The sequence below is a fragment of the Rutidosis leptorrhynchoides genome, chromosome 5 (assembly GCF_046630445.1).
Source record: "Rutidosis leptorrhynchoides isolate AG116_Rl617_1_P2 chromosome 5, CSIRO_AGI_Rlap_v1, whole genome shotgun sequence".
Lineage (NCBI taxonomy): Eukaryota > Viridiplantae > Streptophyta > Magnoliopsida > Asterales > Asteraceae > Rutidosis > Rutidosis leptorrhynchoides.
This window is the reverse complement of record NC_092337.1, coordinates 433,286,755-433,358,843: the sequence shown is the minus strand read 5'-3', so window position 1 is coordinate 433,358,843 and position 72,089 is coordinate 433,286,755. Positions and strand designations below refer to the sequence as shown.

Sequence of the window (72,089 nt, the reverse complement as noted above, 5' to 3'; positions counted from 1 at the left end):
GCAATATCGGCTTTCATACCTGGCCACCAAAAATGTTTCTTAAGATCCTTGTACATCTTCCCCGTTCCAGGATGTATTGAGTATCTGGTTTTATGAGCTTCTCTAAGTACCATTTCTCTCATATCTCCAAATTTTGGTACCCAAATTCTTTCAGCCCTATACTGGGTTCCGTCTTCCCGAATATTAAGATGCTTCTCCGATCCTTTGGGTATTTCATCCTTTAAATTTCCCTCTTTTAAAACTCCTTGTTGCGCCTCCTTTATTTGAGTAGTAAGGTTATTGTGAATCATTATATTCATAGATTTTACTCGAATGGGTTCTCTGTCCTTCCTGCTCAAGGCGTCGGCTACCACATTTGCCTTCCCCGGGTGGTAACGAATCTCAAAGTCGTAATCATTCAACAATTCAATCCACCTACACTGCCTCATATTCAGTTGTTTTTGATTAAATATGTGTTGAAGACTTTTGTGGTCGGTATATATAATACTTTTGACCCCATATAAGTAGTGCCTCCAAGTCTTTAATGCAAAAAAAACCGCGCCTAATTCCAAATCATGCGTCGTATAATTTTGTTCGTGAATCATCAATTATCTAGACGCATAAGCAATCACCTTCGTTCGTTGCATTAATACACAACCGAGACCTTGCTTTGATGCGTCACAATAAATCACAAAATCATCATTCCCTTCAGGCAATGACAATATAGGTGCCGTAGTTAGCTTTTTTTTCAATAATTGAAATGCATTCTCTTGTTCATCCTTCCATTCAAATTTCTTCCCTTTATGCGTTAATGCAGTCAAGGGTTTTGCTATTTTGGAGAAATCTTGGATGAATCTTCTGTAGTAACCAGCCAATCCTAAAAATTGACGTATATGCTTTAGAGTTTTTGGGGTTTTCCACTTTTTAACGTTTTCGATCTTTGCTGGGTCCACCTGGATACCTTCTTTGTTCACTATGTGACTGAGGAATTGAACTTCTTCCAACCAAAATGCACACTTTGAAAACTTAGCGTACAATTTTTCTTTCCTCAATACTTCTAGCACTTTTCTCAAATGTTCTTCGTGCTCTTGATCATTCTTTGAGTAAATAAGTATGTCATCGATGAAAACAATGACAAACTTGTCAAGATATGGCCCACACACTCGGTTCATAAGGTCCATGAACACAGCTGGTGCGTTAGTCAATCCAAACGGCATAACCATAAACTCGTAATGACCATAACGCGTCCTAAAAGTAGTTTTTGGAATATCATCCTCCTTTACTCGCATTTGATGATATCCAGAATGTAAATCGATCTTCGAATAATCCGACGAGCCTTGTAGTTGATCAAATAAGTCGTCAATTCTCGGCAGTGGATAACGGTTTTTGATGGTAAGTTTGTTCAACTATCTGTAGTCAATACACAACCTAAATGTACCATCCTTCTTCTTGACAAACAAAACAGGAGCTCCCCATGGTGATGTGCTTGGTCGAATGAAACCACGTTCTAATAGTTCTTGCAGTTGGCTTTGGAGTTCTTTCATCTCGCTGGGTGCGAGTCTATAAGGAGCACGAGCTATTGGTGCAGCTCCTGGTACAAGATCTATTTGAAATTCAACAGATCGATGTGGAGGTAGTCCCGATAATTCTTTCGGAAAAACATCGGGAAATTCTTTTGCGACGGGAACATCATTGATGCTCTTTTCTTCAGTTTGTACTTTCTCGACGTGTGCTAGAACAGCATAGCAACCTTTTCTTATTAGTTTTTGTGGCTTCAAATTACTAATAAGATGTAGCTTCGTGTTGCCCTTTTCTCCGTACACCATTAAGAGTTCTCTTTCTTCTCGTACAAGGCAAATTGCATTTTTATAACATACGATCTCTGCTTTCACCTTCTTCAGCCAGTCCATGCCAACTATTACTTCAAAACTCCCTAACTCTACGGGTATCAAATCAATCTTAAATATTTCGCTACCCAGTTTAATTTCTCGATTCCGGCATATATAATCTGCTGAAATTAATTTACCGTTTGCTAATTCGAGTAAAAATTTACTATCCAACGGCGTCAATGGACAACTTAATTTAGCAAAAAAATCTCTACTCATATAGCTTCTATCCGCACCCGAATCAAATAAAACGTAAGCAGATTTATTGTCAATAAGAAACGTACCCGTAACAAGCTCCGGGTCTTCCTGTGCCTCTGCCACATTAATATTGAAAACTCTTCCACGGCCTTGTCCATTCGTGTTCTCCTGGTTCGGGCAATTTCTAATAATGTGGCCCGATTTTCCATATTTATAACAAACTACATTGGCATAACTTGCTCCGACACTACTTGCTTCGCCATTACTCGTTCTGACACTATTTGTTCCTTTCGTTCTGTTAACCCCTGGTCCATAGACCTCACACTTCGCCGCACTATGACCATTTCTTTTACACTTGTTGCAAAATTTGGTGCAGAACCCCGAGTGATACTTTTCACACCTTTGGCATAGCTGCTTCTGATTGTTGTTGTTGTTGCGGTTCTTATTGTTGTTGGGATGATTTTTGTAGTTGCTGTTGTTGTTGTTGTTGGGCCGTTTGTTGTAGTTGCGATTGATGTTGCGATTGTTAGGATAGTTGTTGCGATTATTGTTGTAATTGTTGTTGTTGTATTGGTGATTCTTATCACCGTTTTCCTCCCACTTTCTTTTGACTTGCTTCACATTAGCCTTTTCAGCCGCCTGTTCTTTAATTCTTTCCTCAATCTGGTTCACTAGTTTGTGAACCATTCTACATGCCTGTTGTATGGAGGCGGGCTCGTGTGAACTTATATCTTCTTGGATTCTTTCCGGTAATCCTTTCACAAACGCTTCGATCTTCTCTTCCTCATCTTCGAACGCTCTCGGACACAATAGGCATAATTATGTGAATCGTCTTTTGTACGTGGTAATATCAAATCCTTGGGTTCGTAACCCTCTAAGTTCTGTCTTGAGCTTATTGACCTCGGTTCTGGGACGGTACTTCTTGTTCATCAAGTGCTTGAATGCTGACCACGGTAGTGCGTAAGCATCATCTTGTCCCACTTGCTCTAGATAGGTATTCCACCATGTTAACGCAGTACCTGTGAAGGTATGCATAGCGTACTTCACTTTTTCCTCTTCAGTACACTTACTTATGGCAAACACCGATTCGACCTTCTCGGTCCACCGTTTCAATCCGATCGGTCTTTCAGTTCCATCAAATTCTAAAGGTTTGCAGGCAGTGAATTCTTTGTAGGTGCATCCTACACGATTTCTTGTGCCGTTAGCTGCATTGCTAGATTCGGAGTTATTGTTGGTATATAGCACAGCCTGTACTGCGGCTATGTTTGAATCAAGAAAGGCACGAAATTCCTCTTCGCTCATATTCAAGGTGTGTCGAGTAGTCGGTGCCATTTCCTTCAAAATAGTCAAATGAAACGAGTTAATCATATAGAATATCAAGAGTAGTCAATAGTATTTCGCAGCGTAATATGAACTTATTTATAAAAGCTCTTTCTTCATATTAGTGTTTTATACTCTTTAATTCGGGTAGTACCTACCCGTTAAGTTCATACTTAGTAGCTAACATACCATTTCAACTACTGCAATTCTATATGAAAAACTAATCACAAAAAAAAATATATCATATTCAAACCTTTATACAATAACTTGCAAACTTACAATACCGCTTTTTTTTACATATAGCATGAAATATAGCACATAAAACTTTGATACAAAGTAGTTGCGAAGATAATTCTTGTAACACCCGTTTTTCAGTTACACGTTATTTCGAGCGTCATTCGAAATACGAGGCACGTAAGTGTATATTTGGATCCCAAATAAAGTTGGAGTTGGTGTTCTAAAACCTTACCATTGGATAGTATATCTCATTACGTTTCCAACGATATTTGATTCGTCGAAAACGGAGTTACAGTTTAAAAGTTACGACCAAAACAAGTTCAGTTTCAGACTCAGTTCATTGGGACTCCGTCCAGACTTCAGGACGCCGTCCAACAATGAAGGTTAGGACGCCGTCCAAGCTTTTTGGACGCCGTCCAGAAGGCCTGATGGGCCAGCAGCTCTATTTTACTCAAATTAAAAGGGGTATTTGGGTCTTTTCACTAGGGGTCGGTTTGGAGCCTCTAAAACTGATCCAATTTATGGATCACATTTCACCCACCAACACTCTCATCTTCAAACCCTAGAGAGAGGAGGTGTTTTTAGTGAGAGAAAGCTTAGTTTGGAGAAGAAGAAGAGCGGTTTGGGTCGGGTCGCTAGAGTTAAAGTTGTTCCTTTCGTTCTCGGCTACATTTTGATTGTTATGGTAAACTCTAACTCCAAATTTTATTGTTAAGATTCTTGTTCATATTTAGGGATTGAACTAGTTTGGATTATAAACTCCATTTCTCATGAATTTGGGGGTTTTGCTTTATGTATTGTGTAAGTAAACCCGATTATTGTGGGTTTAGGGTTTGAGGACAAATTTGGTCATGGTTTGGGTGTTTAACCACTAGATTGTAATTGTGTTTGTGTTTAGATGTTCATAAGAACATGTTGGTATGACAAATGGGTGTTAACCTCAAATGTTGTCAAACTAAGTCATGAGATCGAGAATTTATGAACCGTGTATATAAAGGTTTGATTAAAGTGTTAAACGATGTTTTGGAAAGTAAATCACTAGTCGTTAGTGATTAAAGATGTTTTTGGGACTTATGTCAAATTGGATTGACTTTGAATGGGTCGGGATTACCACCCGTAGTGGTAATTGGTGAAGTCCACTTTAAGTGTCTAAATGGGCGGTTTGTGGCGGTAGGTATAAACCCTCGGTTAAGGGTGTTGGTGTCGAATTCCCTTGTAGGGAATGTGTGTTGATTGTGTGTATATCTATATGCGTATTATAGGTATGAGGTTTGCTCGGTTGCATTTGGAGGCGATTTACATATATGACTTGTGCGGGCAATTCGAGGTGAGTGGAATAATTATGCATGTATGTATATAGTGTATTTACTTGTGAATGTTATGGTATGAACCACGAGCCGGTAGTACCATAGCATGTATGTGACGAGTGTGAACCATGAGCCGGTAGCACTATAAGATAAGATGTGAACCACGAGCCGGTAGCATCGAGTGTGAACCACGAGCCGGTAGCACTATAAACTAAGATGTGAACCACGAGCCGGTAGTATCGAGTGTGAACCACGAGCCGGTAGCACTATAAAATGAAGTGTGAACCACGAGCCGGTAGCACTATAAAAGAGTATGACTCGAATGCGTATGGTGTGAACCACGAGCCGGTATCACCATAGCGTTATGGTTAACCATGGTTATTTGTGTTGTAGCGTAAGCATATTATATTTGTTCATATTATATATGCTTTTGTTATGCTAGCTTGATTATTGGAGGTTATAGCTTGTAATTGTGATGATAAGCTAATCGTGTTGCTAGCATGTATGCGGTATGTGTGTAAGTGTTTGCAAGTAGGTATATTATATATGTATGTGTATAATTATTGCATTCACTAAGCTTTATGCTTACCCCTCTCGTTGTTTACCTTTTTACAGGTATTGTGTTATTGATGCTAGCTAGTTGTTAGACTAGACGTGCAGGAGCGGTTGGGCTTGATGGGGTAGCTTTCGGATAATTGGACGCGGATGGGGGTTTTGGTAGTCCCCGGGATTATGCTCTTGGTATCGGGTTGGGTTGTAGAGTTCTAATCCGTCTAAAGAGTTAAATGGGTCGAAACTGCTACTTTATTTGTAAAACGGGTCATTGTGAGCCCGGGGTTGTAAAACTTGTTTTTATGGTGGCAATATCTTAGTTTTACTTAATATGTCATATTGTGAAAATGATTTCGTTGAAAAGTGTCGGGGAGCGAGTTTTTCGCTCGCGTGTAAACAAAAACTGATCAGTCCACTTTAGTTCATTTGGACGCCGTCCAGAATCATGGGATGCCGTCCTGGTCTTTATCTCTAGACGCCGTCCAGATTATGGGACGCCGTCCAGATACGCTGTCTGATAAAAAAAAAAATTTAAGGCGTGTTTTTGGTAAAATGATGTCGGGTTGTTACAATTCTAGTTAATAAATAAGGCGTTCAGCAAAGGCAATAAAGACATGTAATTCATACGTCCAGAAACAAGTCATGCATTCTGGTTTTACTAATACCACTTCCCATCCTTGGTTTTGTGGAACATAACCGTTGTGACCGATAGTAAGACAATGTGTTGTAACGTCGTCAAAAGGATGAAGGTTACGTAATGACCAACGGTCTCATAATAACCTAAAAACCTCATTTCTTACCCTAATTACCGACTCCGTCACTTGTGGGAACGTTTTGTTTAATAGTTGTAGCCCGATGTTCTTGTTCTCACTTTGGTGAGAAGCGAACATTACTAACCCGTAAGCATAACATGCTTCTTTATGTTGCATGTTAGCCGCTTTTTCTAAATCACGAAGTCCTATATTCGGATATATTGAGTCAAAATAATTTCTTAACCCGTTGCGTAAAATTGCATTTGGGTTCCCCGCAATATATGCGTCAAAGTAAACACATCGTAACTTATGGATTTCCCAATGTGATATCCCCCATCTTTCGAACGAAAGCCTTTTATAAATCAAGGCATTCTTGGAACGTTCTTCGAATGTCTTACAAACTGATCTCGCCTTAAATAGTTGTGCCGAGGAATTCTGACCGACTCTAGACAAGATTTCATCAATCATGTCTCCGGGTAGGTCTCTTAAAATATTGGGTTGTCTATCCATTTTGTGTTTTTATACTGTAAAATAAACAAGAGTTAGATTCATAAAAAAAATACTTATTAATACAAGCAATTTTTACATATATCATAAAGCATAAGCACACTATATTACATATATTACACCACTCGAATACAACAATCTTATTCCGACTCGCTCATTTCTTCTTCTTCGGTTTTGGTTCGTTTTACCAAGTTTCTAGGGATATATGATGTTCCCCTAATACGAGCCGTCGTTTTCCACATTGGTTTAGAAAAACCTGGTGGTTTAGAGGTTCCCGGGTTATTGTCACAACTTAAGAAATACGGGTGTTGACGATACATATAAAGTTCATCGTGTTTGGAATCAAATTTCTCTATTTTTATGCCCTTTCCCTTATTGTTCTCTTTTGCCTTATTAAATTGTGTTGGGATCCGATTCATCGGAGAATTGGTAATCCTCCCAATACTTTGCTTCCTTGGCGGAAACACCATTGACCATAATTAACTTTGGTCGGTTGGTTGAGAATTTTCTTCTACTTAACCGTTTTATTATTTCCCCCACTGGTTCTATTTCTTCTTCCGGTTCCGATTCTTCTTCCGGTTCCGACTCTTCTTCCGGTTCCTCTTCGGGAACTTGTGAATCAGTCCACGAATCATTCCAATTTACATTTGACTCTTCATTATTATTAGGTGAGTCAATGGGACTTGTTCTAGAGGTAGACATCTATCACATAATATCAAACACGTTAAGAGATTAATATATCACATAATATTCACATGTTAAAAATATATAGTTTCCAACAAAAATGTTAAGCAATCATTTTTAAAGAAAACACGGACGAAGTCCAGACTCACTAATGCATCCTAACAAATTCGATAAGACACACTAATGCAAATTTTCTGGTTCTCTAAGACAAACGCTCGGATACCAACTGAAATGTCCCGTTCATATTGATTATAAACGTTCCATATTAATTGATTTTGTTGCGAGGTTTTGACCTCTATATGAGACGTTTTTCAAAGACTGCATTCATTTTTAAAACAGCCATAACCTTTATTTTATCAATAAAGGTTTCAAAAGCATTACGTAGATTATCAAATAATGATAATCTAAAATATACTGTTTACACACGACCATTGCATAATGGTTTACAATAGAAATATATTACATCGACATAGGTTTCTTGAATGCAGTTTTTACATAATATCATACAAACATGGACTCCAAATCTTGTCCTTATTTTAGTATGCAACAGCGGAAGCTCTTAATATTCACCTGAGAATAAACATGCTTTAAACGTCAACAAAAATGTTGGTGAGTTATAGGTTTAACCTATATATATATATCAAATCGTAACAATAGACCACAAGATTTCATATTTCAATATACATCCCATACATAGAGATAAAAATCATTCATATGATGAACACCTGGTAACCGACATTAACAAGATGCATATATAAGAATATCCCCATCATTCCGGGACACCCTTCGGATATGATATAAATTTCGAAGTACTAAAGCATCCGGTACTTTGGATGGGGTTTGTTAGGCCCAATAGATCTATCTTTAGGATTCGCGTCAATTAGGGTGTCTGTTCCCTAATTCTTAGATTACCAGACTTAATAAAAAGGGGCATATTCGATTTCGATAATTCAACCATAGAATGTAGTTTCACGTACTTGTGTCTATTTTGTAAATCATTTATAAAACCTGCATGTATTCTCATCCCAAAAATATTAGATTTTAAAAGTGGGACTATAACTCACTTTCACGGATTTTTACTTCTTCGGGAAGTAAGACTTGGCCACTGGTCGATTCACGAACCTATAACAAATATATACATATATATCAAAGTATGTTCAAAATATATTTACAACACTTTTAATACATTTTGATGTTTTAAGTTTATTAAGTCAGCTGTCCTCGTTAGTAACCTACAACTAGTTGTCCAACGTTAGATGTACAGAAAAAATTGATATATATTATCTTGAATCAATCCACGATCCAGTGTATACACGTCTAAGGCTAGATCACAACTCAAAGTATATATATTTTTGGAATCAACCTCAACCCTGTATAGCTAACTCCCACATTACTGCATATAGAGTGTCTATGGTTGTTCCAAATAATATATACACATGGGTCGATATGATATGTCAAAACATTTGCATACGTGTCTATGGTATCCCAAGATTACATAATATATTAGAATACATGTATAATACAATATAAGTTAGCTAGGATATGATTGATATAGATTTGTTACCAATTTTCACGTTGCTACAACAAGTAAAATTATCCAATCTTGTTTTACCCATAACTTCTTCATTTTAAATCCGTTTTGAGTGAATCAAATTGCTATGGTTTCATATTGAACTATATTTTATGAATATAAACATAAAAAGTATAGGTTTATATTCAGAAATATAAGTTACAAGTCGTTTTTGTAAAGGTAGTCATTTCAGTCGAAAGAAAGACGTCTAGATGACCATTTTAGAAAACATACTTTCACTTTGAGTTTAACCATGATTTTTGGATATAGTTTCATGTTCATAAGAAAAATTATTTTCCCCGAAGAACAACTTTTAAATCAAAGTTTATCATAGTTTTTAATTAACTAACCCAAAACAGCCCGCGGTGTTACTACGACGGCGTATGTCCGGTTTTACAGTGTTCTTCGTGTTTCCAAGTTTTAAATCATTAAGTTAGCATATCATATAGATATAGAACATGTGTTTAGTTGATTTTAAAAGTCAAGTTAGAAGGATTAACTATTGTTTGCGAACAAGTTTAGAATTAACTAAACTATGTTCTAGTGATTACAAGTTTAAACCTTCGAATATGATAGCTTTATATGTATGAATCGAATGATGTTATGAACATCATTACTACCTCAAGTTTTCTGGATAAAGCTACTGGAAATGAGAAAAATAGATCTAGCTTCAAAGGATCCTTGGATGGCTTGAAAGTTCTTGAAGCAGAATCATGACACGAAAACAAGTTCAAGTAAGATTTCCACTCGAAATAAGATTGTTATAGTTATAGAAATTGAATCAAAGTTTGAATATGAGTATTACCTTGTATTAGAAAGATATCTTACTGTAAATAATAAAGATTTCTTGAGGTTGGATGATCACTCTACAAGATTGGAAGTAAGCTAGCAAACTTGGAAGTATTCTTGATTTTATGAAACTAGAACTTGTAGAATTTATGAAGAATACTTAGAACTTGAAGATAGAACTTGAGAGAGATTAATTAGATGAAGAAAATTGAAGAATGAAAGTGTTTGTAGGTGTTTTTGGTCGTTGGTATATGGATTAGATATAAAGGATGTGTAATTTTGTTTACATGTAAATAAGTCATGAATGATTACTCATATTTTTGTAATTTTATGAGATATTTCATGCTAGTTGCCAAATGATGGTTCCCACATGTGTTAGGTGACTCACATGGGCTGCTAAGAGCTGATCATTGGAGTGTATATACCAATAGTACATACATCTAAAAGTTGTGTATTGTACGAGTAAGAATACGGGTGCATACGAGTAGAATTGTTGATGAAACTGAACGAGGATGTAATTGTAAGCATTTTTGTTAAGTAGAAGTATTTTGATAAGTGTCTTGAAGTCTTTCAAAAGTGTATGAATACATATTAAAAAACTACATGTATATACATTTTAACTGAGTCGTTAAGTCATCGTTAGTCGTTACATGTAAGTGTTGTTTTGAAACCTTTAGGTTAACGATCTTGTTAAATGTTGTTAACCCAATGTTTATAATATCAAATGAGATTTTAAATTATTATATTATCATGATATTATGATGTACGAATATCTCTTAATATGATATATATATATATATACATTAAATGTCGTTACAACGATAATCGTTACATATATGTCTCGTTTCAAAATTATTAAGTTAGTAGTCTTGTTTTTACAAATGAAGTTCATTGTTAATATACTTAATGATATGTTTACTTATCAAAATATCATGTTAACTATATATATAACCATATATATGTCATCATATAGTTTTTACAAGTTTTAACGTTCGTGAATCACCGGTCAACTTGGGTGGTCAATTGTCTATATGAAACCTATTTTAATTAATCAAGTCTTAACAAGTTTGATTGCTTAACATGTTGGAAACACTTAATCATGTAAATAACAATTTCATTTAATATATATATAAACATGGAAAAGTTCGGGTCACTACACTGGTAAAGCTAAAACCGGCGCTTGACATAACAACTGTTTGAGAGTCTGAAAAGTCTCTTCTTGTTCATCAGTCCATCGAAAGGCTACATCTTTTCTGGTTAACTTATTTAATGGGCCTGCTATTTTGGAAAGGTCTTTAATAAATCTGCGGTAATAACCTGCTAAACCCAGAAAACTCTTGATTTCTGTCGGCATTTTTGGTGAGTTCCAATTCATTACAGCTTCAATCTTAGACTGATCTACTTTAATACCCTATTCACAAATCACATGACCCAGAAACTGTATTTCCCGCAGCCAAAATTCACATTTAGAGAACTTAGCGTACAACTGTTCCTGTTTCAGAAGTTCTAACACTAACCTCAGATGTGTAGCATGATCCTTCTCGGTTTTCGAATATATCAAGATATCATCTATGAAGACAATCACAAACTTGTCAATATACTGACGACACACCCTGTTCATTAAATCCATAAACACCGCTGGCGCGTTTGTTAACCCGAATGGCATAACTAAAAATTCATAATGACCATATCTAGTTCTGAACGCTGTTTTCGGTATATCGTTCTCTGCAACACGTACCTGATGATACCCTGAACGTAAATCAGTCTTTGAAAAATAGGAAGCGCCCTGTAACTGATCGAATAAATCATCTATTCTTGGTAAAGGATACTTATTCTTGATTGTTCTCTTATTCAAATCGCGGTAATCTATACACATTCTAAGCGACCCATCTTTCTTTTTCACAAACAACACAGGAGCACCCCACGGTGAAGAACTTGGTCGAATAAACCCCTTATCTAACAGTTCCTGAATCTGAGACATCATTTCTCTGATTTCTGACGGAGCTAATCTGTAAGGAGCTTTTGCAACTGGTGTAGCACCTGGAACTAAATCAATTTTATACTCTACTTCACGTACTGGAGGTAACCCTGGTAAATCATCTGGAAACACTTCGGGAAATTCTGACACAACAGGGATATCGATCACTTGCTTCTTTTCTTTTTTTAACATCAATCACGTAAGCTAAGAATGAATCACACCCTTTCGTTATTGCCTTCTGAGCTTTCATTAGGGAAACCATAGGGAAGTTAAATCCACTGCGCTCTCCCCTAGCTATCACTCGGGATCCATCGGCCAAACAGAAAGAAATCATCTTCTTATCACACTTAATATTAGCCGTATTAGCCCTTAACCAATTCATGCCTATGACTACATCAAAGCTAGGTATAGGCATCAACAAACAAGTTAAAGGGAAGGAATGGCCATCAATTTCGATGGTAATTCCAGACACAGATGATGTACATGGAACCATTTTACCATCAGCTACTTCTATTCTCAAAGGCTCATCTAACATCCTAACAGGCAATTTCAACTTATTACAGAAGCCTAAGGACATAAAAGATCGATTCGCTCCAGAATCAAATAACACACGAGCTGGCAAGGAATTAACCAAGAACATACCGGTAATGACGTCATCGGTAGCGGTTGCAGCGTCTACCGTCATCTGAAATGCCCTTGCCTCTGCTATTGGAGGATTCTTTCTCTTCTGCCCGGCAGTAGAAGCAGAAGATCCCCCAGAAGTTACAGACCTCGCCCCTGACCCTGCCCCAGAACCGGCTCTTGACGCAGATGGACAATTTGAAGATCTATGCCCCTCTTGATGGCAACTCCAACAAACATTAGACTTAAATGAACAAGCTGTTGATTCATGACCTAACACTCCACATTTTAAACATCTCCGGGTCATTGGAGAACATGGACCGCCATGAGTCGATTTACAAACATTACACTAACCAGACTGCGTTGAACTCGACCCACTAATACCAGATTTACTTTTCTGTTTAAACCCACCTGACTTCTTACCACGAAATCCTGATTGCTTACTTGATTGCTGACCAGACTGACCACCTGTTTGACCTTATGATTTTCCCCTAAAAGATCCACCTTTTGAACTTTCTCTTTTCGCTGCCATTATATCACCTTCAGTAACTTTAGCCATCTCATGAGCCTGTGCTAAGGTTGTTGCAAATCTCGCAACGGTTCTGCACTCCGGCTTAATCACCCGCATGAAATGCTGAATCTTATCCTTTTCAGTCGGTACCCACTGTTGAACCAACCTTAACTTCGATGTAAAATCTCTGAAAACCTCATCAATTGTTATACTTTCGGTCATTTTCATACTCAAGAACTCAGTTTTCAATCTTTCCATCTCATACTCAGAACAATACTGCTCACGAACCTTAGCAGCGAACTGTTCCCAAGTTATCTGACTGATCTGTTCTTTGGGTAAATATGCAGTAATAGAATCCCACCACTCCATTGCTTCACCTTTGAGAAGCCTACTAGCAAACAGTACCATAGATTCAGGCTCACAAAAATATGATTCCAACGCTCTCTCTACTTCTCTTAGCCAATTAAGGGTCATTGTAGGGTTTGTGTGACCACTGTACTCAGGAGGTTTGCAGTCCATAAACTGTTTATAGGTACACTTCCTTCTTGTCTCAGGGACTTGAAATGGGTACATCATTTGATTAGAAAAAGTCTGGTTAAACGGAAATGGCATTTGATAGTTTTGATAGGTATTTTGTGGAAATTGTGACTGAGAACTACCACCGGCTTGATTATAAAAGTTAGGAGGAAAGGTTGTATTTAATGCAGTAGTATTAGGGTTCCATCTTGCCCTTTCTTCTTCCAGTTCTTTTATTTTCTATTGAGCTTCTAATAATCGGCTTTGAAGGTTTATTACTTCTTGAGAGGTTTCTTCTTCTGAAGACACATGTCCATCTTCTTCAGGGGCTCTGAATGTACCAGTTCCAGGGACAGCAGGTGAAATGTCCCATTCTTATTGATTAAAAACGTTCCATATTAATTGATTTCGTTGCGAGGTTTTGACCTCTATATGAGACGTTTTTCAAAGACTGCATTCATTTTTAAAACAAACCATAACCTTTATTTCATCAATAAAGGTTTAAAAAGCTTTACGTAGATTATCAAATAATGATAATCTAAAATATCCTGTTTACACACGACCATTACATAATGGTTTACAATACAAATATGTTACAACAAAATAAGTTTCTTGAATGCAGTTTTTACACAATATCATACAAGCATGGACTCCAAATCTCGTCCTTATTTAAGTATGCAACAGCAGAAGCTCTTAATAATCACCTGAGAATAAACATGCTTAAAATGTCAACAAAAATGTTGGTGAGTTATAGGTTTAACCTATATATATCAAATCATAATAATAGACCTCAAGATTTCATAATTCAATATACATCCCATACATAGAGATAAAAATCATTCATATGGTGAACACCTGGTAACCGACATTAAAAAGATGCATATTTAAGAATATCCCCATCATTCCGGGACACCCTTCGGATATGATATAAATTTCGAAGTACTAAAGCATCCGGTACTTTGGATGGGGTTTGTTAAGCCCAATAGATCTATCTTTAGGATTCGCGTCAATTAGGGTGTCTGTTCCCTAATTCTTAGATTACCAGACTTAATAAAAAGGGGCATATTCGATTTCGATAATTCAACCATAGAATGTAGTTTCACGTACTTGTGTCTATTTTGTAAATCATTTATAAAACCTGCATGTATTCTCATCCCAAAAATATTAGATTTTAAAAGTGGGACTATAACTCACTTTCACAGATTTTTACTTCGTCGGGAAGTAAGACTTGGCCACTGGTTGATTCACGAACCTATAACAATATATACATATATATCAAGGTATGTTCAAAATATATTTACAACACTTTTAATATATTTTGATGTTTTAAGTTTATTAAGTCAGCTGTCCTCGTTAGTAACCTACAACTAGTTGTCCACAGTTAGATGTACATAAATAAATCGATAAATATTATCTTGAATCAATCCACGACCCAGTGTATACATATCTCAGTATTGATCACAACTCAAACTATATATATTTTGGAATCAACCTCAACCCTGTATAGCTAACTCCAACATTCACATATAGAGTGTCTATGGTTGTTCCGAAATATATATAGATGTGTCGACATGATAGGTCGAAACATTGTATACGTGTCTATGGTATCTCAAGATTACATAATATACAATACAAGTTGATTAAGTTTTGGTTGGAATAGATTTGTTACCAATTTTCACGTAGCTAAAATGAGAAAAATTATCCAATCTTGTTTTACCCATAACTTCTTCATTTTAAATCCGTTTTGAGTGAATCAAATTGCTATGGTTTCATATTGAACTCTATTTTTTGAATATAAACAGAAAAAGTATAGGTTTATAGTCGGAAAAATAAGTTACAAGTCGTTTTTGTAAAGGTAGTCATTTCAGTCGAAAGAACGACGTCTAGATGACCATTTTAGAAAACATACTTCCACTTTGAGTTTAACCATAATTTTTGGATATAGTTTCATGTTCATAATAAAAATCATTTTCTCAGAATAACAACTTTTAAATCAAAGTTTATCATAGTTTTTAATTAACTAACCCAAAACAGCCCGCGGTGTTACTACGACGGCGTAAATCCGGTTTTACGGTGTTTTTCGTGTTTCCAGGTTTTAAATCATTAAGTTAGCATATCATATAGATATAGAACATGTGTTTAGTTGATTTTAAAAGTCAAGTTAGAAGGATTAACTTTTATTTGCGAACAAGTTTAGAATTAACTAAACTATGTTCTAGTGATTACAAGTTTAAACCTTCGAATAAGATAGCTTTATATGTATGAATCGAATGATGTTATGAACATCATTACTACCTTAAGTTCCTTGGATAAACCTACTGGAAAAGAGAAAAATGGATCTAGCTTCAACGGATCCTTGGATGGCTCGAAGTTCTTGAAGCAGAATCATGACACGAAAACAAGTTCAAGTAAGATCATCACTTGAAATAAGATTGTTATAGTTATAGAAATTGAACCAAAGTTTGAATATGATTATTACCTTGTATTAGAATGATAACCTACTGTAAGAAACAAAGATTTCTTGAGGTTGGATGATCACCTTACAAGATTGGAAGTGAGCTAGCAAACTTGAAAGTATTCTTGATTTTATGAAACTAGAACTTTTGGAATTTATGAAGAACACTTAGAACTTGAAGATAGAACTTGAGAGAGATCAATTAGATGAAGAAAATTGAAGAATGAAAGTGTTTGTAGGTGTTTTTGGTCGTTGGTGTATGGATTAGATATAAAGGATATGTTATTTTGTTTTCATGTAAATAAGTCATGAATGATTACTCATATTTTTGTAATTTTATGAGATATTTCATGCTAGTTGCCAAATGATGGTTCCCACATGTGTTAGGTGACTCACATGGGCTGCTAAGAGCTGATCATTAGAGTGTATATACCAATAGTACATACATCTAAAAGCTGTGTATTGTACGAGTACGAATACGGGTGCATACGAGTAGAATTGTTGATGAAACTGAACGAGGATGTAATTGTAAGAATTTTTGTTAAGTAGAAGTATTTTGATAAGTGTATTGAAGTCTTTCAAAAGTGTATAAATACATATTAAAACACTACATGTATATACATTTTAACTGAGTCGTTAAGTCATCGTTAGTCGTTACATGTAAGTGTTGTTTTGAAACCTTTAGGTTAACGATCTTGTTAAATGTTGTTAACCCAATGTTTATAATATCAAATGAGATTTTAAATTATTATATTATCATGATATTATCATGTATGAATATCTCTTAATATGATATATATACATTAAATGTCTTTACAACGATAATCGTTACATATATGTCTCGTTTAAAAATCATTAAGTTAGTAGTCTTGTTTTTACATATGTAGTTCATTGTTAATATACTTAATGATATGTTTACTTATCATAGTATCATGTTAACTATATATATATCCATATATATGTCATCATATAGTTTTTACAAGTTTTAACGTTAGTGAATCACCGGTCAACTTGGGTGGTCAATTGTCTATATGAAACCTATTTCAATTAATCAAGTCTTAACAAGTTTGATTGCTTAACATGTTGGAAACATTTAATCATGTAAATATCAATCTCAATTAATATATATAAACATGGAAAAGTTCGGGTCACTACAGTACCTACCCGTTAAATAAATTTCGTCCCGAAATTTTAAGCTGTTGAAGGTGTTGACGAATCTTCTGGAAATAGATGCAGGTATTTCTTCTTCATCTGATCTTCACGCTCCCAGGTGAACTCGGGTCCTCTACGAGCATTCCATCGAACCTTAACAATTGGTATCTTGTTTTGCTTAAGTCTTTTAACCTCACGATCCATTATTTCGACGGGTTCTTCGATGAATTGAAGTTTTTCGTTGATTTGGATTTCATCTAACGGAATAGTGAGATCTTCTTTAGCAAAACATTTCTTTAAATTCGAGACGTGGAAAGTGTTATGTACAGCCGCGAGTTGTTGAGGTAACTCTAGTCGGTAAGCTACTGGTCCGACACGATCAATAATCTTGAATGGTCCAATATACCTTGGATTTAATTTCCCTCGTTTACCAAATCGAACAACGCCTTTCCAAGGTGCAACTTTAAGCATGACCATCTCTCCAATTTCAAATTCTATATCTTTTCTTTTAATGTCAGCGTAGCTCTTTTGTCGACTTTGGGCGGTTTTCAACCGTTGTTGAATTTGGATGATCTTCTCGATAGTTTCTTGTATAATCTCCGGACCCGTAATCTGTCTATCCCCCACTTCACTCCAACAACTCGGAGACCTGCACTTTCTACCATAAAGTGCTTCAAACGGCGCCATCTCAATGCTTGAATGGTAGCTGTTGTTGTAGGAAAATTCTGCTAACGGTAGATGTCGATCCCAACTGTTTCCGAAATCAATAACACATGCTCGTAGCATGTCTTCAAGCGTTTGTATCGTCCTTTCGCTCTGCCCATCAGTTTGTGGATGATAGGCAGTACTCATGTCTAGACGAGTTCCTAATGCTTGCTGTAATGTCTGCCAGAATCTTGAAATAAATCTGCCATCCCTATCAGAGATAATAGAGATTGGTATTCCATGTCTGGAGACGACTTCCTTCAAATACAGTCGTGCTAACTTCTCCATCTTGTCATCTTCTCTTATTGGTAGGAAGTGTGCTGATTTGGTGAGACGATCAACTATTACCCAAATAGTATCAAAACCACTTGCAGTCCTTGGCAATTTAGTGATGAAATCCATGGTAATGTTTTCCCATTTCCATTCCGGGATTTCGGGTTGTTGAAGTAGACCTGATGGTTTCTGATGCTCAGCTTTGACCTTAGAACACGTCAAACATTCTCCTACGTATTTAGCAACATCAGCTTTCATACCCGGCCACCAAAAATGTTTCTTGAGATCCTTGTACATCTTCCCCGTTCCAGGATGTATTGAGTATCTGGTTTTATGAGCTTCTCTAAGTACCATTTCTCTCATATCTCCAAATTTTGGTACCCAAATCCTTTCAGCCCTATACCGGGTTCCGTCTTCCCGAATATTAAGATGCTTCTCCGATCCTTTGGGTATTTCATCCTTTAAATTTCCCTCTTTTAAAACTCCTTGTTGCGCCTCCTTTATTTGAGTAGTAATATTATTATGAATCATTATATTCATAGATTTTACTCGAATGGGTTCTCTGTCCTTCCTGCTCAAGGCATCGGCTACCACATTTGCCTTCCCCGGGTGGTAACGAATCTCAAAGTCGTAATCATTCAATAATTCAATCCACCTACGCTGCCTCATATTCAGTTGTTTCTAATTAAATATGTATTGAAGACTTTTGTGGTCGGTATATATAATACTTTTGACCCCATATAAGTAGTGCCTCCAAGTCTTTAATGCAAAAACAACCGCGCCTAATTCCAAATCATGCGTCGTATAATTTTGTTCGTGAATCTTCAATTGTCTAGACGCATAAGCAATCACCTTCGTTCGTTGCATTAATACACAACCGAGACCTTACTTTGATGCATCACAATAAATCACAAAATCATCATTCCCTTCAGGCAATGACAATATAGGTGCCGTAGTTAGCTTTTTCTTCAATAACTGAAACGCTTTCTCTTGTTCATCATTCCATTCAAATTTCTTCCCTTTATGCGTTAATGCATTCAAGGGTTTTGCTATTCTGGAAAAGTCTTGGATGAACCTTCTGTAGTAACCAGCTAGTCCTAAAAACTGGCGTATGTGTTTCGGAGTTTTCGGGGTTTCCCACTTTTCAACAGTTTCTATCTTTGCCGGATCCACCTTAATACCTTCTTTGTTCACTATGTGACCGAGGAATTGAACTTCTTCCAACCAAAATGCACACTTTGAAAACTTAGCGTACAATTCTTCCTTCCTCAATACTTCTAACACCTTTCTCAAATGTTCACCGTGTTCTTGGTCATTCTTTGAGTAAATAAGTATGTCATCAATGAAAACAATGACAAACTTGTCAAGGTATGGTCCACACACTCGGTTCATAAGGTCCATGAACACAGCTGGTGCATTAGTTAAACCAAACGGCATGACCATAAACTCGTAATGACCGTAACGTGTTCTGAAAGCAGTCTTTGGAATATCATCTTCTTTCACCCGCATTTGATGATACCCGGAACGTGAGTCAATCTTTGAATAAACAGACGAGCCTTGTAGTTGATCAAATAAGTCGTCGATTCTCGGTAGTGGGTAGCGGTTCTTGATGGTAAGTTTGTTCAACTCTCGGTAGTCGATACACAACCTGAATGTACCATCTTTCTTCTTGACAAACAAAACATGAGCTCCCCACGGTGATGTGCTTGGTCGAATGAAACCACGCTCTAAAAGTTCTTGTAATTGGCTTTGCAGTTCTTTCATCTCGCTGGGTGCGAGTCTGTAAGGAGCACGAGCTATTGGTGCAGCTCCTGGTACAAGATCTATTTGAAATTCAACGGATCGATGTGGGGGTAATCCCGGTAATTCTTTTGGAAATACATCGGGAAATTCTTTTGCAATGGGAACATCATTGATGCTCTTTTCTTCAGTTTGTACTTTCTCGACGTGTGCTAGAACAGCATAGCAACCTTTTCTTATTAGTTTTTGTGCCTTCAAATTACTAATAAGATGTAGCTTCGTGTTGCCCTTTTCTCCGTACACCATTAAGGGTTTTCCTTTTTCTCGTATAATGCGAATTGCATTTTTGTAACAAACGATCTCCGCTTTCACTTCTTTCAACCAGTCCATACCGATTATCACATCAAAACTCCCTAACTCTACTGGTATCAAATCAATCTTAAATGTTTCGCTAACCAGTTTAATTTCTCGATTCCGACATATATTATCTGCTGAAATTAATTTACCATTTGCTAATTCGAGTAAAAATTTACTATCCAAAGGCGTCAATGGACAACTTAATTTAGCACAAAAATCTCTACTCATATAGCTTCTATCCGCACCCGAATCAAATAAAACGTAAGCAGATTTATTGTCAATAAGAAACGTACCCGTAACAAGCTCCGGGTCTTCCTGTGCCTCTACCGCATTAATATTGAAAACTCTTCCACGGCCTTGTCCATTCGTGTTCTCCTGGTTCGGGCAATTTCTAATAATGTGGCCTGGTTTTCCACATTTATAACAAACTACATTGGCATAACTTGCTCCGACACTACTTGCTCCGCCATTACTCGTTCCGACACCATTTGTTCCTTTCGTTCTATTAACCCCTGGTCCGTAGACCTCACACTTCGCCGCGCTATGACCATTTATTTTACACTTGTTGCAAAATTTGGTGCAGAACCCCGAGTGATTCTTTTCACACCTTTGGCATAGCTGCTTCTGATTGTTGTTGTTGTTGCGGTTATTATTGTTGTTGGGATGATTGTTGTAGTTGCTGTTGTTGTTGTTGTTGTTGTTGGGCCGTTTGTTGTAGTTGCGATTGATGTTGCGACTGTTGGGATAATTGTTGCGATTATTGTTGTAATTGATGTTGTTGTTGTATTGGTGATTCTTATCACCGTTTTCCTCCCACTTTCTTTTGACTTGCTTCACATTGGCCTCTTCAGCAGTCTGTTCTTTAATTCTTTCTTCAATCTGGTTCACTAGTTTGTGAGCCATTCTACATGCCTGTTGTATGGAGGCGGGCTCGTGTGAACTTATATCTTCTTGGATTCTTTCCGGTAATCCTTTCACAAACGCGTCGATCTTCTCTTCCTCATCTTCGAATGCTCCCGGACACAATAGGCACAATTCTGTGAATCGTCTTTCGTACGTGGTAATATCAAATCCTTGGGTTCGTAACCCTCTAAGTTCTGTCTTGAGCTTATTGACCTCGGTTCTGGGACGGTACTTCTCGTTCATCAAGTGCTTGAATGCTGACCACGGTAGTGCGTACGCATCATCTTGTCCCACTTGCTCTAGATAGGTATTCCACCATGTTAACGCAGAACCTGTGAAGGTATGCGTAGCGTACTTCACTTTGTCCTCTTCAGTACACTTACTTATGGCAAACACCGATTCAACCTTCTCGGTCCACCGTTTCAATCCGATCGGTCCTTCGGTTCCATCAAATTCCAAAGGTTTGCAGGCAGTGAATTCTTTGTAGGTGCATCCTACACGATTTCCTGTACTGCTAGATCCAAGGTTATTGTTGGTATGTAGCGCAGCCTATACTGCGGCTATGTTTGAAGCTAGAAAAGTACGGAATTCCTCTTCATTCATATTCACGGTGTGTCGAGTAGTCGGTGCCATTTCCTTCAAAATAGTTAAATGGAACAAGTTAATCATACAGAATATTAAGAGTAGTTAATAGTATTTCGTAGCATAATATGAACTCATTTATAAAAGCTTTTTCTTCATATTAGCGTTTTATAAGTTTAAATTCGGGTAGTACCTACCCGTTAAGTTCATACTTAGTAGCTAATATACAATTCAACTACTACAATTCTATATGAAAAACTGATTGTAATAATATTTCGCGTTCAAACTTTTATACAATATTTTACAAACTTACAATACCGCTTATTTTACATAAAGCATGAAATATAGCACACAATAACTTTGATACAAGATAGTTGTGAAGACAATTCTAGCTAGTACACAAGTCGTTCAGCAAAGGCAATAAAGACACGTAATTCATACGTCCAGAAACAAGTCATGCATTCTGGTTTTACTAGGACTACTTCCCATCCTTGGTCTTGTGCAACATAACTGTTATGGCCATTGATAAGACAGCGTGTTGTAACATCATCAAAGGGACGAGGGTTACGTAATGTCCAACAGTCCCGTAATAATCTAAAAACCTCATTTCTTACCCCAATTACCGACTCCGTCACTTGTGGAAACGTTTTGTTTAATAGTTGTAGCCCGATGTTCTTGTTCTCACTTTGGTGAGAAGCAAACATTACTAATCCGTAAGCATAACATGCTTCTTTATGTTGCATGTTAGCCGCTTTTTCTAAATCACGAAGTCCAATATTCGGATATATTGAGTCAAAATAATTTCTTAACCCGTTGCGTAAAATAGCATTTGGGTTCCCCGCAATATATGCGTCAAAGTAAACACATCGTAACTTATGGGTTTCCCAATGTGATATCCCCCATCTTTCAAACGAAAGTCTCTTATAAACCAAAACATTCTTGGAACGTTCTTCGAATGTCTTACAAACTGATCTCGCCTTAAATAGTTGTGCCGAAGAATTCTGGCCGACTCTAGACAAGATTTCATCAATCATGTCTCCGGGTAGGTCTCTTAAAATATTGGGTTGTCTATCCATTTTGTGTTTTTAAACTGTAAAATAGACAAGAGTTAGTTTCATAAAAAAAATACTTATTAATACAAGCAATTTTTACATATATCATAAAGCATAAGAACACTATATTACATATATTACACCACACGAATACAACTATCTTATTCCGACTCGCTCGTTTCTTCTTCTTCAGTTTTGGTTCGTTTTGCCAAGTTTCTAGGGATATATGATGTTCCCCTAATACGAGCCGTCGTTGTCCACATTGGTTTAGAAAAACCTGGTGGTTTAGAGGTTCCCGGGTCATTGTTACAACTTAAGGACTTCGGGAGTTGACGATACATATAAAGTTCATCGGGGTTGGAATTAGATTTCTCTATTTTTATGCCCTTTCCCTTATTATTTTCTTTTGCCTTTTTAAATTCAGTTGGGGTAATTTCTATAACATCATCGGAATTCTCGTCGGAATCCGATTCATCGGAGAATTGGTAATCCTCCCAATATTTTGCTTCCTTGGCGAAAACACCATTGACCATAATTAACTTTGGTCGGTTGGTTGAGGATTTTCTTTTACTTAACCGTTTTATTATTTCCCCCACCGGTTCTATTTCTTCATCCGGTTCCGATTCTTCTTCCGGTTCCGATTCTTCTTCCGGTTCCGACTCTTCTTCCGGTTCCTCTTCGGGAACTTGTGAATCAGTCCACAAATCATTCCAATTTACATTTGACTCTTCATTATTATTAGGTGAGTCAATGGGACTTGTGAATCAGTCCCGTTCTTATTGATTAAAAACGTTCCATATTAATTGATTTCGTTGCGAGGTTTTGACCTCTATATGAGACGTTTTTCAAAGACTGCATTCATTTTTAAAACAAACCATAACCTTTATTTCATCAATAAAGGTTTAAAAAGCTTTACGTAGATTATCAAATAATGATAATCTAAAATATCCTGTTTACACACGACCATTACATAATGGTTTACAATACAAATATGTTACAACAAAATAAGTTTCTTGAATGCAGTTTTTACACAATATCATACAAGCATGGACTCCAAATCTCGTCCTTATTTAAGTATGCAACAGCAGAAGCTCTTAATAATCACCTGAGAATAAACATGCTTAAAATGTCAACAAAAATGTTGGTGAGTTATAGGTTTAACCTATATATATCAAATCATAATAATAGACCACAAGATTTCATAATTCAATATACATCCCATACATAGAGATAAAAATCATTCATATGGTGAACACCTGGTAACCGACATTAACAAGATGCATATTTAAGAATATCCCCATCATTCCGGGACACCCTTCGGATATGATATAAATTTCGAAGTACTAAAGCATCCGGTACTTTGGATGGGGTTTGTTAAGCCCAATAGATCTATCTTTAGGATTCGCGTCAATTAGGGTGTCTGTTCCCTAATTCTTAGATTACCAGACTTAATAAAAAGGGGCATATTCGATTTCGATAATTCAACCATAGAATGTAGTTTCACGTACTTGTGTCTATTTTGTAAATCATTTATAAAACCTGCATGTATTCTCATCCCAAAAATATTAGATTTTAAAAGTGGGACTATAACTCACTTTCACAGATTTTTACTTCGTCGGGAAGTAAGACTTGGCCACTGGTTGATTCACGAACCTATAACAATATATACATATATATCAAGGTATGTTCAAAATATATTTACAACACTTTTAATATATTTTGATGTTTTAAGTTTATTAAGTCAGCTGTCCTCGTTAGTAACCTACAACTAGTTGTCCACAGTTAGATGTACATAAATAAATCGATAAATATTATCTTGAATCAATCCACGACCCAGTGTATACGTATCTCAGTATTGATCCCAACTCAAACTATATATATTTTGGAATCAACCTCAACCCTGTATAGCTAACTCCAACATTCACATATAGAGTGTCTATGGTTGTTCCGAAATATATATAGATGTGTCGACATGATAGGTCGAAACATTGTATACGTGTCTATGGTATCTCAAGATTACATAATATACAATACAAGTTGATTAAGTTTTGGTTGGAATAGATTTGTTACCAATTTTCACGTAGCTAAAATGAGAAAAATTATCCAATCTTGTTTTACCCATAACTTCTTCATTTTAAATCCGTTTTGAGTGAATCAAATTGCTATGGTTTCATATTGAACTCTATTTTATGAATCTAAACAGAAAAAGTATAGGTTTATAGTCGGAAAAATAAGTTACAAGTCGTTTTTGTAAAGGTAGTCATTTCAGTCGAAAGAACGACGTCTAGATGACCATTTTAGAAAACATACTTCCACTTTGAGTTTAACCATAATTTTTGGATATAGTTTCATGTTCATAATAAAAATCATTTTCTCAGAATAACAACTTTTAAATCAAAGTTTATCATAGTTTTTAATTAACTAACCCAAAACAGCCCGCGGTGTTACTACGACGGCGTAAATCCGGTTTTACGGTGTTTTTCGTGTTTCCAGGTTTTAAATCATTAAGTTAGCATATCATATAGATATAGAACATGTGTTTAGTTGATTTTAAAAGTCAAGTTAGAAGGATTAACTTTTATTTGCGAACAAGTTTAGAATTAACTAAACTATGTTCTAGTGATTACAAGTTTAAACCTTCGAATAAGATAGCTTTATATGTATGAATCGAATGATGTTATGAACATCATTACTACCTTAAGTTCCTTGGATAAACCTACTGGAAAAGAGAAAAATGGATCTAGCTTCAACGGATCCTTGGATGGCTCGAAGTTCTTGAAGCAGAATCATGACACGAAAACAAGTTCAAGTAAGATCATCACTTGAAATAAGATTGTTATAGTTATAGAAATTGAACCAAAGTTTGAATATGATTATTACCTTGTATTAGAATGATAACCTACTATAAGAAACAAAGATTTCTTGAGGTTGGATGATCACCTTACAAGATTGGAAGTGAGCTAGCAAACTTGAAAGTATTCTTGATTTTATGAAACTAGAACTTTTGGAATTTATGAAGAACACTTAGAACTTGAAGATAGAACTTGAGAGAGATCAATTAGATGAAGAAAATTGAAGAATGAAAGTGTTTGTAGGTGTTTTTGGTCGTTGGTGTATGGATTAGATATAAAGGATATGTTATTTTGTTTTCATGTAAATAAGTCATGAATGATTACTCATATTTTTGTAATTTTATGAGATATTTCATGCTAGTTGCCAAATGATGGTTTCCACATGTGTTAGGTGACTCACATGGGCTGCTAAGAGCTGATCATTGGAGTGTATATACCAATAGTACATACATCTAAAAGCTGTGTATTGTACGAGTACGAATACGGGTGCATACGAGTAGAATTGTTGATGAAACTGAACGAGGATGTAATTGTAAGAATTTTTGTTAAGTAGAAGTATTTTGATAAGTGTATTGAAGTCTTTCAAAAGTGTATAAATACATATTAAAACACTACATGTATATACATTTTAACTGAGTCGTTAAGTCATCGTTAGTCGTTACATGTAAGTGTTGTTTTGAAACCTTTAGGTTAACGATCTTGTTAAATGTTGTTAACCCAATGTTTATAATATCAAATGAGATTTTAAATTATTATATTATCATGATATTATCATGTATGAATATCTCTTAATATGATATATATACATTAAATGTCTTTACAACGATAATCGTTACATATATGTCTCGTTTAAAAATCATTAAGTTAGTAGTCTTGTTTTTACATATGTAGTTCATTGTTAATATACTTAATGATATGTTTACTTATCATAGTATCATGTTAACTATATATATATCCATATATATGTCATCATATAGTTTTTACAAGTTTTAACGTTAGTGAATCACCGGTCAACTTGGGTGGTCAATTGTCTATATGAAACCTATTTCAATTAATCAAGTCTTAACAAGTTTGATTGCTTAACATGTTGGAAACATTTAATCATGTAAATATCAATCTCAATTAATATATATAAACATGGAAAAGTTCGGGTCACTACAGTACCTACCCGTTAAATAAATTTCGTCCCGAAATTTTAAGCTGTTGAAGGTGTTGACGAATCTTCTGGAAATAGATGCAGGTATTTCTTCTTCATCTGATCTTCACGCTCCCAGGTGAACTCGGGTCCTCTACGAGCATTCCATCGAACCTTAACAATTGGTATCTTGTTTTGCTTAAGTCTTTTAACCTCACGATCCATTATTTCGACGGGTTCTTCGATGAATTGAAGTTTTTCGTTGATTTGGATTTCATCTAACGGAATAGTGAGATCTTCTTTAGCAAAACATTTCTTTAAATTCGAGACGTGGAAAGTGTTATGTACAGCCGCGAGTTGTTGAGGTAACTCTAGTCGGTAAGCTACTGGTCCGACACGATCAATAATCTTGAATGGTCCAATATACCTTGGATTTAATTTCCCTCGTTTACCAAATCGAACAACGCCTTTCCAAGGTGCAACTTTAAGCATGACCATCTCTCCAATTTCAAATTCTATATCTTTTCTTTTAATGTCAGCGTAGCTCTTTTGTCGACTTTGGGCGGTTTTCAACCGTTGTTGAATTTGGATGATCTTCTCGGTAGTTTCTTGTATAATCTCCGGACCCGTAATCTGTCTATCCCCCACTTCACTCCAACAAATCGGAGACCTGCACTTTCTACCATAAAGTGCTTCAAACGGCGCCATCTCAATGCTTGAATGGTAGCTGTTGTTGTAGGAAAATTCTGCTAACGGTAGATGTCGATCCCAACTGTTTCCGAAATCAATAACACATGCTCGTAGCATGTCTTCAAGCGTTTGTATCGTCCTTTCGCTCTGCCCATCAGTTTGTGGATGATAGGCAGTACTCATGTCTAGACGAGTTCCTAATGCTTGCTGTAATGTCTGCCAGAATCTTGAAATAAATCTGCCATCCCTATCAGAGATAATAGAGATTGGTATTCCATGTCTGGAGACGACTTCCTTCAAATACAGTCGTGCTAACTTCTCCATCTTGTCATCTTCTCTTATTGGTAGGAAGTGTGCTGATTTGGTGAGACGATCAACTATTACCCAAATAGTATCAAAACCACTTGCAGTCCTTGGCAATTTAGTGATGAAATCCATGGTAATGTTTTCCCATTTCCATTCCGGGATTTCGGGTTGTTGAAGTAGACCTGATGGTTTCTGATGCTCAGCTTTGACCTTAGAACACGTCAAACATTCTCCTACGTATTTAGCAACATCGGCTTTCATACCCGGCCACCAAAAATGTTTCTTGAGATCCTTGTACATCTTCCCCGTTCCAGGATGTATTGAGTATCTGGTTTTATGAGCTTCTCTAAGTACCATTTCTCTTATATCTCCAAATTTTGGTACCCAAATCCTTTCAGCCCTATACCGGGTTCCGTCTTCCCGAATATTAAGATGCTTCTCCGATCCTTTGGGTATTTCATCCTTTAAATTTCCCTCTTTTAAAACTCCTTGTTGCGCCTCCTTTATTTGAGTAGTAATGTTATTATGAATCATTATATTCATAGATTTTACTCGAATGGGTTCTCTGTCCTTCCTGCTCAAGGCATCGGCTACCACATGTCATTACAAAATACATGTTTATACGGAGAAGATGTAGTTACAATCAGTTTATAAAAGATCACAGTTTAAACTATAAAAGATCACATCAGAGTTAATCCTGTCAAACATAACATCATCATGCCCGTCTTCTCCCAAAAGCACTATCTACAAAAGCTAACAACCTGCAGGGAGGAGATGGAGGGGAATTAGCACGAAGCTAAGTGAGTATGACTAACTACAGGCCATAGCATACACAAGTGTTATACTAATCATGTCACAATAGTCTAACGCACAAACATCACCCAAGTTCCGTCTACAGAGACTCTGGCAGCTCGGCTAAACCATTAACCACCAGCTGATCGGACTGGGGCTTACCAGAAGTTCCTCCACCACCGTATGTATATACATAATCCACACGCGACGGACGCGTCATTCACATATATATAAACCACGGCTGTCTAGGCTACCACAGAGGAACCCAACCTGCAGGTTGATCTCTCCTACCGAGGCTACCACACAATAGGGACACACTGGGCTCCAGCAGACAAGTATCAACTAACATGCAATCATCACAAGTATTAACTAACCACAACAATAAGTATATCTAACAAGCATGGCAATCATAATATAACATGCTTCTATATACTATATTCTCCAGTTAGTCCCACTCACCGATTACCAGCAAACGAGAAGGTATTCAGCTATCTAATCACTGAACCTTCTCTTTCTCCTTTTCTCCTGAGAAAAACATATACACAAGTTAGTTTCTGTCCGTTAACCCCAAATGTGTCCGCTAAAAATTTTCAAAATTTACATCATGATCACCAAAATACAAACGGGCAGCATAACGGGTAAAAATCAACACTTGGTAAAATATTCACTGCCCGCACTCACTCGGACGACTGTCTAGTCACTCGGTCGATGGTCTCTCACAGACACACTCGGCCGTGGGTCATACACACTCGGTCGATGGTCGAGTCAGTCGGTCGAGTGTCAGGAGACACTCGGCCGACCGTGTTCATCTGCAGAAGCTGAAGATAAAGTGACGGGTTTCACCCAAAATCGACCAATTCTTGCTCTAGAGCTCGTTTATGACCTCAAAACTGACCAAATCGAAGACACTATACATTAAGAAACATAAACCCACAAGATTTGGACTCAAACAACATCAAATCTAACCACTTTGACCCAAAATACACTCTTTATAAAAACTAACACAAAAACTCCATTTTCTTGAAGATTAAAGCATGAAAAGCTATGAATCTTACCTTGTTAGAATCAGTAAATCACAAAGAACACAAATATGTAAATGATTCGAGCTCTAAAACAAGGATTAGAAATTAGGGTTGGATAGGTGGAGAAGATGAAGAACGGGTGTGGTTTGGGAATTTTCTGGAAGAATGCAGAAATGGGCTGCACTAGTCATGTTAAGTGGGTTAAAATCTCACACTGTGTATCACACTGGTATTTACAGTTATCTGATATCTTTCGTACATCATTTGGCAGCACAAGCGAAGTCCAAATTAAATAAACAAACCTGTTATGTGACCCTTGTCACAAACTGGTCCTAACCACATCATCAATTAATCTTAAACATTAGATAAAAAATAGAAGCATATAATAACACTACACTAACTTAAGGGCAATAAAGTAATCTTACAGCTAGGCCCGATTGAGAATGTTACAGAAATTTTGAATCGTGAAATCAAACTTTAAAACAACGTAAAACCCCGATTTTCAAAATTAGTTGAAATGCCCAAGGGAGTACCTTCACTTATTCGTAGAATCGACAACGCAAGATCTCGAGGAAGAAACAACGACTACTACTTCCAACTAAATTTCGGGACGAAATTTCTTTTAAGGTGTGGGTAATGTAACATCCCGCATTTTTCCGTTAAATTTATTTTTAACACTGTCTTTTTTTAAAAAAATAATATCTTTCGTTATTTAAATTCGTATTTTCCGTTGGCTAACGTTCATAATATTCCCGTTATTTAATTATAACATCACTCGTTTACTCGAGCGTTTTTTTAAATTATTCGTTTGGTTAATTCTCGCACCCGCTTTGAAACTCGAGGGACCAAAGTTGCAAAGGGGCCTAACTAGTTGACTAGGTCAACTAGTCAAACCCCACCATCACCACTCATTCACTTCACCTATCTTCTCCCTTTTTCTCTCTAGGTCAAGAACACTCTTTTTCTCTCAATCAATTCAATCATCATCTAAATTCGATTGGAGAAGTAAACATCAAAACAAATTACATTTTCGTGATCCTCTCTTCATCCTCTACATTTTGGTACCAATTTCATCAAGTTTGGGTAACTTTCTAAAAACAATAGATTTCTCTAAATTCATTTTATATACTTGAAATGGTGTTAGTTAGTGTCTATGGCTCGTGTCTAGCATGAATATATGATTTATTTACTCGATTTGTTGTTTTGAGTAACTAGTATGAACATTTGAAATGGGTGTGCTTAATCTTTGATTTTGAAGGATTAAATGTTGTTTAAATGTTAAAGTTCATGTTTTAATTGTGTTTCTAGTATCACTAGCTTCATTTTGATGTGTAGGTTGATTAAGAAAACTTCAAGAACATGATTAATGAGTTTATGAATTTTGGTTAGGGTTTGATAAACTTAAAACGAACTTTTGATGCATTGAATGCTTGTTAATGTTGTTGATAAGTGTTTAGTTGTCATGTATGTTTCATTACCTTCAAAACGGCGTATCGTATGTGTAAATTGGATTCCCGAGTCAAGAAATGCGTTTTTGTGAACTTGAAACCTTGATTTTGAACGTTTAATGATCATTTGATGAGCTTTTCATTGTTATTAATGATGGATTTGATTGATGAAATGTGTTTAGTTGTATTCCTTGTCAAAATACCTTTCTAACGATATAAGATACGTGTTTTGAATGTTTACGGTTCACAAGTTATGATTGTTTGAAGTTAGATTCGTGCTTGAGTGTGAAAACTGTCAGACTTGCTGAACAGTTAAATGGAGCGGCGCGCCATTTTGATCTGTCCCAAATTCTTTTGATTTTCACGTTTTCACCCCTGCTTACTCGTAACTCCGATTAACATGAAACTTGGCCAACATGCTTATATATACTTTCTCATCATGGAAAAATTGTCGGATACCCGACCCGACCCCGTTGACTTTGACTTTGACCAAGTTTGACTTTTAGTCAAACTTAACCAAACACTTATGAAATCGTTTTAATCATATTTTATACTCCCTCCGTCCCAAATCTATTGTCCCCAGATAAAAAACACGCAGTTTTAGGAAATCCCACTAACTTAATTCTCCACCAATAATATATCTCCTCTCTCTCCAGAATAACCTATTTTGATTGATTGAAAAAGAATCTGGACAATTAATTTGGGACATCCCAAAATGGAATAATGGACAATAGATTTGGGACGGAGGGAGTACTTGATTCTTGCATGAAACTTGACAACATGATTCACATGCTACATAATCGAGTCGTAACGAGCCATAGGACTAATCGAACACATTTTGCCCGACCTTGTATCGTAACCGGTTAATTGATACAACTTACTTGTTTTGGTCAAGGCTAAGCAACTTTCATGCACACGTTAATTGATACTACTTATTTTGATACTTTGAACACAAGTACAAGGAAACAAACATTCTACAGCGAGTTAGAACAAAAATCCTCAATTCGATTATCATTAGTTACACTTGCAGGGTGTAAGCGAGAACTTATATTGTGTGGCCATACGGGTTTGACAAACCCTCATTTCGGACGGTTCGCTACCGTCTACGGATGAAATATATTTTCGAGAAACAGTGTATGTTCTAACACTATTGTGATGGGGTTCTATGGAAGGAAACGTTAAGTCTTGATAATTGGGTGCTCGCGAACAATACTTTTGGAATGCAAACGATTTTGATAATCAACGTTATGGGAATACTAAATCTTGTGGTTCAAAAACAACGTTTATTACAAACACCTATGATTTCACCAACATTTTTCGTTGACAGTTTTCTATATGTTTCTCAGGTTCATACTTGGCTATTTGATACATGCTTCCGCGTACACTCATACTTGCTTGGGGTCAAGCATACTTGCATACACTCTGATTTATTGCTTGGGGTCAAGCATACATACATACATACGCTAGTGATAGCACATTTGGATTCAAACTTTTGTCTACATACATACGCTATTTATAGCAACCGTGATTTTAAACTTATTATGTCGCAAGTTATTTCATTTATACTTTATACTTTTGTAAACTTAAACTTGTTGTCGAACCGTTTGGTAAACTAAACTTTGCAAATCTTGTGCGATTCAAATGAATGCGACATAATTTTGGTCAAACGAGTCTCATATAGGGACTACGATCACGTAACGGGACCTAAGTTAGCGGCGCCGTCAATGACTATTTTGTCGGATCGTTACAGTACCTACACCAAACATCCGTTAACATTTAACAGTTACCATCTCACATGTGCAACGCATGTGAGGGTATATTTGTTCGTTTACCCTAATTGCACCTAATTCTTCAATAAACTGCAAATACCTATAACCCTATTCTTCAAATACCCCTTTTCAAGAACCTGCGGTACATTATCAAACATTTAGAAGAGTAAATGTTTGATAAACCCTCAAAGCAAATTCAGCATGTTATACTTTTAATCTTTTACGCATTAGCTTGGGTGATTACCTATTTAACCTGCTCTCCTTCTAACTTACAATTTAATTTACCCACTCTTGATGTATAAAATGATCCAAATAAATACACATATATATATAAACTGATAGAAACTGCTCCATCTATTTCAATTTGCCCTTTTAATCCAATATCATATAGAGAGAGAGATTAGAAGCACTACCTTGTAAAACGATTAGGTTCAAAGCCAGGAACATCTGGCGGACCAAAAGGGTCAAAGCTAGCACCTGGTGGAACACCTCTGTTTCAATTTCATTCCACAAAATAAAAACCGACATCAAATAACGTCTTCAAAATTTAATAAAATAAAAATAAATAGCATACAGTTAAAAAGAAAAAGAAAAAAAAAAGCACTCACGTCCCAAAAAATTGGGGATCATTTGGCCCTACGTGAACAATAACATGATAATAATGATATGCATTTCTTAAGCTAAATGAAAGTATTGAGATTAAAATTAAAAAAAAAAAAAAATACTTACCAACAAGCATTCACTACCGCCAATACCCCTGTAGATTAAGTTGTATGAGAATTATGGGCAAACGGACGAATATATCCTCACATGCGTGGCACATGTGAGGTGGTAAATGTTAAATGTAGACGGACGTTTGGTGTAGGTACTAACCACGAAAGTCACGCAAAACTTAGGTATTAACGACGCAAATTTTAAATTTCAGGTGTTGTGATGAAAATGATTACAAACCACAGGTACTAATGGCGTAATTTTTTTGGTATTAGATTTATCTTAGTGAGTGTTATCTGATCTATTCTGCATCATAAGTAGTGTTTTGGCTATCTTGTTTTTTATATTTAATAATTAAAAAGTGTGTGATATAATGGCACGATTGCAATTCCCAAAAATTTTAATTTATTTAGATGATAAGTTAACCCATATTTGGAAACTAAAATTGAAATGAAAGTTATGAATTACCTACCGTAATAATTACCAAAACTATACGGAAAAAGGGAAGTGAAGTAAAATTTCAAATATCTCGTGTTACAATCTAAGACGAAATGTACTTACCAAAAATGGACTGTTTTTTGCTCTCTTGTTTCTTTATGTAATCCGAACATGACCATTAAGAACAAGGTCACGAGCCTTTCAAAAAAAAAAAAAAAAAAAAAAAAAAAAAAAAAAGGTCACGAACAAAGTTGTGATGACCCGGAAAATTTCGACTAATTTAAACCAATTCTCTATATGATTTAATACTATGTAAATACACACACACACACACACACACACACATATATATATATATATATATATATATATATATATATATATATATATATATATATACATACAAGTAAAAATGACTTTGCTACAGTAAAACACTATTTGCTACAGTGAAACCGTATTTTGCTACAGTGCTACAGTGAAAACCTCTTAGGGTCCAAGCTTTGAATATTACAATTCGTACCGATCTCACAAAGCAAATTCAAGCAGCACAGTTAGAAGCTTTAAAAGAAGAAAATGAAAAAGACAAAATAAGCAGAGGGTTAGAAAAACAGCTTGAAGTAAAAGCCGATGGAACCCTGTATTTTGCTGGTAGGATATGGGTACCAAGACATGGTAACCTAAGGCAACTAGTACTGGATGAAGCACACAAAACGAGGTACTCAATTCACCCAGAAAATGAAAAAATGTACCACGATCTCAAGAAGTTCTATTGGTGGCCTAATATGAAAACAGAAATTGCTACTTATGTAAGCAAATGTTTAACGTGTGCAAAGGTCAAAGCTGAGCACCAAAAGCCGTCAGGATTACTGCAACAACCAGAAATTCCGCAGTGGAAATGGGAAAGAATAACCATGGATTTCATTACGAAATTGCCAAGGACTGCAAGTAGTCATGATACTATTTGGGTGATAGTTGATCGTCTAACTAAATCAGCTCACTTTCTACCAATAAAGGAGTCAGACAGTATGGAGAAATTAGCACGCCTATATTTGAAGGAAGTAGTTTCCAGGCATGGTGTACCCATCTCTATCATATCTGATCGCGACACCCGATTCACATCACGTTTCTGGCAGTCATTACAAAAAGCATTGAAAACTCGATTAGATATGAGCACCGCTTATCACCCATAGACAGATGGTCAAAGTGAAAGAACAATACAAACATTGAAAGACATGTTACGGGCATGCGTGATTGACTTTGGAACCAGTTGGGATCGACACTTACCGTTGGCAGAATTTTCATACAATAACAGCTATCATACGAGCATCAACGCAGCGCCATTTGAAGCACTTTACGGTAGAAAGTGCAGATCTCCTATCTGTTGGAGTGAAGTAGGTGAAAGACAACTTACTGGACCAGAAATTATTCATGAAACCACCGAAAAGATCATTCAAATACAACAGCGATTGAAAACGGCCATGAGTCGCCAAAAGAGTTATGCTGATGTAAGAAGAAAACCGCTAGAATTTCAAGTGGGCGACAAAGTCATGTTGAAAGTGTCACCCTGGAAAGGCGTAGTACGATTCGGTAAACGAGGAAAGTTAAGTCCTAGGTACGTAGGACCCTTTGAAATCACAGAAAGAGTTGGAACAGTTGCTTATCGATTAAAGCTACCGCAAGAACTTAGTAGTGTTCACAACACATTTCACGTGTCAAATTTGAAGAAATGTTTAGCTGAAGAGGATGTCGTAATTCCTCTTGACGAAATACGAATCAATGATAAACTCCATTTTATCGAAGAACCTGTTGAAATCATGGACCGTGAGGCCAAACAATTAAAACAAAGCAAAATACCGATAGTTAGGGTTCGTTGGAACGCTAGACGAGGACTCGAGTTTGCTTGGGAACGTGAGGATCAAATGAAGCAAAAGTATCCACATTTGTTCACTGATATCGCTCATGAAACAGGTACTAATCAAAATTTCGGGACGAAATTTTCTTTAACGGGGAGGTTATGTGATGACCCGAAAAATTTCGACTAATTTAAACCAATTCTCTATATGATTTAATACTATGTAAATATACATATATATATATATATGTATGTGTGTATATATATATATATATATATATATATATATATATATATATATATATATATATATATATACAAGTAAAAATGACTTTGCTACAGTAAAACACTATTTTGCTACAGTAAAACACTATTTGCTACAGTGAAACCGTATTTTGCTATAGTGCTACACTATTTTGCTACAGTAAAATACTATTTGATGTCGACGAACTAGCAAACAAAAACGGAAAAGGCGCCCATGCGATCGCATGGCAAAAACACTGAAAACTCATGCGGTCGCATGAGCTACAGTAAATCGAAAAGTACTATAAAAGGTCAGTTTTGCTCGACGAATTTTTCATAATCATTTCTGTACGTAAATTTTATATTGATAATTATAATTATAATTTTAATTTTAAGCTTAATAATAATAAAGTATATTCGAGGGTATTTTTAATTCGGGTTTCAAACCGTTTTAAAATAAGGAAATATTGGGTATTGTTCGGGGTATTGTTCTTGAATCCAAGACCAACCATACAGTCGTCTACCATCATTACGTCTACGCAATTTGCCTACAATATTGAATAGCAATATTGAACTGTGAGTTATAGTCTCCCTTTTAAATACTTTAAATATTTTTGGGCTGAGAATACATGCAATTTATTTTAAACGCAATAAGACACAAGTACATACAAAATTCTACACTGAGTTAAACCGAAAATCCCTTAGCTTTGGTAACTAGTAGCTGCCAGTACATAGGATATGGACTGGTGGGCGCGAATAATTGTATATGGATCCATAGGGCTTGACATCCCAGTCCGAGCTAGAGCGCTAGCCTTTTAACGGACGTATGTTATTTGAGTTTAAGACACGTTGGTTTGCGCGTATTAAAATGAATGGGGTAATTATCACTATAGCGTTAAGTTTAGTTACCAGGGTGCTCTGTTACGTAGAATCTATTGATAAACTTTTGATGAAATCTTGTGGTCTATCTTTATATATGTTTATGACTCGAGCAATTAAACCTATAACTCACCAACATTCGTGTTGACTTTATAGCATGTTTTATTCTCAGGTCCTTAGACTGCTTCCGCTGTGATGTGCTTGTTGCCTGCATGGAGTCTCTCATGCTTTGTACAAAGTTTATTGCATTCAAAATAAAACTGCGTTGTGTAATAAATAATTGGACTGTGAAGTCAACCTGTAAATTAAAGACTTTTGTATTTTGGGGTTTTGCTTATACCTAAGCACTCGCCCACATGTTTATAACTTTCTATGTTTAGAAAGTCACTTATTTTAATGAATGCAATATTTTATCAAAACGTATCATATAGAGGTCAAAACCTCACTGTGGAATCAATGATTAACGTGCTGCGTCAATAGCGATTTTGACGGGTCGTTACAAAAGTGGATGTCAATCTCAATGTGTTTGGTGCGCTGATGTTGCCACGGATTTCCAGGCATGTAAACAGTACTAACGTTGTCACAGTATACAAGAGTAGCAGTGGTAAGCGGACAATGAAGTTCATGAAGCAGGTTACAAATCCATCAAGTCTGTGCAACAACGTTTGCACCGCGAAGTCTTGCGTATCCAACAAGTTGAGAAGATTCGTTCCTTATTTTGATTTGCACTATAAATAGGAACTCTGTAATATATAACCTTAAACTACGAAAAATCGATAAAATTACTCTCTAGTTGACTGTGGACTAAAACAATCACACTGATTGCATATAAGTATTTAATATCCTATGTCGTTTACTTTTCTTGCATTATTTTGTCCGTTTGTTGTTTGTAGGATCAATATACTTGATTGTTGTTTGAAACCACCAAATCCTAACATTACAAGTTTCAAAAAAGTTGTACTGTAAGGATGAATGTTTATACAATATTGATTAAATATGGATTATGTTATAATTCAGTAGGCTTATAACTACCTTTAGTGGTTCTTGACTGTAGAAGGTATATAGAGATAGAGATACTGTAAAACGGAGAAAACAAAGGTTGAACAAAAGGTATGAGTAATTGGTTTTTTATTTATAGAAAAATGTACAATGAGAGTTTGGTGGCATTTGGAATCTAGAGAGAGAGAGTGTTTTTGTTAACCAAAAAATACATACAATAAACTCTAACTCAACACACCTATTTATACTCAAAAAAATATACTATGCAATATCTATAATAATAATAAAATTATCATCCAATTATTTCTTTTATAACACTCCCCCTTGGATGATAATTTTATTAGTGAATAACTAGTACTGCCTCGTTAAAAACCTTGCTAAAGAAAACCCTTTGGGATAAAACTTTAGCTAAGGGAAAAAGAGTGCAGCATAGAGTTGACTCCCCCTCAAGTAGGCAACGCCTGAGTTGTTACATCTTCTGAACATGCCTCATGCCAATATTATGAACGTGTGTTCTGAAAATAGCAGTTGGAAGTGCTTTGGTGAAAAGGTCAGCAGAGTTTTTGCTGGACTGAACATATCTCATTTCAATCTGGTTGTCCTTAATGAGATTTTGAGTGTATGAGAAGAATCTAGGGGGTATGTGTTTTGTTCGGTCACTTTTGATATACCCTTCTTTCATCTGTGTTATGCAAGCTACATTATCTTCATAGATAGTTGTTGAACTTTTATTGCGTTCTAGTCCACAAGAATCAGTAATGAGTTGTGTCATTGATCTCAACCAAAAACATTCCCGACTGGCTTCATGTAATGCAATTACTTCGGCATGATTTGATGATGTTGCAACAAGTGTTTGTTTTTGAGAACGCCATGATATTGCGGTACCTCCATTTAGGAATACATATCCATTTTGAGATTTAGCTTTATGTGGATCAGATAAATAACCTGCATCTGCATAACCAACCAAATCTTGTTTTGATTCGTTAGAATAAAATAATTATAAATCAGTAGTTCCCCGAAGGTATCAAACTATTTGTTTGATCCCATTCCAATGTCTTTTGGTAGGGGCTGAGCTGAACCTTGTCAACAAATTAACTGCAAAAGAAATGTCAGATCTTGTATAATTTGTAAGATATATAAGAGCCCCAATTGCACTAAAATATGAAACTTCTGAACCAAGAAGATCTTCATGATCTTCTAGAGGATGAAATGGATTAGTATCAATATTAAGATCTAACAACCATATGAGTACTTAATGGTTTTTGTCTTGTCCATATTAAAATATTTTAAAATCTTTTCGGTATAAGTTGTTTGATGTATAAGTAAGTCATTAGTTATATGCTCAATATGTAAATCAACGTAATACTTGATTTTTTTTTTATTTTAAAATTTTTCTTTAGAAGTTGAATGGCTTCATAGATTTCTTTATTTAAGATAATTGATATAAACAGCTATGATCACATATCCGAACATTGTTTTTATAAAACACACATGCAAATAAGTTTATATGTATACCCTTTTCTTATCAAGTAGTAATTTAATCGATTATACCACATACGTCCCGATTGTATAAACCCATTTAGAAATCTTTGTGATTTAATGGAATATATTCCTTTGGGTTTTGCATTAGATGCTTATGATACCTTAACCCTTCAGGTATATTCATATATATATCACTATTAAGTGATCCATACAGATAAGTAGTAACAACATCCATGAGATGCATTTAAATAACTACCAGGTTGATTAAGTATCTAATAAGTAATTATATTCATTATAGGAGGATAAGTTTTTCTCCTAATTCATTTCTGGTCTTTGTGGAAAATCTTGAGTTACAAGTCTAGTTTTGCCTTGTAACTTCATTTGTACATTTCTTTTCGGATAAAAATTCATTTGTATCCCATTGATTCACATCTTTAAAAGTGATAACGATTGATCCAAAAACTTTTCTTTTATTGAGCGATTCTAATTCAGCTCGTATTACTCCTTTCCGTTGAGTTCAATCACGTCTATTTTGATATTCAATGACAGATTTTGGTTCCAGATCATCATCTTTATTCATGATGTCATTGTAACATTATATGAAAATATCTCATCAAGATTTTTCATTTCATTTCAGTTTCATAATATTGCATAATTTATTGCAATTTATGTATTTACATTTATCAATATCCTCTGCAGAAGGAGTATTGATTTGTGGTTCTTGTTGAACACTTTCTTTTACCTCATTATCAGCTGATTTTCTTTTTCGAGGATTTTTATCTTTGGAACCAATTGGTCTCCCACGTTTCTGCCGTAGCAAAGACTCATGAGTGACATTATTGCCAGCTTTTGTAATTTCAATTATAGCTGAAGCATTTACTGCTGGTATATATGATTTAGTCACTTATTTTTGTATCTTTAAATGCATAAAGTAATTAATTTGCAAGTTCTTGCATATGCATTATATTTGAACTTTCTTTTCGCATTCTTTTGTGCGATGATCAATATTCCTTAATTGATGTTCACACCATGAAACATCATTTTATTTATATTTCATTTCTCCCCCTAATATAGGGAACAATGTTTAATTAAAGTGACAATCGACAAAAACTTGCTGTAAAAACATCACCCGTCATGGGTTCAATATATCTTATGATTGAAGATGTTTTATATCTAACATATATTTCAATCCTTCTTTGAGGAACCATTTGTTGTGGTTGTTCAATTAAAAATACACTGCACAACCAAATGTTCTAAGATGGAAAATATTTGGTCTCCACCAAAATTAAGTTGGTAATGGAGAATATTTATAACTTGCACTTGATTTAATGCGAATTAATGTCACATCATGTAAATTTACATGTCCCCATATAAATATTGAGAGTTTTGTACTCATTTCTAATTGTCTAGTTATTAGCTGTAAGCGTTTATCTATTGATTCAGCTAAACCAATTTTGTGTATGCACATGAGCAACTGGATGTTCAACAACAATCCTTGTAGACATATAATAATCATTAAAAGCTTGAGATGTTAACTCACCAGCATTATCAAGTCTCATCCTTTTAATGGTGTAATCAGAATAATGTGTTCTTAATTTAATAATTTGTGCAAGAAACTTTGCAAATGCCATATTATGGCTTGATAACACACAAACATGAGACCATGCGTTAGATGCGTCTATTAGAAAAATGGTCCACATGATGGATGAATTGGTCCATATATATACCCTTGAATTCTTTCAAGAAACATTGGTGATTATTTCTCAATGTGCTTTTCATTAATCGCCATATGTGATTTTCATTAATCACCATATGTGTTTTTCATTAATCACTATATGTGCTTTTCATTAATCACCATATGTGATTTTCATTAATCACCATATGTGCTTTTCATCATATATCATTTTCACCATATGTGCTTTTAATCATATGTGCTGCGCTTTTCGTCATATGCACTTTTCATTATATGCGCTTTTAATTATATGCGATGCGCTTTTCATCATATGCGCTTTTAATCATATGCGCTGCGCTTTTCATCATATGCGCTTTTTATCATATGCGCTTTTAATCCTATGCGCTTTTCGGTGTTACATAGATATTTCTCATTTTCGATTATCATTGACTGATAATCATATCCATTATGATATATATCAGAGAAACTTAACAAATTTCTCTTTGATTTGGGAGAAAACAAGACATTGTTTACCAAAAAATTCGTACCATTTGGTAATATGAAATTTTACCTTTTTCGTTTCTTATATCAAGTTTGCAAGAGCTGATATAGTATTTATAATTCCCTCATTTGATTTAAATCAATGAAATATTTCTTAGATTTGATCATAGTGTGTATGTTACTACTATCTGCAATACATAGGACTTTACCATTTAATTGATGTTGTATTTCTGCAGGATTCATACTAAAACTTCAAATAAGATAAGCAAATAATGAGTTATATTTCAGCAAGATAATCAAATTATATTACATGCAAACAAGTTATAATCTGAAGTACATAAAAGATAACACTTAATAAAACATATGCGTTATGGTCTAAAACCATTTATTTATGAGTGATACATAAAAAAAACTAGGCATCTTAGAAAATTCAAACCATTCAAGTCTCAAGGTAGCTCAGGGTTAATTTAATCAAGATTTGTCAACAGATTCACTCTCGTTTTCTTTTCTTTTGGGACTTATTTGTAGAGCTAAACAAGATGTTCATGTATTCAAGAAATACTAGTGTGACGATCGCTCCAAATCCATATGGACAATACGTCATTCATTGATTTCATTGCGAGGTATTTGACCTCTATATGATACGTTTTGTAAACATTGCATTCTTTTGAAAAGGCACACCATAAATGAATATTTAAATCAAAGGTTTTCAACATCTGATGATTTCTACATATAGACAATCACTGTAAATAATAGTTTACAATAGTACTTCCGTTGACAGTACAGTCAAAATAAGATACATGGTGATGATTTGGTGAATGCAACGTTTCCTTGAAAAATATGCCATGTATGACTCCATGCACATAGCTTGTCTAACATATAAGCAGACAGCGGAAGACTTCTAGAAACCTGAGAATAAACATGCTTCAAGTGTCAACACAAAGGTTGGTGAGTTCATAGTTTTAATATTACACATAATCCGTATATCAATGTGGATTTACAAAAGTTCAGTTGTTTTATTCAAAATGTTTATCAATAGGTTTTACATAAAAGGTGGATCACAAGATTTCAGTTGTTTCATCCGAAACGTTTATCAATCGGTTCTACAAAATTGAGCACCCTGGTAACTAAACTTTAATGCTTATATAATTTGTACCCTTTGTATAATCATCTTAATAATACACGCAAACCAACGTGTACGCTTCTCAAATAGCATACGTCCGTTAAAAGGCTAGTGCTCTAGCTCGGACGGGGATATCAAGCCCTATGGATCCATATACTACTACTCGCGCCCACCAGTTCTTATAACTGGCAGTTACTAGTTACCAAAGCTAAGGGATTTTCGGTTCAAACTCAGTGTAGAATTTAGTATGTACTTGTATCCATTGTGTTTAAAATAAAGTGCATGTATTCTCAGCCCAAAAATATATATTGCAAAAGCAATTAAAAAGGGGGCAAATGAAACTCACGCATATAAATATTGTATATCGGTTAATAAAGCATTTGCATGTATTCGCAGTTAAAATATATTTCAAAAGCATTTAATAAAGCAGTTGTAAAAATAGCGCATGTATTCTCAGTCCCAAAAATATAAAGAGTAAAAGGGAATCAAATGAACTCACTGTTTAATATTGATATACAATATTGCAGGAAAGCACGTAGACGCATCGGAGATGATAAACACGAGGTTTGATTCACAAAAAAATACCCCCGAACATTACCCATAACCTCCTTGGCAATAACCCATAATTTCCTTAGCTCTAGCTTGCTCGAAAACTCATTTTGAAAATTACTTGGACAGCACTCCGTCGTAATATTTTATGTACATTATTATTTTTGTATCGCAAAAATAATAACACTAATAATAAAAATAATAAGATTAATAATAATATTATTATTATTAATAATAATAATAATAATAATAATAATAAAATAAATAAATACGGAGTAAAAATAATATATATGTGTGTGTGATTTATCTGGCCAAAACTCGAGAATTTATAGCACTTGGCCTGAAATCTGGAGTCATGCGACTCGCATGGAAATGGCCTTCTGGCCATGCGACTCGCATGAGGACCAGGGACAGCTCACATTGTTTTGTAATTTAGCTCGTCGACATAATTAAATATTAATATAATATATATAATTTAAATAATTAATTATATATTATATTAAATTCACGTGCATAGTTGACTTGTAATTTTTGTTCCGATAAGTCGTACGTCATCACTCGACTTATGTCCCGGTTCTGGTTTTTTCGAATGTCCTTTCGTACGCTGAGAAAACTTGCATTTTACGTTTCGTGACACGTACCTTTGTCAAAATATAGCCTTAAGTTATCCATAAACTATACCACTCATAGTATATCTTAAACTTTCGAGTATTTTGGTCATTTACTTCTATAAATCATCATCTCGTTATTTGCTAAAAATACATTTTAAAATAGTGTTTTACTGTAGCAAAGTTACTGTAGCAAAGTCAAATTTTACTGTAGCAATTCACTGTAGCAAATAGTGATTTTCGAAAACACTGTAGCATTTTGAGTAATGTGGCAATTTGAAAACACTGTAGCAAATTAGTATTTAACTGGTTCATCTTAAACGCTTTAGTTAACTTATCTAAATATCAATTGAATCAATAAACGAATGTTACTATCGTTTATTATATATATGTATATATCTTTTTAATATACATAAATCAGTTTTTAAATACACATTGGACGTTATTTATAAATAAATTTTAATAATAAATATTTAAATTTATCATATACATTAAAATAGATATTTAAACCAATAAGTTTAATGTACGGTATCAAACAATTAATACATTGTTACCTTTTCATGTTATAGTATATATGTATCTTTTTACATATAATTGTTCGCGAATCGTCGAAAATAACCGAAGGTATTTAAATATATAAAAGTAATTCAAAAATTTTGAGATTCAGTTTTACAGACTTTGCTTATCGTGTCGGAAATGTTAATCATACAAAGATTAAGTTTAAATTTAGTCGAAATTTCTGGGTCATCACAACTAGACTGATGATCCACGTTACCAGATCATTAATAAGAATCTACGGAATTCTTATAAGAGCGTCTACTAATATCTTTAATTTTATTCTTTCATGGATCACCGTTATTATTATTATTATTATTATTTTTTTTGATAATTAATATCGTATCTATCTTTGAGTATTTTCCATAATACACTTGGATTTTCGATCATATAATATGTAGATTCTAAGGACTCGTCAATATGTTTGCTAAGAAAAATACTTACTATTGCTTTCTCTTGTTCGGAATAATTGTTATTTTCATTCAGGGTTTCTAAAATACCGTTTGATTCGAGATGTTTTTCTACATTCATAACCCATGTTAAGTAGTTGTTCCCACTTGTTCTAAATGAGCAATTTTAAGCCTTTTCAAATTCGACATTTTCTATTATCAAAAAGATGAATAACATAAATCATAATCATAATCAACTTCTATTCATAGACAAATAATAAAATGAAATTAGAATCATTTTAAATTCATAAGTAGCAAACAACAGAATAATGGTATGATTACAAATAATAAAACCACAAGGGCAGGATAGAATATAGGTTCACCCGGTGGTATATTAGCAACAATGATGATAGTTAATATGACCAATACAGTAGGAAAAATCATCCTTGTGTGAATCATTTTTACAAAAACTTTTTGAGAGTAGTAATCTGAAAAATGAAGATTGATTTGTGAAAATGTGAAAACGGAGATGTTTATTTTATATTTGAAAAATATAGTTGTTGTAACGTCGTCAGTTGACGTTAACAACCGTTATGTATATATGACCGTTGTAACGTCGTTAGTTGACGTTAACGAATAAAGTCACTATATCAAAACGCGTATGAGTAATATAAAGGACAAGATTTTTTTTTCTTATTTTAACTTTTAAGATTTACTTTTAATAAAAATACAAACTACTTTTTCTTATTTTAACTTTTAAGATTTACTTTTAATAAAAATACAAACTACTTTTTCTTATTTTAACTTTTAAGATTTACTTTTAATAAAAATACAAACTACTTTTCTTATTTTAACTTTTAAGATTTACTTTTAATAAAAATACAAAACTACTTTTCTTATTTTAACTTTTAAGATTTACTTTTAATAAAAATACAAACTACTTTTTCTTATTTTAACTTTTAAAATTTACTTTTAATAAAAATACAAACTACTTTTTCTTATTTTAACTTTTAAGATTTACTTTTAATAAAAATACAAACTACTTTTTCTTATTTTAACTTTTAAGATTTACTTTTAATAAAAATACAAACTACTTTTCTTATTTTAACTTTTAAGATTTACTTTTAATAAAAATACAAACTATTTTTTCTTATTTTAACTTTTAAGATTTACTTTTAAGAATAAACATTAGTATGCATGAAATAAATAATGATTAATTGCATAAGTAATCATAAATGTTAGATAACATATAAAGACCCCATCGTATTCGTATTGATCGGAATTAATCTCGACCCATGGTACCGTGTTGTCAAATGACGTGTTGCGTACATAAAGTACCGTGTTGTCAAATGACATGTTGCGTACAATCATGAGGTCTTATTAACATAAATATAAATGTTAGTGAAGTTAATAAGAGTTAGATTACAGAAAATATAATTCAGGTGGTATAACCGACCATATATAACTTAAATAACATAAATATAAATGTTAGTGAACATAACTGTAAATGTTAGTATACATAAATAAATGTTAGATAACATAAATGTAAATGTTAGTATACATAAATAAATGTTAGATAACATAAATGTAAATGTTAGTATACATAAATAAATGTTAGATAACATAAATGTAAATTAGGCGACAGTGTCGACCATATATCATTTAGGTGGTATAACCGACCATATATTAGTTAGGTGGCAGAGCCAACCATATTTAGTATAAATGTTGAGATAATCGTGCTGATAACGTGTTATAATTCAGTAGGCTTATAACTACCTTTAGTGGTTCTTGACTGTAGAAGGTATATAGAGATAGAGATACTGTAAAACGGAGAAAACAAAGGTTGAACAAAAGGTATGAGTAATTGGTTTTTTATTTATAGAAAAATGTACAATGAGAGTTTGGTGGCATTTGGAATCTAGAGAGAGAGAGTGTTTTTGTTAACCAAAAAATACATACAATAAACTCTAACTCAACACACCTATTTATACTCAAAAAAATATACTATGCAATATCTATAATAATAATAAAATTATCATCCAATTATTTCTTTTATAACAGATTAATATTTATACAATAATTAAATATAGATCGATGTTTGTACAATATGAATTAATGATACTCCGGATCAATGCTTCTAATGTCCAACAATGTACAAATAAAAAAGTTGTACATATGATTTAATAATTTTACAAGATTTTTTAATTTATTTATTTATTTATTTAATTTTTTTTTTTTACAAGATGGTCACAGAGTATATTCCACAAAAGTAAAAAACAAGGGTCCCACACAAGTAAAGATATGATTGTCAAATTTAAGGTGAATTGGTATAGTGAATTGGTCTGTATGACATCGTAACTCTAAACGGGACGTGATACACACATACTCAGTTTTGATCTATACACATTTTTAATCATAAAATTTACAATCATATTCCTAGATTTATTTAGGGAGTTAAACTTTCATTATTGTAAGTAAAGGTATAATGGTAACTTAAGTGTATATGGATCAAAACTTGGTGTGTGAGTATCACCTTCCATAATGAATGCACATAAACATAGCATGACTAGGCACCGAACGATAAGTAGTGGTCTTAAACAACTCCTTATCGTAACTAATATTTTACTCATTATAACTGCCACATCGGCATCAAATTCTTATAACTAACACATAACTAAACTCTGACGATCAATGCTAAAACATCTTCCTCTTAAATGTCACGTCATTAATTATATTTTATTTATTTACACTAAAACAAAAATAATTATTTTTCTTAAATAACACTTATTAATAAATATAAAATGATGCATTAGAAGTTGTACATGAGATATTATACTAAGTATATAGATGAATGCTTGTACAATATAGTTGAAAGTTTGTACATTTTGAATTAAATATAGATAAATATTTGTATAATATGAATAAATGTTTGTACAATATAAATTAAATATATATATAAATGATTGTATGATATGTATTAAAGCTTGTACAGTGTTAATACAATAAAGGTAATACAATATGCATATTAACTTGTAAATATGATCAATGAGATACTTTAATGCAAAAGTGACATGAGACCCACAAATGTTATACTCTGTTACTCATTCGTTAAGTCCATAGTGAATGTTAGGATAACGAATGTTATAACTAAACGATGCCTACTGTGTTAAACGGATAACGAAGGCCACCTAGGATGGTAACAAGCTTTAACAATACTACAAGTAGTGGTCTTACCATTTTTTCAACATACCAAATTAATTATTATAAATGCAAATTAAAAATAAATTAGATGAATACAAAAGGTCAATTTTTAACAAAAAAAATACATTTGAAACGAAAAGGAATTTGGGAAAAAATTGTGTCTCATTGTTTCTCTGGCAGTTACTTCCAAATCGAAATGATTTTTCTTTCATCTCTTTTATTTCTCTCCACTTCAATTTTTTTCTTTCGTAAAATACTCGAAAGCAGGGCATATGAACTACATTTAAGAATACCATATATAAATTAATTTCATATTTATAATTAGCAGTTGTCATGAATAAATACTGAAATCAAGATTAAATAAAAAAAATCAGTATTAGAAATAGTATTTATATTTTACAATTAATTCCACTGAGATTATAAATATAAAACTATATAAAAGTTTAAATATACGAGCTCCTTTAAATCAAATACGAGCTCCAAAATCAGATCCAAACCATCCACTTCTTCTCCAGAGTAACCACCGTCGCTCAACACCCACCTTTTCTCCGATGAGCCCATACCCCATTTTAGAACTGGGTGGTGATGGAACATTCGCAAGAAAAGGCTTCACCACCACCGACTGAACAAATTCTGGCGACTGTGCGAATAAAATCAGCGATGGTGGCGATGAATATTGAACAAATTCCTTGCTCAATCGGAAACCATTTTCGACAACGGTACCTTCAGTCAATGCTCCAAGTAATGATACACCAGAAAATTTCTTAATCTGTAAATAATTTTAGTTTATTTTGTATTTTACTATATTTGTGTTAATTTTAGTTTATGAATGTACGTGTACATATTACCTAAATTTTGTATATGTGTTCTGAATGTTCATCTTTTACTGCTAACACGGTAAATATTGTATTTTATTTTCAATTTAAAAAATAAATTACACATATATAGTACTCATTTAAACATAAGAATGTATTGCTAACACAAGCTTCAGACATTTTTAAGATCTAAGGCCAGTGATTTGCAATAAATAGATTGAATTCGATTTTGTGTGACATTTGTACAGTAGCTTTGAAGGTCAAATTATAAATGGGTTTCAAAAGTGTTTGTAAATATGATTGATTTTTTAGACTGGGAATAGATTTTGAAAAAAGTATTTGTTTAGGGTTCATGATTTAGGCATGGATGAAGATGTTGAGTAAAAGAGAAAGGGTGACGTGGTTGTAATTGTCTTAATAATATCATCTTAAAAATAAAATAAATAATGTCACACAACCATTTTAACCAATACAACCAGTAGCATAGCAGGTAACGTTATGTTGACATGAATACAGTTTTTGAAAGTTTATATGCTTACAATGGTATTATTTGAAATATATAGCCTATATTGAACGAAAGTGAAAGTATATGACATATTTGTAGCTTTAACCTTTAATTTAACTTAAAATGTTAAAATGAAACTTGTTCTAATTCAACAAGCCATTTATAACAAGTGTGAAAATGTTGTCTTTATTGTACCTTCTATTACCGAGTGAAAATATTTAATATTCTCATCCCTTCTACAGTTCCACGTGAAACGAATATACATAATGATCCCATGTCACCTTTAAAAGCCGTTTCTTTTGGAGGCGGCTCAACGCGTTTCATCAAGATGTTTTGGAATATGTGCTTTCGCTGCAATACAAAATGGGAATTTTGTATGTAATTAAGTGGGTAATAATGGGCCTTATAGATCTAATCTATCGAACGAGTTCCCTCGGAACCTAACCGTTGGGGCTAGCACCACGGATCAAAAAGTCATGACTAATATATGTCTTTATCGGATATAACAGAAAACTACATGGCGAATCCTTATACAAACCGGAAGATTTTTATCAAAAGCTAACGCCTCTTGTACACCATGGTGCTAAGTCTATTAACAATGTGGCAACGTGTAGAAGAGGGTTACTAGTAACAAATCTACATCATCGCCTATAGCAACTATCATTCTGAGTGGAACTCCATTCAGCGTAAGATCAGTTAATGGAGGTGGCTTGTTTCTCTACAAGGGCCCAATCTTGCAAGTTTCGGGATCCTAAAGCTTGACATTGTTGGTTCGAGGTGGCTTATTTCTCTATAAGAGCTTAATCTTGTCCTCATCTTGCAGGCATAACAAAACTTGGGCTTCCTCCTAACATGGGCTTCCCAAATAAACCTAGAAGGCAAAGTCATTTTAGCAGAACTTGGGCTTCATGCTAACATGTTTGTAGATGATGTTGGTCATGTGAACTCAATAAAACCTAATTGTCTACGACAATTGACTAAAATGCTCATTAACGAACTATAACGATTCATCAGAAAAAATAAAATTTGGCATAATGCTTTCGCAAGTCGCAAGTTGCCTTTGCGAACTTTCGATAGCCATGTCGCAAGGTGGTCTTGCGACCTTGCGACTGAGCGTGGCCGTCAAGATAAAAAAATTTCAAATCGCGATAACTTTTAATTTGTAGTTAGTATTTAGGCATCGTTTTTTAATAGCGTGTAATTTTTAGAGATCTTTTTTTATTAATACCAAAGTCCTAATTTTTTATTTAAAAATGACCACATATTGCGAGTTGCGATTTTACAAATGTGTGATTTCGAGTTGTGTAATATCGTTCAAATTGATTAGGGAATTCATTTAGTTTTAGTCAATAATGGTACAGAATTAAACGAATCACAATTGAATGTTTTAAAGTAACTTATGAGCGATTAAAGCGCGTTTAAAAGTAAAAATTAACGTAAAATGATAAGGCGCTTTTGGGGACAAGGGTGTAGTAGTATTGCATTAAAAAAATGCTAGCTTTTGCATAACAAACGTTACACAACTCCAAAATTATTGGCTTAACGTATAAATCTCTTACGAAATTGTTATATAAAATGTCTATAATTCACAACAAATTGAAAATAAAACTAGCATAAACGCATCTTTATGAAACAGAGATACCAATATGATTATGATATAAAATGGTAATTGAGTATCACATTCAGTAATTAAATTACTTACAGCTTTCAATTCGATCAATTTGAAGAACAAAACAACCGAATTTGATCACGAAAGCTTGATTCTTTGGGTCTCAAATCCCTCCTAACATAATCTTTATCCAATTCCCGAGTAAAAGCATCAAACCCAACGTCACCACATTTCCGCCACATCTCCGCCGCAAAACTCCGGTGAGCGTAATACGCCTCAGCCTGCACCACCGCCGGCACGCCACCGTTTTCCGACGTCAACGCAATCGGAAGCCGTTCATAATGGCCAAGCGTAATGCCTTCAAGTTCATCAAGTCGAACAAGACCTGAATCGGAGACAGAGTAGAGTTCGCCCCGGACACGGTGTTGACCCGACCCGGGAAGATTGAGTAAGAAAGGAACACCGTATGGACCTTGGACTAGTGGGAGGTGGAGATCGGTGATGTAAGAACCGATAAAAACGGCGTCGTTTGTTGAAATTAAATCTTGCATTAATGAGTGGTTAGCGAAACCTTGTTTAAGTGTGCCGTATGAGAAGATTAAGGTTTTTTTAGGTGACATTTTGATTGGTTTTGTTTTAATTATCGATGGGATTATGGGAATGGTGTATGAGAAAGAAAGATGATGAGATCAAGAACATGTGTTTTGTGGTGGTGGTTAATGTTTGTTGGATTATTTTATCTTTGTTTATTTGTTTATATTTGGTGTTTTTACATTTCTGTTTTGCAATGGCCTTCCAATTTTGTACTCGAAAAAATTAAGTTGTTGGTATGTGTCGGTTGTATGGAAACTTTCAACTTTGTTTATTGCATCGTTGGTATTTGTGTTTTGATGAATTTTCGTGATTGATACGTCACGGTAACGTCTGTCACTTTTTAAACAATAACTAATAATGACAATGAGTTTGCGGTTAAATATTTAACGACCGTTACTTAAACTCTATGATTTGCCATATTAAAAAAAAAAAAATCTAAAAACATTTAAGAAGATACTATTTTAATATGTGTTTTGTATTACATGATTACATGCATCGTCGGGTTGAAACTTGAAAGTATTTGAATTTTTTTAGAAAAACTACATCGGTTAGTGAAAGCGGGAACCATCATTTGAGAGTAAGAGAGAAGAGAAGAGAGAATTTTTTAATGATCAGAAGAAATTATGTTAAGATTATTTGGTTACTAATTAAGGTTAGGTTTCTTAATTACTTAGTAACTTAGGGAACAAGCAAAAATATATGGGGAGGGACATGGGCCGGTTTGGGGAAGTTCTTAGGGGTTTCCTAGAACTTTTTATTTTCACAAAACGACACGAAACCTCTCACGCTCGCTCGATACAATTTTCGGTGATTTCGCGGTTCACGGTTTTTAACACTCTCTTTGTTATAGAAACCCTAGACGTAGAAATCCTACACATATAAGGTATTTTATAATGCACACAACTAATTAATATAATTAAATGTTTGGGAGTTTTGTAAGTTGTGACGACCCGCCAAAATCGTCATTGACGGCGCCGTTACCTTAGGTCCCGTTACGTGGTCATAGTCCCTAAATGAGACGCGTTTGACCAAAATTATGTCGCATTCATTTGAAACGTATAGGACTTGCAAAGTTTTAAGTTTACCAAACGATTCGACTATAAGTTTAAGTTTACAAAAGTTATAAAGTATAAAAAGAATAATTTGCGACATAATATAAGTTGAAAATCACGAATGCTATCAATAGCGTATGCATGTATGCTTGACCCCAGGCAAGTAATCAAAGTGTGCGCGGAAGCATGTATCAAGTAGTCAATCAAGAACCTGAGAAATATATAGAAAACTGTCAACGAAAAACGTTGATAAAATCATAGGTGTATTTGTAAACATTGTTTTTGAACCACAAGATTTAGTATAAGTTGATTATCCAAATCGTTTACATTCCAAAAGTTGTTGTTTGTATCACGAGCACCCAATTATCAAGGCTTAACTGTATACAAACCTCTGCATCATAGTGTTAGAACCTAAACTATACCCGAAAATATATTTCATCCGCCGACGGTAGCGAACCGTCCGAATGAGGGTTCGTCAAACCCGTATGGATCCACACAACATAAGTTCTCGCTTACACCCTACAAGTGTAACTAATGATAATTGAATTGAGGCTTTTTGTTCTAACTCGTACGTGGAATGTTTGTTTTCGTACTTGTGTTCAAAGCATAAAAGTATATAACGTATATGTTTCTCATCCCATGATTTAAAGAGTAAAAGTTGTTGAAAAGGTGGGACTATGATCTCACCTCGAGTACACGAGTATAAAGGTACTTCACAAAGTAAACGTGTGCATGAATGAATGCTAGCCTTGACATAAACAAGTAGGTTTTATCAATACCGCTAAAATACGAGGTCGGTCAAAGTTGTTCAATTAGTCCTATGGCTCGTTACGACTCGATTATATAGCATGTGAGTCAAGTTGTCAAGTTTCATGCAAGATATAAGTATAAACGAAAGGTTATAATGATTAACCAAAGTATTGGTTAAGTTTGAATAAAAGTCAACTTTTGTCAAAGTCAACGGGTCGGGTCGGGTTTCCGACTATTGTACATAAAAAGTAGTCATATATAAGCATGTTGGAACAAGTTGCATGTTAATCGGAGTTGCGAGTCGTCAGGAACATTAAAAGATGCGAAATTTGGTCAGCAGGAATCGGAGCCGCGCTCCAAGCCTTTGAACGACGCTCAAATAGGCATGTGGGGGCCTTGAGCGGCGCTCAGGGTGTCAGATCAGCAATTTGGCAGTTTTGAACACTTAATGCACGAATCAACACACAAACCACCACATTTAATGATCAAGAAACATGCAAAACACATATCTTATATCGTTGGAAAGCTCTTTTAACAAGGAATACAACTAAACACATATAATCTACCAAATCCATCATTTACAATAACAAAATCCTCGTCGAATGATCATTAAATGTTCATCATTCAAAGTTTCAAGCCCATAAACGCATAAGATGATTCGGGCATCCAATTTACACATACGATATGCCGTTTCGAAGGTAATTAAACATACATTGCAACTAAACACTTACTAACAATATTTCATAGCATTCAATGCATCAAAAGTTCGTAGTTAAGTCTATCAAACCCTAACCAAAAATTACAAAATCATTAATCATGTTAATGAAGTTTCATAGCATTTAATACATGAACTTTAACATAACAACAACATTTAATCAACCAAAACTCAAGATTAAACACACTCATTTTCAAGTTCATGTTAGTTACACCAAAATAACAAGATCGAGCAAACGAATTATATATTCATGTTAGACTTGAGCCATAGACACTAATTAACACACTTTTAAGTTTAAAGGTCTAATTTATGAAAATTAGAGATTTTGAAAAGTTTAACCCAAGCTATGAAATTGGTACCAAATTGAAGAGGATGATGCAAGGATCACAAATATGTAGTTTATTTTGATGTTAACTTGCTAGATTTGAAATGGATGATGAATCTTTGAAGATGTGAAAATGGTGTTCTTGGCAACTTTAGTTCCTCGAGTTCAAAAGCGGGTGCATGAATTAACCACACGAATTATTTTAGATACGCTGGAGTAAACGAGAGATGTTATAATTAAATAACGGAAATACTGAAAACGCTAATTAACGGAAGATACGAATTTAGATAACGAAAGGTATTATCTAAAAAAAAAAGACGGGCGTTAAAATAAATTAACGGAAAAAGGCGGGTTATTACATAAGTCATAAATGCCGGTTTCCGCTTTCACTAACCGATGGAGTTTTTCTAAAAAATTTCAAATACTTATAACCCGAAGCATGTAATCATATAATACGGAATACATATTAAAATAATATATTCTTAAATTGTGACGCCCCGTACAAAACCTTCATGTACGGATCATCAACAACAGGTCCATTACACGGTATAATACAATATGCTGTTTTAAACAAGTTTTGCATTCATGAAAAGGTAACATTTTTACCAACGTCAAATGTTTTACAAAAGGTAACGTGCTTCTACGAATAGAAAGCATTAACATAAGTACGTGACGCAAAGGTCATTACAAAGCCATTGTTCAAATGTAGCATTAGTTGTGAATGCAAAGTAAAAGTTTCATGATTGAGACATCTCTCGACAATGCAGCGGAAGTCTAACACAGCGAGTTTGTAACAGCAAGTCTATAGCACCAAGACTATAACAGCAAGTCTAATAGCAACGTCTAAGCACCTGAGAAATACATGCTTAAAAATATCAACACAAATGTTGGTGAGATATAGTTTGTTTGTAATCAGTAATGTAATGTAAACCACGAGATTTCAGTGCTTCAAGCAGCATTTCAAATCAGTATTTCAAATCAGTAAATCAAAACAGTATGATAAAGTATATGCTTATCCGTGGGCACCCGGTAACTAACTTAACGTAAAATAAATATCACCCCCTAAAAGTACACTTGGCGAGTGCATATGTCCTCGAAGTAATAAACACCCGTTAAATGCTAGCGCGACTAGCCCGAGTGGGGATGTCAAACCCTATGGATCCATATCTAATATTCCCGTTCATCAGTTCAAAAACTAATGATTAAACGTTACCGTGCTAAGGGGAATCTTTGTGCCGTTATATCACCCACACATATATAAAGTTTAAGTACTCGTGTCTAGTATGTAAAACATAAAAAGCGCATGTATTCTCAGTCCCAAAAATAGTTAAAGTAAAAAGGGAAGCTATAACTCACAGTGAATGTGCGGTAAAATCAATACGAAAATGTAAGCAAGTAGTAAGTCGGTCCGAAAGGTCCTCAACCTAAGTCAAAGGTTACTAAGTCAGTAAATCGTCCCAAAAGGTTTAAAAGTAAATAAGTTAAGTCTTAAGGGTCATCATCATCATACGTAAAAAGTAAAGTAAGTTTTCAACAAGAATAGAGATTGAAACAAAGGGCTGGCTTCGTTCAGCTGCTACGACCTCTATACAAACTGAAATGACGTGCGGTCAGTGGCCAAGGCTCCGTATGTGAGTCCTTGTACCGTTGTCCAATTTCAGTTCCTAACTCGATGTTGTTTGACCGTGGACACGGTTCAAACGCGAGTAGGTAAGAAATTTCAGCACGTCGTTACAAAGGCGGAGTGATTTTCGAAAGGCTATAAATCGTAAACCGTATATCGAATTTAGGCAAGTCTTAAACGAAAAGTCATCTATTCGAACCGAACTATCTAGAAATCAACTTTTCCAGAAGCCCATGAGTCTGACCAGACCCTTAAAAATAGAAAACAAGTGCTCCGGTGGGTTTCTTGGTGTTTGATGCTCATCACGGTTCTCATCCTTGATGCGTATAAGCCTCAAGTGTACAACTCTTGATGTTTTAGCATCACTTTAACCAAGGTTTTAACCATCAACAAACTAAGTCAAGACTAAGAAAGAATTACAACTCATTTAAGAGTTTGAGCAAGATGATGAACCAAAGTTACATCAAGTTCTTAGTTTTGACACAAGTACAAGTTCTATTAAGCTATAAACTTTGAATCAAATTAAATGAGCAAGACCTTAAGTTATAGAACTTAGATCTTAGCTAAATATGAAAGACCTTAGACTAGAAAGCCTAGATCTTATGTTCTTGATGAAACCCTAAGTCATAGAACTTAGACTTTTAACTTTTACAACACCATAAGTTATGAAACTTAGATTTTGTAAAGAAAAATGAATGTAAGCTTATGAGCTTTTGTTTAAACAAAGTAGAAGACCATAAGTTACATAACTTAGATCAAACACAAAAATGAAACCCTAAGCTAGAAAGTTTGGATTCCTAACAACACTTATGAGACTTCAAGCTAGTAAGCTTGTATCTTTTATTTAATGAAAACACAAGTCATAATTTAAAGTACAACAAATTAAAGAAGGTCACAAGTTCATGAACTTGATCTTCCAACCAACTTTTTGTAGAAACCTCAAGCTAGAAAGCTTGAATTTCTAATTTTCTTGAAGATCCTTAAAGTAAAAAGTTGGATCTACAAGTTACATGAAGATCATAAACATAGGTTTTGATCTTTAATCATAAATAAAGAGATCTTAAGTTAATAAACTTAGATCTAACAAGATAATGAAGATTCAAAGCTAAAAAGCTTGAATCCTTCATGTTCTTGAAGACTTTTCAAAATAAAGTTTGAATCTACAAGAGTTATGAAGATTCAAGTTACAAAACTTGAATCTTTGATCATGATGATGATGATTCACGAAAATGAAGAAAGAAAAAAAGAAGAAAGAAAATCAAGAACACTTACAAGTTCTTCAAAGTTTTAGAGAGAAGTTAGAGTGAGAAGCAACCAGAGAGAAAAATGTGTGTGTTTTGAGAGAAAATGGAATGAAATTTGAAAAATGAAATGGTGGTGGTGGTGGTGCTTTATGGCCGATGGCTAAAGGAGTGTGGGGGGGGGGGGGACCATTTTGGCCTCATGTGGTGGTGGCATGGTATGGTCCATGGTGGTGGTACAAAGTAGTGTTGGTATGTTGGGTGGCATGGGGTAAAAAGTTAAATGGTGTAAGTAGTTGTCCATAAGCATGCTAGTTACTTGTCTTAATATTTACATGGGTTTTGTCTTACATTACATGGGCTAACTAGTCCATTAATTAGTCCACTAAGCTAGTCCATTAAGTTAAGTAGGGTGGATCTTTAATAAACTAGGTCCATTAAGGTGTTAAGCCCATGTAACTAACTAGTGTGCATTAGTAAACACTAAGCGTAATTAATAAACCATCAAGCTAAGTAATTGTCATTAATAAATAACAATTACGATTAAGTAGTCATAACGCTCCAATTATGACAAAAGTTTAACGTGTACCAAGTACGTAGCTCGTTTTAAACGACAAGTGACACTAACGGTCATAAATTCATTCGAGGATCAAGTTAAGTAACCAAGTACTTAATAACATGTTGTATGGCATTACAAAAGTAATTAACATAAATAATGATCCCAGAATATAATCTAACTCAGTACGTACAAATACTCAGTTTCGTGAAAGTATAAAATATAATTATAAGTCGAAAAAGTTGGGTTGTTACATAAATGCTCTTAGGAAAAAAAAAATTCTAATATGGCAAATCATAGAGTTTATGTAATGGTCGTTAAATATTTAACATAAAAAATAGAGGTTGTTACAGATTATCGTTTAAAAAATTAGGGACGTTACCATTCGGTACCATCTACGAAAATTCACCAAAGCACATGTACCAACGATTCAAAAAAACAAAGTTAAGATTTCCTCATGAAATTGTATACAAACCACAGGTACCAACGACGTCATTTTGTATTTACACTTAGTATCAGAGATTTTTTAAATGTGTATTTTTTATTTTTAACAAAAATAATGATAGCTATATAATAAAGGTATTAATCGAAATATAAAATACCAAAACACCATAACCAAACAAAATGGTTAGGCTCGAGACAAAATGCAAAGCTCCAAGTTAAGACAAGCAATCACTATCGACAAACGAGCCTAACCAGATCATACAATAAAACAAACCCACTCGATGTTACAATGGACCAAACAAAACAAAAGCAGTCAACATGGGATAAGCAAGGACAAAACCAACAACTAATTGTAAGCGAACCTAAACATAACCCAAACAGTCAAACAAAAACAAAACCGAATACATGTTCAATATGTTTATTGGTTTTAAACGAGTGTTGATGGGCCCCCGCATTGTTGCCGAAAATTATTTCGTTTCATACATTTATAATTACAATTCACACATCGACAATTGATACAAATTTTTTATTTAATAAAAATTAAAAATAATGTATATTAAAGTTTATAAATGAAATGTTGAAACAGAATTCAACTGTAAATAAAAAGAACATATTTTTTTTTTCAAAAAGGTTTTAACATGTAGAAGATAAGAAAAGTAAAACAAAAATAAAATAGCTTTTTTTAGAACGGCAGAAAACTTTATTAAATAGATGGCAAAATGCTAGGAAAAGAAAATGTAAAAATTACAGGGAATATAAAGGATACATTATCTATTTGGCCCAGTTACAACGCTTCTTTTTAAATCTAGCAACAATCCAATTAAAACCGGTCGTCACAATGCTGTCAATCACATGCCACTTACGAAAAGAACGATCTTTGAAGTTGATATTGTTCCGAAGTCTTCAAGTATTCCAAAGAGTAGAGTAGACAATGATCCTCACTATTATACGTTGGTGTCCTTGAATAGGAACGCCATCTATCCAAGCCCATAAGTTATCGAACAAAGTCCAAACTGGCAAAGAAAGATCAATCCATTGTGCCACTCATGACTAAATTTGAACGCTAGTATCACAACGAAAAAAGACATGCGTCTCGTCTTCTATATGACCTGTTCAGAGAGAACAATTCGAGTCTTCTAAATCAATTCCTCTGTCCAACAAAGTAGATTTCGAAGCCAACCTTGAAAGCTTTAGACGCCAAACAAATATGTTGATCTTTATGGGAACTATGTTGCACCAAAATGTGGGCGTAGTAAAAAGATCCAGGTCATGAGCATCAATAATTTTGCGAGCTTTAGAAACACTATATGAAACCTCATCCCATGTCCAATAGTCAGAGGACTGTCTTAAAACAATGTTGTTTAGAATAGCTTCAGGGTCATATAAATTTGACACTTCTATTCAGTAGCTGGAAGGATGACGCTAAGAAAGAATCCACCTGCTCTCCATAAAATGTGATGCCACAAGCTATAATTGTTTGTATTAAGAGCTAGAAGACTTGGAAAGGAAGCAGCTAAGGGATAACCATTATGCCAAGGGTCAAACCAGAAGCTTGCATCATTGCCGTTACCAAGATTGAGGTGCATTAAGGCAGCATCTAAGGAGTAGGTTTGGTGAATTAAATTAACAACTTGGGAAATAGAAGACCAAATACCTGATGCATTTTGAAGGCAGGGAATAATGCCTTTACATTGCCCTTGTGTGGCAGTGATAACTCGAGCCCAAGAGGATTTCTTATTTGATAGATAAAGCCATCTCCATTTGTAAATCAAGGCAATGTTTAAAGAGTTTAGGCTAGGAACTCCTAAACCACCACGATCTAACGGGTTAAGGATAAGACACCCTAGGAAAATCCCACATTGTCCACGAACGTGAGTGATCATGGGATTATAAGGTAATACTCACGCTTAAATGACACAACGCGTTTTGGGAGCACAGACAGAGCGGGTGTGCGAGTACGTTGTGGTTAAGAGAGTTCGGATGAGAGCACTACCAGGATGGGTGACCTCCTGAGAAAGTGCTTCTCGTGTGTGGTCGCCAAGAAAAAGCCGTGCGCCTGCGGGCAAAGCGGACAATATTGTGGTCATGTTAAGCTGAGGTGTTACAAAGGAATAGACGCCAATTAACCCAATGCACTTTTCGAGTATTATCTTTTTCACCCCAAAAGAACGAGACCCTCATCGATTAAAGTTTGTTGATGACAACCTTCAGAGATTTGAACAATGACATGTAATAAGTCCTTACCAAGACAAGCACGAACTTGACAAGGGTGAGTCTTCCTCCCATTAAAATCAAGTTAGACTTCAAAGAAGCGAGATGTTTTTTTTGCTTTTTCAACAATTGGATCCCAGCTCTTTGCCTTATTCATGCTTCGACCAATTCGTAACCCTAAATGGACAAATGGAAGGGTTGCTGCCATGCATCCTAATTGACTTGCAGCCTGCTCAACAATGGCTGAAGGAACCCCCACACCATATAAGGACAATTTATGTGGGTTTAGTTTCAATCTAGAAATGGTGAAGAAGAAAGCTAAGATATCAATCAGGCAATCTAGATTAGACTCTCTCCACTCACCCAAAAAAATGATGTCATCTGCGTAAAAACTAATCGATAAGTCACATTCGTTAGAAGCATTACCAATACGTAAAGGATGGTATAACGAAGCATCGATTTCATCTTTGATAGCTGCTTGAAGCCCTTCCATTCCAATAATATAAAGGAAATGTGATAAAGGGTCTCCTTGGCGTAAACCCCTACCAATCGGGAATTCAATCGAAGGGCTACCGTGAAGTTGCAATGAGGCTTTGGAAGAAGTAAGGCATGCTCGAATCTAAGAGATCCATCTCGCATTAAAACCCATGTGATGCATCATAATAAAAATGTACTCCCAATGGATAGAGTCAAACGCTTTCTCAAAATCGATTTTAAATAAAAAAGCTTTCTTTTTTCTTCTTTTACACCAATTAATCGCTTCACTAATCATTAAAGGACCATCCAGAATTTGCCTTTCTGTAATGGATGCAATTTGAATCAGGCATATGACATCGTTAATCACCAAAGTAAGTCTGTTAGCTAGAAGCTTCGCGATGATCTTGTATTGGATTCCGATAAGACTAATGGGGCGAAAATCTTGTACATGAATTGAATTCTCTTTTTTAGGGATAAGAGAGAAAAATGAGCTATAACAACCACTTGGAATAATGAAGGCCATTGATAAGAAGTCTTTGACCATCTCAAAAGTTTCTGGCTTAAAAAGGTCCCAAAAGTGTTTCATGAATTTAAATGTAAAACCATCCGGTCCCGAAGACTTTTCTCTACCACAAGACCAAACAACATCCTTAAAATCATGCTCTGAGAAAAAAGAACCTGTAAGATCACCCATATCCAGAGATAAAACACGGATATGCTGACTTCGTGTGCAAATAGAAACGTGACCAACATGCCTGAATTTGGCAATGAAATACATTAAAAAAACCTCCTTCACTTTGGAGGGGGTTGTAATCCAGTTGCCGTCAGACATGATACCCTCAATTTGAAGTTTCCTTCATTTTCGATAGATTTACGAATGAAAGAAGGAAGAGTTTTCGTCTCCCAAATAGTACGCAATCTTTATAACTTTGTATGCTTTATTTTCAACTTCTAAAGAATCCATTTGTTCCAGCGCTTTGAGAGTTGAGCATCTAATTAGCACTAACAAAGATGGGTCAGCACTTGCATCCAAATTTTCATCCAGGTCACTGAGGCAGGATGTAAGATTTTTCCTTTCAGCTTCTTGGTATGATTTGTACACTTTGAATCATGACTTTAAAGCTTCTTTGACCCTTTTAAGTTTGTCTTTGAACTGTAGCTGAGGATTTGTGGCTCTGATCGACTCGTTCAAAGCAGAATTCAATCTTCAAACCCATTAATTTGAAACAATGAGTGAAAAAGCTTAAAAGGAATCAGCCCATAATCAGTTTGTTCGTTATGGAGAAGAATAAGGTAATGGTCGGACTATTAGTTGGAGAGAATACATCATGACAGATACGAGAATATATCTAAGATCCCATCCGAAACCAGAAATGTATCTATCAAAGAACGTTGCGTGAATGTTTTATGGTAACGAGTGAAAGATCTACCGCCCAGATTGATTTCAACCAATCTACATTCATCAATGAAGCTATTGAATTCATTTGCTTCAGACTGACAAAATCTACCGCCATAGTGTTCATGAGGAAAACGGACCGAATTAAAGTCGCCAAAAGTAATGAAGTCCCCCTCATTATTTGCTACAAAATTACGAAGATGATGTGTCAAGACGTAACCTTTAAAATGTAGACAATATGCTTAATAATTAACACATAATACAGGCAACTAAAACCCGATCATGTAGTAACTAGCAAGTAAATTGACCAGTTCGATCCACAGGGAGAAGTTTGTTTAAATGATTTTACCACGATTAATTATTCTAAAAAGGGGGTTTATATTTGAAGTTGTGTTTTTGTTTAACGAAACAGTAAATAAATATAATGAATGCCAATAATGAGAATGCGGTGTTTACTTCTATGCTTGATAGATGACAGGGATTGTTCTTTTATAATTAAAACCGTTATGCGATAGTTACAATAGAGTAGTTTATATCAATTTCACAATATCTATAAACTTAAAAACTATGTTTAATCAACAGGATTCTTTCTTGGTTAAATTCACATAAAACCTAGTTTACTAAGATCACTCTAAGTAAACTACATGATTGTAAAACCTAAATATCATCCAATTACCATCCTATATTCACATATAGGCGTCTAGATCACTAGGTGTTGAAGTACAAATTATAGCCTTTGATAAATTCACATAAATCAAGTCATAACTCGTATAATTGAACTAGAATATAAAGATAGTTACAACAATGGATTTCTTGAAAGAACATGGTGATTTAGATTGATTAACTAACTAGATTCAACCCGGTTAAACTCACGTGAAACCTTAATTACAACAATCACTTGAGGTAATTTCATAACTATGTTGCTTTGGAACTTATTCAATTACCGAATTAAACACATAACAAAATCACTTAAGTGTATGTATCTAATCGTCTAGATTACTAGATGTATTGAAGTATAGATTGTTTTCCTAGTTAACTCACATTAATAGGTTGCAATCTATATAATTGAAGTAATGATCTAAACATGCATAACAATGGTTCTTACGGTTGAACTAGATAATTAAATCAATCAAACATATGTATAACTAGCATAACATCAAAGTATAGAACAATCCCAAGCCATAAATCTTACATTGAAGCAAACACACAAGGCTTTTAGCCTAACATAATCATAGTAGAACTAATGAAACAGTAAATACAAGTTGAATTCATGTTAAAAAGATATAGAACAATAGTACCAATTGCGATAAACGATCCTAGCTTAATATTGATGTTGAAAGAGTAGAGATTAACTTGCAGCCTTCCTTTGGACCTTGAAAATCGTCTTAAAACTGGGGGAGAACGTAGTAGTGAAGGTCCCCAAGTAAGTAGCCATTTGCTTCATTAAATAGCCTCAAAAGTTAGGTATTTTGGCCAGAAAGTGACCAGATGCGCCGCATCTCTTTGGGATGCGCCGCATCTCTTTACGTTCAATAGATTCCAGCTCGATTTTGCACTCAGGACTGTCGGCAGGGGGTCAGATGCGCCGCATCTGGCTTGGATGCACCGCATCCATCTCAGATGCGCCGCATCTGTTTCTATTTTGGCCCAGAAGTCTTCATGCTCCGCATCTGAAACTGTCGGGAGTTATTTGGTGTAAAGATGCGCCGCATCTAAGAGAGATGCGCCGCATTTGGACCTGTTTCAGTGGTTTTGGGCTGTTTTACGCATTCAATCTTCGTTTTAACTCTGTTTTCGCTGTTGGTCTTCATTTATTCATTCACAATGGACTTTTTACAAATGTACATGAATTACAATACATACGTATAACAATTACATACAAATGCAACAACATTGGATCGAAATAACGACAATAAACATGTATAATTTTGGAGTTATCAAAATCCCCACACTTAAACCTTGCTTGTCCTCAAGCAAGACTTACAAGAAATCGAAATTTACTACAGTAAACACACTTATTTAAATGAGAACACAAAAAAAAATGGGACTCACACTCTCTCGATATAATACACAAGACACACAAGTTATTTAGTAACACAATAACTCACGCTATATGGAAATCACACTCGGGTCAAAATATATCACACTCACACTTATTTCACACACGAATCAAACTCACGCGTTTTGAGTACACACACCTTTGGAGTACACACGCGAAATGAAATCACGCCAAAGTCGGAAAGTGGGTTTTAAAGTCCACATTTCTTAAAAATTTGGATCCTTAGGGAAATTAGGACCTTTGCTAAAAACCTTTTATGTTTTGAAAGTTATTCATGTTAGTTTTTACACTAATCAAGTTTTCCGGTTTTAACCTCAAAGTCCGATTGAGGGTAACTGAAAACCGAAGCCTCAGTCGGCGCTTAGCAAGCTACTCGCCCCCATGATTGAAGTATCATGGAACTTGAAACCTGATGTCCTAAAAATGGTTTTACACAATATAGTTCATAAAATAGCTTAAGTTTTAGAAGAAACTATATCATGTCCAAATATCATCGGTGAACCATGAGTTTGCACACCTCAATTTGTTATGGCATATGTATGTTAATCGCGGTCAACATAGATGCGGTTGATCTTTACAGAGATCATCCATCTGGGGATTAGATTCATTAGTCTAAAAAGCTAATTTGCACTGTGCCCCCCATTGTACGAGACAGATCCATCTCATGGTTAGGATAAGTCTGACCACCAAAAACCCTGTTTGATGCTGAGGTGAGGTGGATTTCCAGCCGATGATAGAGATGACTTTTCAAGATTTTTCGTCAACCTACAGCTGTTCTGGACTACGACTTCTAACATAAGTTAGCAAGTGTGTCATATTGGAAGACTTGACTTCCATCACAATCATTACATGGATGAGCATTGGATTAGATTGTTAGAACAACAAATTACTTGATGACTTTCATTTCATCCAGAATGTGGTATAGCATGATGATTATATCTTTTATATGACAAACTCAATCATTTGGTTGTTTCTTAATTTGTTTTGTGATAATAATTTCGGTGTATACACCTAGTTTTAAAATCTACAAATTTTAAACAAAATTTGAATTTATGAAGATAAAAGTTTAAAAATTTTCACCATTTTAAGCCTTTTTAACTAAAATCAAAAACCCGAAAGAATTTATAACTTCCTCCCCACACTTGAGTTCATGTATCGTCCTCGTTACAAGAAATCAGAAAAATTTAAATTCAAGAGGGTCAAAGAGTGTAAGAGAGTTTATTACTTTCAAGGTTTAAAATCGAAGTTCACGGGATGATGGCGCTGAACTGAATGCCAGCATAAGAACATCATCCGCTTCTTGCAACCACAAAACAATCACCAATCAAGTATGCGCTGAACTTACTGCCAGTCTTTGTAAAAATGCAGCATATAGCACAATGCTCACCTGTAGCAATTCAAACAAAGGTACCATACGATTCACACAAATAAATGGGGGTGTACTCCATGTACTAAAAACCCCACTTACAATTATCTAAATTATTCAAATCACAATTATCCAAAATATTATCTAGTTATTACACACCAAACTTGAAAAGAAATTGTTTTTGAAATAAACCAACATCAACCAAACCTGTCACACATCAGGAAAAATTACGTCATCCTCAGAAAAATCCCCGAAATGAGTTACTTGGGCCAGCTCCACCTTCGCTTTGATTTCCCGCGTCGTCGTCCTAAAATATTGAGGGGTTGTACCCCTGATAAGTTCCTTGAGCAGGGACGACCGCAGTGTCTTCAGTAGGCGGGTTAGGAGGAGGAGGATAAGGCGCAGGATATGGATCACCCATTCGAACCCAAGGATCGTATGCAGGCCAAGGAGAGGGGGTATAGTTAGCGGGATCTGCAGCGTATGACACTGTCTGTTCATGTATCCAATTAAGCTGATTTTGCTGCCCCGCTTGAGTATACCATGTTCGATCATTCGCAACATCAATGTAATGTTGCATCTCCCTGTTACCTGCATCGTAGTGATCAATTACCTTTTGGGTGTTTTGATCACTATGGAGTCGCATATATGAAAACTGGCGCGCCATGTAAGCCTCCCAATCATTTTCCGGACCCGAACTACTTCCAACATTCGGCTGTGGATCTGGTTGCTGTTGGGGTTGTTCTGGTTGCCTGTTCACGGGATCCTCATACCTAGTTAGAAGGCCGTTCGACCCTCTCATCAAAATGTTCGCCCTTGTATAACTCACTCTATCAAAGGCAATCATATGTTTCTCCTCTAACCTACTTGTGTTGATTCGAAAATGTTCGGCAATCCTGGTTACAAAATGGCCGCCCATGATTGGTGTAATCTTTTTCCTTTCTTCGAGGAGGAAAGTGAGAATCATTCGTGGGATATGAACATGGGAGTGATCCATTATCGCGTGAATGTACCATATATCCAAGTTGGTGACTTTTTCACTACTGTCTTTTCGACAGTTTATGGTACTTGAAATGAATCGTTGGACGCATCGGTGCTCGTAGGTACGTAGCTTGCTACAAGTCTGCTTGCTTGCACTATATGCGGTATTGCTCATGTCCACCCATGCTTCTGAATGATTAAAAGAAGAAACATAGTATATACATTGATTAAAGTAATTTTGCATCAGTTGATGTGGCAACCCTTCATAAATATCCAACGCCTTCACAAATTGCAGCAGCGTTAATGTCCTGTCTTGCCCTCCAAGATGAAATCTCATAAATGTACCCGATGTTGGTGACATGTAATCAACCCTAAGTGAACCAACGAATTCTTTGACTAAAAGTGGATACACTTTTTCTTGCATTCTGAACAGGTTTTCCCAAGCAAATATTCGATGTCCGTGATACGTTACTCGGAAAAGGTTGCGAAAATTTTGATATTCGCCGGCTTCCTCTAATGGTGTCCAATCGATATATTTCCCCGGATATACATCTTTGTGTAGAAGTGCCTTCATCCGTTCATGGTATTCCGGATGCCTCAAAACTGCATTGATCCATGGATCTGGAGTGGTTAATCCACGGACATTTAACTGCCGGTTATCAATATCCATTTCTTCCTCTTCAGCAGCATGTTCTTCTTCACTTGTATCCTCATCTACAATTGCTGGGGCTTTTTGCTTCTTTGATTTTGGGTTTGATGATGATGCTCTAGTCTACAAAAACACAACAAAACCAAACAAACAAAATAACAAACCAAGTTGATTAGCATTAAAGAATTTCAAAACATATTTCATATTGTACCTAGCGAAAACCATGTGGATATGTTAAGTTCCAATTAAATCTCAATGTTTATGTTAACCAATATCTTAACATGGTATGAACTATTTTCACTCTTAGCAAACATGAACTAGTATGCCAATTGATTCAAATCACTTTACAAGTATAATCATACATAGCATGCTTCATTTCACCAAACACTTGCAATGTCATAACATATGGAATCATAGGCATTCATCAAAAAGCATGTTAAACAATATGCAATCAATGGTTTTCATACATTTAGAACATTAAATTCATCTCAAGTCAACAACTTCATCAAAATGCTTAATCATATAATCCTTAACTTATATAATAATTACTTTCAAATCGAAATAACACCAAGTTAAGGTTCACATGTGTTTACCATAAGTAATGATTTGCATAACTTCAACTTAGAACACTTACTAGTTAACAAAAGTCAAAATCCCTAATTCAAGAACCCTAAAATTCAATAATTTGTGTGTTCATGTAATTCAACAAAGGTTCATGCGATTTTGTTAATGTATACTAGTAATCAAACTTCAAAATATCTCAATTGAATAATTTAATGGCCAAAAGTCCGAAACCCCTAAATTCATGAAGAACCCTAATTTCCAAAGTAAAGATTTAAGCAAATAATCATGAAATTAGAGCATGAATAAGGATTAGTAGCAACAATTTAAGCATATAATGACCAAAACATGAACATTCAAACATCCTCACACTAAGAACAAGCTAAATCTGATTTTTAGATTGAAGAACACAAGAATCATGAAGTGTTTAGGATTAATCTTACCTTTCTCATGTTGATATTTGGATTTGATGCTCAAAGATGGGATTAATCGGTTCAATTAGTGAGTAGAGATTGAAATTTTGAGAGAGAATGAGATGGAATTCGGAGTAGTAGGTGAAAAAATGAGAAAAAATGATAAACTCCCGTATTTGTGCAAAAAAATTGGGCAGAATCCAACATACAGGCACAGATGCGGCGCATCTGTAGCAGATGCGGCGCATCTGGCTCAGATGCGGCGCATCTGAAGCAGATGCGGTGCATCAGATGGTCCAAACGCGGCGCATGACCCTTTCTCGGCGCATTCAAAGTTCACGGGATTTTTCTTGTCTGCAGATGCGGCGCATCCATCACAGATGCGGCGCATCTGCACCTGTTGCACCAGCTTTTGACGTTTTTTCGCGTTTTAAACATTTCGGAAGGTCCCTAAACAACTTGGTTCGTATAAAAACTTAGAAATCACTCAAAACACTCAAATATATTAAAATACGTACACGAGTGGGACTATATACATGTTGTGAAGTTTAACGAGTCGTTCACGCGACTCCGTCCCAAGCTAATTAGCGTTGGGGAATAGGGTGATGTCATCTCGAACCGTGGTGTCCACTCCATCGAAATAGAGTTTCAAGTGATGACCATTCACCTTGAAGGTATTTCCATTTCTAAACAACTCAACATATCCCGATGGGAATGCTTGTTTCACCAAATAAGGTCCCGTCCATCGGGACTTCAACTTTCCGGGAGAAAATTTAAACCGTGAGTTAAAAACCAAAACCTTATCACCGGTTTTAAATTCTTTCACTTCTTTCAATCGGGCATCATGCCACCTTTTCGTTTTCTCCTTATACGAGCTCGAATTCTCGTACGCTTCTAACCTCAACTCTTCCAATTCATGCAATTGCATGAATCGGTTTTCACCAGCCTTTTCCATGTCTAAATTACAAAGTTTTAATGCCCAGTATGCTCTATGTTCCACTTCAACCGGAAGATGGCATGCTTTACCGTATACAAGTCTAAATGGTGTGGTACCGATTGGTGTTTTAAAAGCAGTCCTAAAGGCCCACAACGCATCATCCAACTTGCATTGCCAAATCTTAGGGTTGTTATCAACCGTCTTCTCAAGTATTCGTTTCAAGGCACGATTTGTGTTCTCCACTTGACCACTCATTTGTGGGTGGTACGGAGTAGAGAAACGATGAGTTATGAAATGTCCCGTTCTTATTGATTAAAAACGTTCCATATTAATTGATTTCGTTGCGAGGTTTTGACCTCTATATGAGACGTTTTTCAAAGACTGCATTCATTTTAAAACAAACCATAACCTTTATTTCATCAATAAAGGTTTAAAAGTTTTACGTAGATTATCAAATAATGATAATCTAAAATATCCTGTTTACACACGACCATTACATAATGGTTTACAATACAAATATGTTACAACAAAATAAGTTTCTTGAATGCAGTTTTTACACAATATCATACAAGCATGGACTCCAAATCTCGTCCTTATTTAAGTATGCGACAGCGGAAGCTCTTAATAATCACCTGAGAATAAACATGCTTTAAAACGTCAACAAAAATGTTGGTGAGTTATAGGTTTAACCTATATATATCAAATCATAATAATAGACCACAAGATTTCATATTTCAATACATATCCCATACATAGAGATAAAAATCATTCATATGGTGAACACCTGGTAACCGACAATAACAAGATGCATATATAAGAATATCCCCATCATTCCGGGACACCCTTCGGATATGATATAAATTTCGAAGTACTAAAGCATCCGGTACTTTGGATGGGGTTTGTTAGGCCCAATAGATCTATCTTTAGGATTCGCGTCAATTAGGGTGTCTGTTCCCTAATTCTTAGATTACCAGACTTAATAAAAAGGGGCATATTCGATTTCGATAATTCAACCATAGAATGTAGTTTCACGTACTTGTGTCTATTTTGTAAATCATTTATAAAACCTGCATGTATTCTCATCCCAAAAATATTAGATTTTAAAAGTGGGACTATAACTCACTTTCACAGATTTTTACTTCGTCGGGAAGTAAGACTTGGCCACTGTCGATTCACGAACCTATAACAATATATACATATATATTAAAGTATGTTCAAAATATATTTACAACACTTTTAATATATTTTGATGTTTTAAGTTTATTAAGTCAGCTGTCCTCGTTAGTAACCTATAACTAGTTGTCCACAGTTAGATGTACAGAAATAAATCGATAAATATTATCTTGAATCAATCCACGACCCAGTGTATACGTATCTCAGTATTGATCACAACTCAAACTATATATATTTTGGAATCAACCTCAACCCTGTATAGCTAACTCCAACATTCACATATAGAGTGTCTATGGTTGTTCCGAAATATATATAGATGTGTCGACATGATAGGTCGAAACATTGTATACGTGTCTATGGTATCTCAAGATTACATAATATACAATACAAGTTGATTAAGTTATGGTTGGAATAGATTTGTTACCAATTTTTACGTAGCTAAAATGAGAAAAATTATCCAATCTTGTTTTACCCATAACTTCTTCATTTTAAATCCGTTTTGAGTGAATCAAATTGCTATGATTTCATATTGAACTCTATTTTATGAATCTAAACAGAAAAAGTATAGGTTTATAGTCGGAAAAATAAGTTACAAGTCGTTTTTGTAAAGGTAGTCATTTCAGTCGAAAGAACGACGTCTAGATGACCATTTTAGAAAACATACTTCCACTTTGAGTTTAACCATAATTTTTGGATATAGTTTCATGTTCATAATAAAAATCATGTTCTCAGAATAACAACTTTTAAATCAAAGTTTATCATAGTTTTTAATTAACTAACCCAAAACAGCCCGCGGTGTTACTACGACGGCGTAAATCCGGTTTTACAGTGTTTTTCGTGTTTCCAGGTTTTAAATCATTAAGTTAGCATATCATATAGATATAGAACATGTGTTTAGTTAATTTTAAAAGTCAAGTTAGAAGGATTAACTTTTGTTTGCGAACAAGTTTAGAATTAACTAAACTATGTTCTAGTGATTACGAGTTTAAACCTTCGAATAAGATAGTTTTATATATATGAATCGAATGATGTTATGAACATCATTACTACCTCAAGTTTAGTAGGTAAACCTACTGGAAGTGACAAGAAATGATCTAGCTTCAAAGGATCTTGGATGGCTTGAAAGTTCTTGAAGTAGGATCATGACACAAAAACAAGTTCAAGTAAGATTTTTGCTCGAATTAAGATAGTTTATAGTTATAGAAATTGAATCAAAGTTTGAATATGAATATTACCTTGAATAAGAAAGATAACCTACTGTATATAACAAAGGTTTCTTGATCTTAGATGATTACTTGGAATGGATTAGAAAGCTTGGAAGTAAATTAGTAAACTTGAAGGGATTTTTGAAGTATTCTTGAAGTGTTCTTCCTATGATGATTATAGCTTGATTCTTGAAGTGATTTTTGATGAAGATGATGATTAACTACTGGAAAAATACGTTCATAATAGTGTGGGTGTGTTGAGAGAGAATTAGAAAGAGATTTGGAAGTGAAATGGAGTGAATGATGAGTGTTAATTGGTGAGTGGTGAGTGGGGTTAAAAGGAGTTCTAGTTAGTTGACTAGCTCATGGTAGAAGTTAAAATTGATTAGTCATACATGACATAATCAAGAGTGGAATCCCATGCTAGTTCCTATTGGTATATACCCATAGTAAGTACGTTTTGAAGCTGTGTATAATACGGGTAAGAATACGACTAGAATTCTTGATGAAAGAAAAGAATGGGAAAGTAACTGTAACCATTTTCGTTAAGTATGAGTGTTTTGATATATGTCTTGAAGTCTTCCAAAAG

The 72,089-nt window shown here is 34.9% G+C and overlaps 2 protein-coding genes across 3 annotated transcripts; both read right to left on the bottom strand.

The window, feature by feature from the left end:
• Positions 1-47,949: 47,949 nt before the first annotated feature.
• LOC139847755 (putative gamma-glutamylcyclotransferase At3g02910) lies at positions 47,950-51,531 on the bottom strand. Of its 2 annotated transcripts, none has more exons than XM_071837475.1 (2): positions 50,865-51,531; positions 47,950-48,119 (listed from the first exon to the last, which is right to left on the bottom strand). In XM_071837475.1, the coding sequence occupies exon 1, from the start codon at positions 51,389-51,391 to the stop codon at positions 50,879-50,881; it is 513 nt and encodes a 170-aa protein (XP_071693576.1). In that variant the 5' UTR covers positions 51,392-51,531; the 3' UTR covers positions 47,950-48,119; positions 50,865-50,878. The 2 variants fall into 2 exon arrangements, with proteins under 2 accessions (XP_071693576.1, XP_071693575.1); XM_071837474.1 differs by lacking the exon at positions 47,950-48,119 and adding an exon at positions 49,210-50,033.
• Positions 51,532-60,368: 8,837 nt separating this feature from the next.
• On the bottom strand, positions 60,369-60,776 carry LOC139850072 (uncharacterized). The gene has a single exon (XM_071839667.1). It carries the CDS (start codon positions 60,774-60,776, stop codon positions 60,369-60,371), a length of 408 nt encoding a protein of 135 aa, XP_071695768.1.
• Between the last annotated feature and the right edge of the window lie 11,313 nt (positions 60,777-72,089).

Coding starts and splice junctions, on each gene's coding strand:
- LOC139847755 (XM_071837475.1), bottom strand. CDS start 51,391: ATGTCACCTAAAAAAACCTTAATCTTCTCATACGGCACACTTAAACAA.
- LOC139850072 (XM_071839667.1), bottom strand. CDS start 60,776: ATGGAAGGGCTTCAAGCAGCTATCAAAGATGAAATCGATGCTTCGTTA.